This window comes from Crinia signifera, chromosome 9, assembly GCF_055691185.1.
Source record: "Crinia signifera chromosome 9, ASM5569118v1, whole genome shotgun sequence".
In the NCBI taxonomy this organism is placed as follows: Eukaryota; Metazoa; Chordata; class Amphibia; order Anura; family Myobatrachidae; genus Crinia; species Crinia signifera.
This window is the reverse complement of record NC_139225.1, coordinates 165,143,509-165,210,795: the sequence shown is the minus strand read 5'-3', so window position 1 is coordinate 165,210,795 and position 67,287 is coordinate 165,143,509. Positions and strand designations below refer to the sequence as shown.

The following is a 67,287-nucleotide window of genomic DNA, read 5'->3' as shown; positions in this document are numbered from 1 at the left end:
CACAGGAAACAATTAGCAGCACAATTCTCAGTACACAATTATAATCATTGCCCTATATTTATATGGCGCCATAATCCGCAGCGCCCAGTTACAGAGTTCAATATTTTGCTATGGGGCCCAGAAGGTGCTAGATACTCCTCTGATCTGATAGGAAATCTGATAGGAAATCACAACTACACGGGGGTCAGGAACCTCCAGAGAGGAACTCCTGCCAATCAAACCATTTCTTAAGCAATGAGGAATGGGATGGGGAATACTGGCAAAATATGGTTTCTATAGTAAAATTATAGGTAATCTTGGCTTTAATAAGGTCCACACGGGGAGGCATAGGTTGTTTCCAAAACTGTGCAATGGAGGTTTTAGTGGCGATAAAAAAGTAAAGTGACATTGCTGTGACGCTTCCTCCCACTGTGGACACCATTTCACGTTCTCTACATCTGGACACTATTCCATGGCGGACACCGTGCTCTATAACCCCTGGTAATTACCATCTACACCAGTGAGGATCATTATTGGGCACGGAAGCCACTTCTGATTTAAATTAGCTGGAACTTTTATTTGGGCGCATCGCTTCAGACACCCCTCCGGTGATTGAGACAACCAACATCTATTCTCACACCTTCAATTAGAGGACTGAAATACATCGAGCGAGTCACTTCTCCTCCAGTGGCAATCCACACAGCCGCATACATCGTGAGGACTCTCCAGCTTCATTCATTCTACAAAGGATCCAAAATCTTCTGTTGGTAACGTGCACTTACCTGTCCCTCCAAAAAAGTGATCACAAATTACATCCAGACGTGTCCATTGAGGCGGGGTTGTATTTATTTTATTAATTCCAATTTACTTTTATTCCCCACCTATCTATTTTACTATTATATATAATTTTTTTTTTACCTTTACATTTCATGTAATATTGTACCTTGTATGTATTTTTAACAGTAAAATTTGTTACATTGCTATAAACCATTGAGTTACATTCATTGATACAAGCGCTGCTTGACCCACATTGCTGAGTAACCCTATCCCAATATCGTTAATAAAAATGTTAAACAGAATGGGCCCCAAAACCGAATCCTGGGGCACTCCACTTAGTACCGGTATCATATCTGATATGGCACCATTCACAACCACTCTTTGTTCTCTATTACATAGCCAATTCCCTACCCATCTGCAGATATTTTCACCCAATCCTAGGTTCTCCATTTTATTAATCAATCTCTTGTGTGGGACAGTATCAAATGCTTTAGCGAAATCTAGGAAAATCACATCTACAGCATTTCCATCATCGAGGATTTTGCTAACCTCTTCATAGAACCCTAGTAGATTAGTTTGGCATGAACGATTTTTCACGAACCCATGTTGGTTAGTACTGAGTAGACGGTGATGATCTAAATATTCCTGGATACCATCCCTTAAAAATCCTTCAAATAGTTTACCCACAATTGATGTTAAACTAACGGGTCTGTAATTAGCAGGATCTTCCTTTTTTCCTTTTTTGAATATTGGCACTACCTCTGCTATTCTCCAATCTTTTGGTACTATACCTGACGATAGTGACTTGCTAAAGATATATTGTAGGGGGGTAGCTAGTTCATCCCTTAATTCCATTAATACCCTCGGATGAATCCCATCTGGCCCTGGTGACTTATTTGTTTTGAGTTTGCTTAGCCTCAGTATTATTTCCTTCGGCGTGAAATCCACAATGAGATCTGGCTTATTTGTCCTGTTTGTGGTAAATGTTCGTTCCACAGTCTGCTCTCCCTTAGTAAATACTGATGAGAAGAACTCATTTAACAGTTTTGCTTTTCCCTTGTCCTCAGTAACACTTTTTCCACTAGTATCAGTTAGTGGGCCTATGTTTTCCTTAATTAAACGTTTACTATTTATGTATTTAAAAAACTTCTTTGGGTTGGTTTTGCTTTCAGTGGCTATGCACTCTTCATATAATATTTTAGCTGCTTTGATTAACCCTTTACAAGTTTTGTTTGATTCTTTGTATTTTGCGAACGCCTCCTCATTCAAGTTATTTTTATAGAATTTAAAGGCTCTGGTTTTATTGTTGATAGCTGACCTTACTTTTTTGTCCAACCATGGTGGCTTTTTTTTTTATTGAATTTACCTTTATTTACTTTAGGAATGTATTCAATAGTTAGTGAATCAAGCACCTTTTTTAGAGTATCCCACATTTCTTCTGCATTTTTTCCCTCCATAACCGTTTCCCACACAATTCCTGTTAGGGCTTCCCTGAATAATTCAAAGTTCGCTTTTCTGAAGTTTAGTATTTTTGCAGATCCTTTTTGATGTAATTTACTGAAGTTGATTTCCAGTGAAACCATATTGTGATCACTGTTCCCTAATTGTTCAATTACTTTTGTGTACACACGGTACAATCCAGCATATAGTCAAAATCGCATGCAGATCTCACAGGTTTTTTACCTTGCGATCCCGATGCGCGCTCCCGTGGCAGCACAAATCGAAACCCAGATAGACAGGGCAGCAAAGACTATATAGTGCAGATTGTATGAATTGTATGTAAAAAGTACATAGATAGCAAAGATTGTACAGCACTCGAATCTTAGACAGAACGAGGGCTGCATAGGCTCGAGTGAATTTAAGAGCCTGTGAATTTGATGGTTGTCAATAAAGCTATTGAAGACAGTGAAAGTGCCCAGGGGAAATCTCAGGTTGAGTGGCAGTTAGATCTGCCAATCAGGTAGCACAGGGGCGTTAACTTAGAGAGGGGTATATTAGGTGATGCTGGTAGGAAGTACTTCCTCTTTGAGTCTGGATTCCCACCCTCCCTATCCCTTCCCATCTGTGCTACCTGGCCTCCGGGTCTTCACCAAATTGGCTAATATAGCTTTAATTATAAATCGTTGTGAAGGCGCTCTCGACCAGCAGTCAGGTGGGGTGTCAGGTGGTCTCTGTGCAGTATTGCCCCCCTTTGCCAGGATGGCGGGTGAGTCCCAACTCAGGCGATGGAAAGTTGGACACTTCAAGGAAGGTCCGCGTCAGGCCGTAGAAGGGGTGATATGTCCGTCACAGCACGGGCTGTACCCCACAAAAAGGGGTGTTGTCAGATTGGGGCACTTCAGTCGCTACCATGAGCAACACCCGAGATGACTGGTGCTGGTCTCAAGTGCTTTCTTTGCCATACCTTAGACAAATAGGGGTCATACCATTACAATAAATATTCATGACCTGTTTAAACTTACGCAGTGGTTGTCTGTGTTGTTATTTATAGAGTAAGGTGTTGGTGTGAGTTATTTCTAGGCATAAGAGTTAAGTAAAGGTATAGGCCAAGCAGCATAATTCATTAGGCGCCTTATGTCGAATAGCAAGGGAATCTCACCGTGTGTACACAGCATAAGTCTTCTGTCAGGCAAACCTGGTTGCTTTATATTCTGCAGCACTACTTGCATTCCCAATGTTCTTTACTGGATTTATATTACTCACCTTACTGCTCGGATTCACACCTGCCGACTTTTGAAAACTTCTCTCCGGGAGAAGCCCAGAGAGGAGTGAAAGGGGGGCTGGACGAGGCTTAGTTTTGGGGGCGTGACAAAGCTGATGTCACTAATCCCCGCCTCCACGACCGTCAGCCGCATTAATTTGTGGGTCCGTGGATGGGGAGGGACTAAAAGGATGCAAAATGACGAGATTTGCCCCACTCCCTCCCCGAGGACCCGCGAAATTCAGAAATTTATACCGCGGGGAAGGGGGGAGCAGGGGCTGTGGCTACAATGCAGGAGACTTGCCCACCTTCCCAGGGGGCCGGGAAGGGAACCCGATTTCTGGGACCCTCCCGTCCATTCCGGGAGGGTAGGCAAGTATGCTCGGACTCTCAGCTCCACGCTGATTATTCCCATTGCTCCTACTATATTCATTTCATTGTTGCCATATTGCCTGTCTGCACCTTCAATAATAAATACCAGCGCACATGCGCAGAAACGTCCTCTCGCCTCCACGACTAATCCTTCCTTCCACCACTGACCCACAAGCACCAACACCGGGAGCATCACTAAACCCAGACCTGACCGGGCCCCTAGAATTCCTTCCTCATACTGCATCTGTTCCCTGCTCGTAGTGTGGGGATGACGCCTGCGTCCTGCGCCCGAGGATATCATTCATTCAACGCAGGAATCTCTCCCTGCGAATTGTATCCGACTCATTTCCTGCGTGAAATAACATTTCAGCAATTAAACCGCTGACCCGGAACTTCCATCTATTTATTATCTCTCACATTCACGGGATCAATCGGTTTGTCTTGTTCTATTACTGGATAGGTTAAAACAATCAATCACCAACAACTACAATATATATATATATAGGGGGTTATTCTGGTTGATTAGCTCGGATGCAAATTTGCACCCTTGCGAGACAACCAGAACTCGTCCTGCAAATGTTGGTCCGCCGCCCCCCCCCCCCCCCCTCGCAGCGTGTGTTCGCACGTAGGGCCTGCGAGTGGACGTGTAACATAAACATCCATTCGCAGCCTATGGGTAAACAACCACATCACCCGATGGTCGCCGACCACTGAGTGATGTGGAACGTGCGCGCAGATCTGCGTGCACCCTCGGGACAAAGTGGGCGGGCAGCTGATATCCGGTGATGTTTGCTGCCAGCCCCTGGCACCGACGTCACGGCCAGATTACAATGGGTATGCCCAGCCTTTACATGCCAACACCGTCTGCAACCTTTGCTGTAGGCACCCGACGATTCGCTGTGGCCACACGCACCCGGCGTATGCACATCGGTCCATGTGTGAACAAACGCTGGCTGTGAACTGACCAAAATAAGTTCCATACAGAGAGAGAGGGAGAGAGACAGAGAGAGACAGAGAGGGAGACCGAGAGAGAGAGGGAGAGGGAGACAGAGAGAGAGAGGGAGACATAGAGAGAGGGAGAGAGAGAGAGGGAGAGAGCAAAAGGGAGAGAGGGACGGAGAGAGAGGGACGGAGAGAGAGAGGGAGACAGAGAGAGGGAGAGACAGAGAGAGGGAGAGACAGAGAGAGAGAGAGAGAGGGAGGGAGAGAGAGGGAGAGACAGAGAGAGGGAGAGAGACGGAAAGAGAGAGGGAGACAGAGGGAGAGAGAGAGACAGAGAGAGAGGAAGAGAGAGGGAGGGAGAGAGAGGGACGGAGAGAGAGAGGGAGAGACAGAGAGTGGGAGAGAGACGGAAAGAGAGAGGGAGAGAGAGAGACAGAGGGAGAGAGAGAGACAGAAAGAGAGAGACAGAGAGAGAGACAGAGAGAGAGAGAAAGCAAGAGACAGAGAGGGAGAGAGGGACGGAGAGAGAGGGACGGAGAGAGAGAGAGGGAGACAGAGAGAGGGAGAGACAGAGAGAGGGAGAGAGACGGAAAGAGAGAGGGAGAGAGAGAGACAGAGGGAGAGAGAGAGACAGAGAGAGAGAGAGACAGAGAGAGAGAAAGAGAGAGGGAGAGAGAGGGAGAGAGAGACAGAGAGAGAGACAGAGAGGGAGAGAGAGAGGGAGAGAGAGAGAGCGGGAGAGAGGGAGAGAGAGAGAGAGACAGAGAGAGGGAGAGACAGAGAGAGGGAGAGAGACGGAAAGAGAGAGGGAGAGAGAGAGACAGAGAGAGAGGGAGGGAGAGACAGAAAGAGAGAGACAGAGAGAGAGACAGAGAGAGGGAGAGAGAGAGAGAGAGACACAGAGAGAGAGAGACAGAGAGGGAGAGAGGGACGGAGAGAGAGGAACGGAGAGAGAGAGAGGGAGACAGAGAGAGGGAGAGACAGAGAGAGGGAGAGAGACGGAAAGAGAGAGGGAGACAGAGACAGAGAGAGAGACAGAGAGAGAGAGAGAGAGACAGAGAGAGAGAGGGAGAGAGAGACAGAGAGAGAGACAGAGAGAGGGAGAGAGAGAGGGAGAGAGAGAGCGGGAGAGAGGGAGAGAGAGAGACAGAGGGAGAGAGAGACAGAGAGAGGGAGATAGAGAGGGAGACAGAGAGAGAGAGAGTAACAAGAAAAAGGTTCAACATGCAAAACAGTCACGTTATATCATTCAAGAATTAAAGCAGTAAATAATCTATGACCTCATTAAAGAGAGAACAAATACACCATAAATGACATCACAGCAATAACAATATGAACGAGTGGAACATTTAAAGAGAATGATTTTACGTCACTAAGACACTTACTGCACATGTGACACTGTACCAGAAAATGTCCACCAGGGGGCGCTATGTCCCTCAAAACCCACTTCTTCCGACTAGCCTATACCTCCTCCTCCTAACCTCTTTTGCTCCTCCTATCCTGCCTACCCTACCCCTCCATCCGTTCCCATCCGTTCCTACTTATCCTATTGTTTTTCGTTCGTCCACCCACCTCCTTTTAGTCTGTTAACTCTTATGAGTGGGGCCCTCCTGCCTCACGTACTCACCCTACCTCTTTACCTCACCTGTGCTCCTGTCCTGTTCTTCCCTTCCTCTACTTCATCTTCAGTCTCCTCGACAATTTCCACACCTACCTCAGAACTGATGCTGATTTTAGTTCTACCAGCTATACCCCTATTTATGCTGTATTTTATCACCACACCCTGTACGTTACCTTGTAATTTGTTTTTTTTGTTTGCTTTGTACGGCGCTGCGGACTACTACTATGTACACTGAACTGCAGTCCCTGGTGTATGTAAAAAGTTACTGAACTTGAAGAAAGGTCCCTCGACGAAAGATCCTCACAAGAAAGATTAGGCCCTAGCTTAGTGTGCACACTACTTTATGTAGGCTAGAAAGATTAATTGTTAACAATCCTCACTCTGGAGGGACAGGCAAGCTCCCTATCCTGGGGTAACTTCCTGTGTGTAACTGCAAAACAGTCTGTAAGGGTAGCCTCAATCTCACAATGGCCTTAACAGGTGTCCGGTCTGAGCAATGGGGTACTGGTTGTCTTTGGGCACTGGTCGTACCTTGCAGGCAATGCTTATGGGGCCCGCAGTGTTGCAGGACGGTAAGTGGACTACACAATGTCTCTGTAGCTGGGGTGACTTGGGGGAGTCTGAGCTGGGGCAGTGAGGGTACAGGCTGAGTGGGGGTATGGAGCACCCTTGTACCCGAGACTCTGCTGCTGTTGCCGGCTCCCTGGCGTCATGGCTGGCACTCTGCAGGGCCTCCCTCTTGCCTTCTCCATGTGGCCGTCCGCTCCTCCGCTCTTCTGGGCAGTCTCTCCTCTGTGCGCCGCTGTCAATCACTCAGCTGGACCTTCTCCTCAGCACCGTTCTCCTGCTGCTTTGCAGCACTGCTGCCCACTGTGTCTCTCTCTCTCCTGGCCGGTGTGCGGGCTGTCATTCACCACCGTAGCTCTCTGCTGCTGCGCCCGCCATCACTGTGCGCCTGTCAATCACCGCCGCCTGGATCCATGCGCGCTCAGCGGCTCCTTCACTCTTGCTGGGTGCCGGGCTGGTCCCGCTGCCATCGCCAGCTCTCCTCTCTTACTGCCGCACACAAGCTGCTGTTCTCCGGGCTCCCAGGCTGCTCACTCCTTACTCTCTGGGCTTCTCTCTACACATGTGGCACACCATGCTGCTCTTCGCTCCTCTCTTTACGCTGCTGGCCCTCAGGTCACGTGAAGGTGAGCTGGGGCTCTCGCTGTTAAACCCTTCTGCCCCAGTCAATAAGATAAAGGGTCTGTTTAAACAGTGCGGGGTGATTTAAAGGGGAACACCATTGAAGTGGGGTGCCACATATAGCAGATGCTCAATTACTTTGGTGATATCACTTAGGTGCATGAAAGGGAGAGGTAACACTGCGAAAGAGAAAACACTGTTTCACCAGTACACTAAAATGACACCAGTAACCAGATATAAACACCACTAGGTGAATCATCACGCCCTACGGGCGCTCTTCACACCGGTGTAAGGGGCTGCACCCCTTAATTTGTGAATGTTTGTATTGTGATACATATGGTTAGAATTGTATGAAAGATGGCCTGTATTGCAACTTGAGTTATAGGTGAAATGTGTTAAATAGAGAGCATATGATGTGGAAGGGGGTGTGTATTGTTTTGTTTAATTAAAAAGCGGTTACAGAGTAAGATGTACATTGATAGTGTGGAGGGTACAGTGACATTTGTGGGTGTGGGGGGGCAATAGTATAGTAGGGTGTTTTGGAGTCAGCGGCTCCCCACTGGCAGAGGTCACGACACAGGAAAACAGGAAGCTGGGTAGTTATAGGGGTGTGTGGGCATACGGGGGGACTAAAGAGGAGGGTGGGGACACTGTGCAGCTTCTGCCAGTGTGGCAGTACAGGAGTACAGGACGGTGGCCCTGAGTCAGTGTCTCTTCCTACTGGGTGGGAGTTAGGGTGCATGAGAGCAGGAGGCTGGGCTATGAGACGTGATAGGGGTATGTGGGCAACACAGCGTCAGTGACTCCCCAGTGGTGAAAGTTACGGTTCAGGAGAGCAGGAAGCTGGGTAGTGATAGGGGTGTGTGGGCTTACGGGGGACTAAAGAGGAGGGTAGGGGACACTGTGCAGCTTCTGCCAGTGGGTGAGGGTCCAGCATACCAGCTTAGGTTTACAGGACGGTGCCCCTGAGTCAGTGTCTCCTCAACTGGGTGGAAGTTAGGGTGCATGAGAGCAGAAGGCTGGGTGGTAAAGCATGATAGGGGAATGTGGGCAACACAGGGTGAGCGGGTCCCCACTGGCGGAAGTTACGGGGCAGGAGAACAGGAGGCAGGGCAGTGATAGAGGTGTGTGGGCATGCAGTAGCCCACGCAGGGGGGGTTTCTGAGTACCCAGAAACCCCCCCAGGAGTCACCTGTGTCCATCTCCGTGCTTTGCTCCGCTCCTCTGGAAACCCCCTTCTGAAAATCCTGCGTTTGCCCCTGGCATGAGGAGTAGTAAAGGTTTTTAGCTGTTGCAGAGTAGGGATAAGCATTGGTGCAGATGCCATAGATGGTTGGCATTGATGGCGATTTTGCACCCTGCCATCGATAGTAGTATCATATTACTTGGATAACCATCGATTGTTGTAGCTATCGATGGTCATCCATTATATCTGACTGAATAGGCCGTGGGTCAATCAGAACTCAGTGGCGGGACTTCCGGGTGTGGGGGGGTGGAGCTATACTCCGTGAATCGTGGGAGGGGATCGCAGGGGGTGCTGCGAATCGCGCTGGGGGGGGGGGGTTGTGTATCCCGCTGGGCGGGAACGTTATATACACAGGGGATAAGTGACAGATGATGTGAATGTATATTTGTTTATTGCTCATTTTAACTGCTGTTCATATAATAACTTACTTTTAAGTTTTATTTGATTCTTGTTACTTTGAAGGTTGCGTACATGTCTGTATTAGATGCCACGCCCATTTTATGAGGACATGCCCACTTTTCTGGGAGCTCATGAGAGTGGGTGGGGGCAATCTCCACGAATCAATGATGCCTGAGGTGAGGTGGAAACCCTAGCTACAGCCAAGGCCTTGGGCTGGGAGTGGGGTTTGGCTCTCAGAAGCCTGCCAGTACCCCGCGGATCTCTGCCCTTATAATGAAAGTCGCACGGACACATTTGAAATAGCCGCAATTTTGCCAACTCACAGATAATTAATTTGAGTTTGTTATCGATATTTAAATCACACCCTATTTAATCCCCCCCAAACTGTATTCTGAAACCCTAGGAAATATTACATCATGTAGGTCTTATTATCTCCCAGCAGAATCATCATCATCATTTACTGTTCTGCGCAGATCAATAAAAATCAGCTTATTCCTTTTAATTATGTTTTGCATTAACTTTCTTATTGCCCAATATAATGCTCTACAGCATTTACACTGATCCGTCGTGTGCAAAAATGTGATTAAACGTTTCCATTAGCTATCGGAACGCTGCTACAGTAAGTGTTACGTATATCTCCAGGATATTATCACAGCTGCTATTGGACAGATCATCTCTGGTCAGGATAAGGACACATATATGTATGTATGACTAGCTGAGGTGCGTGGTATTGCTCAGGTTCAGAACACGCTCCCCGGGTCAAAGGTCGGCCCAGCACACACCAGCAGGACATTGGACAGAGGTCCTGGCCACTCCAATAGGCATCCCAGACCATTTACCATCCCTCTCTGAAGTTCTCATCCAAATCCCTCCAGCAGAAGGCCCTGATCATGCTTCTCATGCCCATGGTGTGCCCAGCTCTTTGTGGTTGGCTCCTGGATCTGACCACATGTTTTTATACTTAAACCCCATGTCCTCTACCCCCTCTGTTATATAACTTTGCCGTATCTTGCTTCCCTGACCCAATGTGTGTATTGGCTGGACCCCTTTTTGCACCCTGGGACCACCACAGAGTCGGGATTGGGGGTCTTAGTGTGTCTGTGAAACTAATCTGGTCCCAATCAAGCCATTTCTCATTGGTTTTATCCAAATTGGTCCAACAGTGTCTGAATGCATAACCGACAAACCAACAAATAACAGACAACAAATCTGTAAGATCATGGCTCTGGGGACCCTGCTCCTCCCACTATATAACCCTCAGTCTGTGGCCTCCTGCTGCCCCCATTCCCCTCCTCACATCATGTCACTGCCCCTGTCACATGCAGCCCTGTCCTCACTGACACATCACTCATCTCCTGATATACTCTGTGCTGCTGGGGACCCTGCTCCTCCCACTATATAACTCTCAGTCTGTGGCCTCCTGCTGCCCCCATTCCCCTCCTCACATCATGTCACTGCCCCTGTCACATGCAGCCCTGTCCTCACTGACACATCACTCATCTCCTGATATACTCTGTGCTGCTGGGGACCCTGCTCCTCCCACTATATAACTATCAGTCTGTGGCTTCCTGCTGCCTCCATTCCTCTCCTCACATCATGTCACTGCCCCTGTCACATGCAGCCCTGTCCTCACTGACACATCACTCATCTCCTGATATACTCTGTGCTGCTGGGGACCCTGCTCCTCCCACTATATAACCCTCAGTCTGTGGCCTCCTGCTGCCCCCATTCCCCTCCTCACATCATGTCACTGCCCCTGTCACATGCAGCCCTGTCCTCACTGACACACCGCTCATCTCCTGATATACTCTGTGCTGCTGGGGGACCCTGCTCCTCCCACTATATAACTCTCAGTCTGTGGCTTCCTGCTGCCCCCATTCCCCTCCTCACATCATGTCACTGCCCCTGTCACATGCAGCCCTGTCCTCTCTGACACACCGCTCATCTCCTGATATACTCTGTGCTGCTGGGGACCCTGCTCCTCCCACTATATAACTCTCAGTCTGTGGCTTCCTGCTGCCTCCATTCCCCTCCTCACATCATGTCACTGCCCCTGTCACATGCAGCCCTGTCCTCACTGACACATCACTCATCTCCTGATACACTCTGTGCTGCTGGGGACCCTACTCCTCCCACTATATAACACTCAGTCTGTGGCCTCCTGCTGCCTCCATTCCCCTCCTCACATCATGTCACTGCCCCAGTCACATGCAGCCCTGTACTCACTGACACATCCCTCATCTCCTGATATACTCTGTGCTGCTGGGGACCCTGCTCCTCCCATTATATATCTCTCAGTCTGTGGCTTCCTGCTGCCCCCATTCCCCTCCTCACATGTCACTGTCCCTGTCACATGCAGCCCTGTCCTCACTGACACATCACTCATCTCCTGATATACTCTGTGCTGCAGGGGACCCTGCTCCTCCCACTATATAACTCTCAGTCTGTGGCCTCCTGCTGCCTCCATTCCCCTCCTCACATCATGTCACTGCTCCTGTCACATGCAGCCCTGTCCTTGCTGACACATCACTTATCTCCTGATATACTCTGTGCTGCTGGGGACCCTGCTCCTCCCACTATATAACTCTCAGTCTGTGGCTTCCTGCTGCCCCCATTCCCCTCCTCACATCATGTCACTGCTCCTGTCACATGCAGCCCTGTCCTCACTGACACATCACTCATCTCCTGATATACTCTGTGCTGCTGGGGACCCTGCTCCTCCCACTATATAACTCTCAGTCTGTGGCTTCCTGCTGCCCCCATTCCCCTCCTCACATCACGTCACTGCTCCTGTCACATGCAGCCCTGTCCTCACTGACCCACAACTCATCTCCTGATATACTATATGCTGCTGGGGACCCTGCTCCTCCCACTATATAACTCTCAGTCTGTGGCTTCCTGCTGCCTCCATTCCCCTCCTCACATCATGTCACTGCCCCTGTCACATGCAGCCCTGTCCTCACTGACACATCACTCATCTCCTGATATACTCTGTGCTGCTGGGGACCCTGCTCCTCCCACTATATAACTCTCAGTCTGTGGCTTCATGCTGCCTCCATTCCCCTCCTCACATCATGTCAATGCCCTTGTCACATGCAGCCCTGTCCTCACTGACACATCACTCTTCTCCTGATATACTCTGTGCTGCTGGGGACCCGGCTCCTCCCACTATATAACTATCAGTCTGTAGCTTCCTGCTGCCTCCAATCCCCTCCTCACATCATGTCACTGCCCCTGTCACATGCAGCCCTGTCCTCACTGACCCATAACTCATCTCCTGATATACTCTGTGCTGCTGTTGACCCTGTGCCTCCCACTATATAAGTCTCAGCCTGTGTCAGCACTTTTCAATTCTGTGTCAATTATCTGTTTTACTTTCACTTGTCACCTCCCTCCTCCTTTTTAAAGCCCAGCATCTCCTACCTGCCCCTTTCTACTTTTGCCATCTGTTCCTGCTAGCACACAGCCCTTTGTTACATTTCAAGACGCTGACACAACCGGGACTCGAATCCACCACCTGTGACACTGCAGCCAAACTCTCTATCCTCACTACATACAGTAGATCTGCTCAGTTGCATTTTTTTATGATTGTTTAATAACGTAGCTTCAGTTTGAAATCTCTAAGTTCTTATGCAGGATCAAACAGCTCAATGAGTAGGGTGTTGTCACTGGAATGCATTAAATCATAGGTTTGAACCCTGGGCACAGTAGTATATTTAAATGTGTTATTTAATAATAGGTATTTCGGAAGGGTGCAGGCTGCTCAGCTCTCAGAGTCCCTGAATCCATCAGACTTCTTTTTCCTTATGGCGAATCAAAACGCTCTGTATGTTATTGGGTTAATGTGTGTTGTATGTACTGAGGTTGTAGAAAGTGGAGCCTGTGGGGTCTGAGGTAGGATGGTCAATCCTGGCTTCGGGATCCAGGGATTTGGCTCCAAAATTGCAGAGATTTCAATCTCCAATCCTGGGTTTTCCATGCACAGTCTAATGCTGGACATGCGTCTCCTCCCGTACCCAGATGTGCGGCTCTGCGCAGTGTGACTTGGTCAGAGGTCAAGAGGCGCAGCCCGCACAGCCACTGAGCCACGGAGCTCCTGGCTGTACCGCTGGCTCACCTGTTTTTTTCTTTTTTTAAATTGGGGAAGACAGTTGCCCCTATTGTGACCTGTGGACACTACTATGACATCTACCCCTACTGTGACCTGTAATGCTACTGTGACATCTACCCTTACTGTGACCTGTAGACGCTACTGTGACATCTACCCCTACTGTGAGCTGTAATGCTACTGTGACATCTATCCTTACTGTGACCTGTAATGCTAATGTGACATCTATACCTACTGTGACCTGTAATGCTACTGTGACATCTACCCCTATTGTGACCTGTATATTCTACTGTGACTTCTACCCCTACTGTGACCTGTAGATGCTACTATGACATCTACCCCTACTGTGACCTGTAATGCTACGGTGACATCTACCCTTACTGTGACCTGTAATGCTACTGTGACATCTACCCCTACTGTGACCTGTAATGCTTTTGTGACATCTATCCTTACTGTGACCTGTAATGCTACTGTGACATCTATCCCTACTGTGATCTGTAATGCTACTGTGACATTTACCCCTACTGTGACCTGTATATGCTACTGTGACCTCTACCCCTACTGTGACCTGTAGACGCTACTATGACATCTACCCCTACTGTGACCTGTAATGCTACGGTGACATCTACCCTTACTGTGACCTGTAATGCTACTGTGACATCTACCCCTACTGTGACCTGTAATGCTACTGTGACATCTACCCCTACTGTGACCTGTATATGCTACTGTGACCTCTACCCCTACTGTGACCTGTAGACGCTACTATGACATCTACCCTTACTGTGACATGTAATGCTACTTTGACATCTACCCCTACTGTGACCTGTATATGCTACTGTGACCTCTACCCCTACTGTGACCTGTAGACGCTACTATGACATCTACCCTTACTGTGACCTGTAATGCTACTGTAACATCTACCCCTACTGTGACCTGTAATGCTACTGTGACATCTACCACTACTGTAACATGTATATGCTACTGTGACATCTACCCCTACTGTGACATGTATATGCTGCTGTGACATTTACCCTTACTGTGACATGTATATGCTGTGACATCTACCCCTACTGTGACCTGTAATGCTACTGTGACATCTACCCCTACTGTAACATGTATATGCTACTGTAAAATCTACCCCTACTGTGACATGTATATGCTGCTGTGACATCTACCCTTACTGTGACCTGTATATGCTACTGTGACCTCTACCTCTGCTGTGACTTGTATATGCTACTGTGACATCTACCCCTACTGTGACCTCTATCCCTGCTGTGACCTGTAATGCTACTGTGACATGTATATTCTACTGACCTGTACATGCTACTGTGACCTGTACATGTTACTGTGAGCTGTATACGCTACTGTGACATCTACTTCTACTTTAACCTGTTTATGCTACTGTGACATCTACCCCTACTGTGCATTGTGTACGCTACTATGACATGTGCCACTACTGTGACCTCTACCCCTACTGTGACCTGTAATGCTACTGTGACATCTATCCTTACTGTGACCTGTAATGCTACTGTGACATCTATACCTACTGTGACCTGTAACGCTATTGTGACATCTACCCCTACTGTGACCTGTATATGCTACTAGGACATCTGTGACCTGTATATGCTACTGTGACCTCTACCCCTACTGTGACCTGTATATGCTACTGTGATATCTACCCCTACTGTGACATGTATATGCTACTGTGACCTCTACCCTTACTGTGACCTGTATATGCTACTGTGACCTCTACTTCTGCTGTGACTTGTATATGCTACCGTGAAATCTAACTCTGCTGTGACCTGTACATGCTACTGTGACCTGTACACGTTACTGTGACCTGTATATGTTACTGTGACATCTACTCCTACTGTAACTTGTATATGCTATTGTGACATCTACCCTTACTTTGACCTGTATATGCTACTGTAACCTCTACCCGCTACTGTGACCTCTACCCACTATTGTGACCTGTATACATTATATTGACATGCTACTGTGACATCTAGCCCTACTGTGACCTGTATATGCTACTGTGACATATACCCCTACTGTGACCTGTATATTCTACTGTGACATGTATATTCTACTGTGACCTGTACATGCTACTGTGATCTTTATATGCTACTGTGACATCTACTCCTTCTGTAACCTGTATATGCTACTGTGACATATCCCCATACTGTGACCTGTATATGCTATTGTGGCATCTACCCCTACTGTGACCTGTATATGCTACTGTGACATCTATCCTTACTGTGACCTGTAATGCTACTGTGACATCTATACCTACTGTGACCTGTAACGCTACTGTGACATCTAGCTCTACTGTGACCTGTATATGCTACTGTGACATCTGTGACCTGTATATGCTACTGTGACCTCTACCCCTACTGTGACCTGTATATGCTACTGTGATATCTACCCCTACTGTGACATGTATATGCTACTGTGACCTCTACCCTTACTGTGACCTGTATATGCTACTGTGACCTCTACTTCTGCTGTGACTTGTATATGCTACCGTGAAATCTAACTCTGCTGTGACCTGTACATACTACTGTGACCTGTACACGTTACTGTGACCTGTATATGTTACTGTGACTTCTACTCCTACTGTAACCTGTATATGCTACTGTGACATCTACCCTTACTGTGACCTGTATATGCTACTGTAACCTCTACCCGCTACTGTGACCTCTACCCACTACTGTGACTTGTATACGTTACTTTGACATGCTCCTGTGACATCTAGCCCTACTGTGACCTGTATATGCTACTGTGACATATACCCCTACTGTGACCTGTATATTCTACTGTGACATGTATAATCTACTGTGACCTGTACATGCTACTGTGATCTTTATATGCTACTGTGACATATACCCCTACTGTGACCTGTATATTCTACTGTGACCTGTACATGCTACTGTGATCTTTATATGCTACTGTGACATATACCCCTACTGTGACCTGTATATTCTACTGTGACATGTATATTCTACTGTGACCTGTACATGCTACTGTGATCTTTATATGCTACTGTGACATCTACTCCTTCTGTAACCTGTATATGCTACTGTGACATATCCCCATACTGTGACCTGTATACGCTATTGTGACATCTACCCCTACTGTGACCTGTATATGCTACTGTGACCTCTACCCACTACTGTGACCTGTATATGCTACTTTGACATGTATATGCTACTGTGACATCTAGCCTTACTGTGACCTGTATATGCTACTGTGACATATACCACTACTGTGACCTGTATATTCTACTGTGACATGTATATTCTACTGTGACCTGTACATGCTACTGTGATCTTTATATGCTACTGTGACATATACCCCTACTGTGACCTGTATATTCTACTGTGACATGTATATTCTACTGTGACCTGTACATGCTACTGTGATCTTTATATGCTACTGTGACATCTACTCCTTCTGTAACCTGTATATGCTACTGGGACATATCCCCATACTGTGACCTGTATACGCTATTGTGACATCTACCCCTACTGTGACCTGTATATGCTACTGTGACATGTATATGCTACTGTGACATCTAGCCCTACTGTGACCTGTATATGCTACTGTGACATATACCCCTACTGTGACATGTATATTCTACTGTGACCTGTACATGCTACTGTGATCTTTATATGCTACTGTGACATCTACTCCTTCTGTAACCTGTATATGCTACTGTGACATCTCCCCATACTGTGACCTGTATACGCTATGGTGACATCTACCCCTACTGTCACCTGTATACGCTACTGTGACATCTACCCCTACTGTAACCTGTATATGCTACTGTGACATGTTTATGCTACTGTGACATCTACCCCTACTGTGACCTGTATATGCTACTGTGACATCTACCCCTACTGTGACCTGTATATTCAACTGTGACATCTACCCCTACTGTGACCTGTATTCTACGGTGACCTGTATATACGCTACTATGATATCTACCCCTACTGTGACCTGTATACGCTACTGTGAAATCTACCCCTACTCTACTGTAACATGTATATGCTACTGACATTCTGTAACAGATTTTAATGATTAATGGTGCTAATCATGTGAACATCTGGGACAATATTACTATTATAAAGTATGGCTATGATGTCTGTTTCATTGGTGCATTTGGCTCAGTTTAAACAGTTTGGTTTGTGATTTGTTTCTTGAAGTTTGTTTTGTGGACATTAGATGGCGCCACAACAGCACATTTCAAAGAAGATTTCCCTTTTATTATTTTCCTCTTCCACAAGCTACCAGTAAGGCATTGTGTGACTTGTACAAGAGAATGCACTGATCTGAGCTGTATCTGGGAAGAGAGCGTCAATATTCTATTATTCAGTTGTCATTGCGACCACAGAGAATGTATTTTTGCCATTAATGAATTGGATTTATAATCAGTTTTCCTGCTGTAACTGGGATAAAAGCAGCAGTAGGTAGGATTGTAAGTGACATAGCAGAGTTTTAATATTGGTATCACCTAGAGGTTTTAGGTTTCCCCAACATGGGTGCAACTGGTATCAGAAAGCACCTAATAATATCTGGGTGTACGCCTATTCATGGCCCCATATTTATCACTGCTTCATAGATGTTCAGTGGCAACATCTAGGAGATCTATCTGTATTGTCATCTGGGTGCATGCAACAGTGAGTACACAATGGCAGATAAGAACGATACGTAGGTCTGATCTGCCGGCTCGGAGGAATTGTATATTTATATGATTAAATAGGGCTGGAACTGTTTGCACATAAACAAAAATCATTTGTGCACTTTGTTGATATCTAACATTAGGTTTTATCTATTCTTCCTGACATTTGGGGACCTGCACCCTTTGACACACTGAGTCAGATTGTGACCGCGCAGCTCTGCGACAAGATGGTTGCAGAGGACGACTGAATCCTGTAACAAGTCCAGAATATAAATCTCAGCAATATCCTGAGGCTTAAGCAGTTTGTCCCGATGCTGTATTATTTTTTTATAACATTAAGACCAGAGCTTCCAGCGGCACGCCACAGAGCCGCAGGAAAGAGCGCACAATGCAGAACAGATTTGCTCTGGGCAGGGGATAAATTACCAGCACCGATGTTCCTGGGACATGAGGAGACTGGACTGGTGCACGTTGTACTTGCTGCAGCTGCAGGACTCAGTCATCGGTGCTTGCTGCATCTTATATGTGTGATATGTGCTAGATCACAACTGACACACGTTACATTATTCAGTGGGTTTTATGTTTTCAATCATTTTCCAGCTTTTCTTCCCCAATAACTAGAAACATTTCACAATGATTTGTAGCAAGGTTCCAAAACTGCGGCACTGAGAAGGGGGCTATGCCGACACCCTGTCACCTAAACTGTCCAGATTTATGGCGAGCTCTGACTTTATATTGTTACCAAACCATGCGATAGAATGCAACATTTAAGCCATAAAGATACAAATTTGGTGTATTGTGAGTATTATGTAGTATCCCATATATTATAAGGCTAACACTGCTCCTTACCTCTGTGTGTGTGGGGGATTCAATGGTTCTGCATGTGGACAGCCATTAGATGGCGCCAGTCGTAGAAATTCAAGTGTTGCTCTGTTTGGGCGCATGCAGTTGCAGGCGCTGATATTACTGTTATATTGTAATGTCATTTTGATGGACTGGTAACTAGTATATAATATCATTATATAATTCTATATATACTGTAATATCATTCCAATATTATTCAGTTCAGCCATTCTGGGATTGTACATATGTAGGTAAAATGTGGATTAAGACAAATAACTGTAAACATGATGTGCTCTCTCACGCTTGACAACATGTGAAAATACATCTTTCTCTCTATATACTGTATGTATGTGTGTGTGTGTGTGAGTTCCACTGCACAAAAGTGGAAGCAAGGAAGAGATAAGCAACTATCGACCAGTGAGCCTTACATCAGTAGTAGGGAAATTGATGGAAATGTGACTATGCGTACAAATATTTAAATAACATGTGCAGCTAAACATACAATTTAATTTAAATGTTTGTACGCACAGTCCATTTTGTCCACAAGTCCCTGAAGACGGGGGTACATTCCCCGAAATGCCGTTGGGCGCAATAATGGATTTTTTATTCACTATACAGTCTGTGGAGCGCCGCTGTTCATCTGCTTGTTTACATCGACCCGCAGCGGTCATCAGAGGGCACCCCCAGCAAGATTACCCCGGATCAAAGGAGTGCCGGGCTTATATATATATATATATATATCCAATAAAGGACCTTTTATTTAAGTCTGTGTGAGTGCCGCTTTCATTGGAAAACTATATATATATATATATATATATATATATATATAAGACCAAAAAGACACACTCTCCAGACTGTTTGATGCAAAATAAAAAGCTGTGTATTTGTATTCACATAAACATCAAATGTAAAAAGAAGGGTACTCAACGTTAGCGTTTCAGTCCATAAAGGACCTTCCTCAGGAGTTAGACAACAAGGGCATCCATTTGGGGTGAAGCACAGCGTGGACCACACAGCAGGTTCCTACAGCAAGGAGCCACTGTTGGTCATGTGATATGGTTGGTCATTTCTTGCAAGGAAAGTTCTGGACGTCACCCCAGCGGTTGAATATTTTTTGTATGGAGTGCGATCTTATTGCATATATATATATATATATATAAATATATATATATATATGATAGTGTCTATATTCTGTTCTTCATTTCAGACCATACAACAATGCCTGTGAAATGGCTGAGCCAATCATATCTGCATCGTACACCGCGCTGACAAGCTGTGGACCAGGAAAACATCGCTCGGTCCTTTTCATCTGGATCTGGATTTTCCATTCATTTTGAGCCATTTCTACATTTATTCCCTTTCTTGCCAGCAATAGTAACATGGAGCCTTGCTGACATCTGCGCCGATGACGGCGAATGGGTTCATTGGGATTAAATAAGTGGAGTATTTTTTTTTTACAAAAGTATTTGAAAAATGTGAGAATCTCCTAACTCCGGAGTTGTTGGAAATTGGATCATTATGTTCAGTGATGTGAACCTCGGGCATTGTGCTAATCAGCCCGCCAGCAAATGACGCTTTGTATCAGACGTGTACATGGCAGACGTGAAGTGTTACATTCCGCTGTTTGTTGGTGAGATTTGGATTCCTTTCTGTTGTTGATGAAGTACATCTGTGATAAGGGGAAGTGGACTAACCCTTCATGTCTGTTGGGTCCTAGAGTCCTACAGTATCTGCAAGCTCAGGTAAGACTCTGGGGTGGGACGTGACATCACTAGACCCCGACCGGAAGCTGCTGTTCTGCATGTCAGGGGGCCAGTGCGCACACTCAGAAGACCGCTGGCCATGATACATCTATTACACCCTATACAGACATAGGACACTACACCCCAACATGTCCTGACCGCTGGCCATAATACATCTATTACACCCTATACAGACATAGGACACTACACCCCAACATGTCCTGACCGCCGGCCATAATACATCTATTACACCCTATACAGACATAGGACACTACACCCCAACATGTCCTGACCACTGGCCATAATACATCTATTACACACTATACAGACATAGGACACTACACCCCAACATGTCCTGACCACTGGCCATAATACATCTATTACACCCTATACAGACATAGGACACTACACCCCGACATGTCCTGACCGCTGGCCATAATACATCTATTACACCCTATACAGACATAGGACACTACACCCCAACATGTCCTGACCGCTGGCCATAATACATCTATTACACCCTATACAGACATAGGACACTACATCCCCAACATGTCCTGACCGCTGGCCATAATACATCTATTACACCGTATACAGACATAGGACACTACACCCCAACATGTCCTGACCACTGACCCTAATACATCTATTACACCCTACAGTATACAGACATAGGACACTACACCCCAACATGTCCTGACCGCCGGCCATAATACAACTATTACACCCTATACAGACACAGGACACTACACCCCCAACATGTCCTGACCGCCGGCCATAATACATCTATTACACCCTATACAGACATAGGACACTACACCCCCAACATGTCCTGACCGCCGGCCATAATACATCTATTACATCCTATACAGACATTGGACACTACACCCCCAACATGTCCTGACCACTGGCCATATTACATCTATTACACCCTATACAGACATAGGACACTACACCCCAACATGTCCTGACCCCTGGCCATAATACATCTATTACACCCTATACATACATAGGACACTACACCCCTACATGTCCTGACCGCCGACCATAATACATCTATTACACCCTATACAGACATAGGACACTGCACCCACAACATGTCCTGACCACTGGCCATAATACATCTATTACACCCTATACAGACATAGGACGCTACACCCCAACATGTCCTGACCACTGGCCATAATACATCTATTACACCCTATACAGACATAGGACACTACACCCCAACATGTCCTGACCGCCGGCCATAATACATCTATTACACCCTATACAGACATAGGACACTACACCCCCAACATTACCTGACCCCCGGCCATTATACATCTATTACACCCTATACAGACATAGGACACTACACCCCAACATGTCCCGACCACTGACCATAATACATCTATTACACCCTATACAGACATAGGACACTACACCCCAACATGTCCTGACCGCTGACCATAATACATCTATTACACCCTATACAGACATAGGACACTACACCCCAACATGTCCTGACCGCTGGCCATAATACATCTATTACACCCTATACAGACATAGGACACTACACCCCAACATGTCCTGACCGCCGGCCATAATACATCTATTACACCCTATACAGACATAGGACACTACACCCCCAACATGTCCTGACCGCCGGCCATAATACATCTATTACATCCTATACAGACATTGGACACTACACCCCCAACATGTCCTGACCACTGGCCATATTACATCTATTACACCCTATACAGACATAGGACACTACACCCCAACATGTCCTGACCCCTGGCCATAATACATCTATTACACCCTATACATACATAGGACACTACACCCCTACATGTCCTGACCGCCGACCATAATACATCTATTACACCCTATACAGACATAGGACACTGCACCCACAACATGTCCTGACCACTGGCCATAATACATCTATTACACCCTATACAGACATAGGACGCTACACCCCAACATGTCCTGACCACTGGCCATAATACATCTATTACACCCTATACAGACATAGGACACTACACCCCAACATGTCCTGACCGCCGGCCATAATACATCTATTACACCCTATACAGACATAGGACACTACACCCCCAACATTACCTGACCCCCGGCCATTATACATCTATTACACCCTATACAGACATAGGACACTACACCCCAACATGTCCCGACCACTGACCATAATACATCTATTACACCCTATACAGACATAGGACACTACACCCCAACATGTCCTGACCGCTGACCATAATACATCTATTACACCCTATACAGACATAGGACACTACACCCCAACATGTCCTGACCGCTGGCCATAATACATCTATTACACCCTATACAGACATAGGACACTACACCCCAACATGTCCTGACCGCCGGCCATAATACATCTATTACACCCTATACAGACATAGGACACTACACCCCAACATGTCCTGACCACTGACCCTAATACATCTATTACACCCTATACACACATAGGACACTACACCCCCAACATGTCCTGACCACTGGCCATAATACATCTATTACACTCTATACAGACATAGGACACTACACCCCAACATGTCCTGACCGCTGGCCATAATACATCTATTACACCCTATACAGACATAGGACACTACACCCCCAACATGTCCTGATCGCCGGCCATAATACATCTATTACACCGTATACAGACATAGGACACTACACCCCCAACATGTCCTGACCGCTGGCCATAATACATCTATTACACCCTATACAGACATAGGACACTACACCCCAACATGTCCTGACCACTGGCCGTAATACATCTATTACACCCTATACAGACATAGGACACTATACCCCCAACATGTCCTGACCACTGGCCATAATACATCTATTACACCCTATACAGACATAGGACACTAGACCCCCAACATGTCCTGACCGCTGGCCATAATACATCTATTACACCCTATACAGACATAGGACACTACACCCCAACATGAGCTGACCGCCGGCTATAATACATCTATTATACCCTATACAGACATAGGACACTACACCCCAACATGTCCTGGCCGCTGGCCATAATACATCTATTACACCCTATACAGACATAGGACACTACACCCCAACATGTCCTGACCGCCGGCCATAATACATCTATTACACCCTATACAGACATAGGACACTACACCCCAACATGTCCTGACCACTGGCCATAATACATCTATTACACCCTATACAGACATAGGACACTAGACCCCCAACATGCCCTGACCGCTGGCCATAATACATCTATTACACCCTATACAGACATAGGACACTACACCCCAACATGAGCTGACCGCCGGCTATAATACATCTATTATACCCTATACAGACATAGGACACTACACCCCAACATGTCCTGACCGCTGGCCATAATACATCTATTACACCCTATACAGACATAGGACACTACACCCCAACACGTCCTGACCGCCGGCTATAGTACATCTATTACACCCTATACAGACATAGGACACTACACCCCAACATGACCTGACCACTGGCCATAATACATCTATTACACCCTATACAGACATAGGACACTACACCCCAACATGTCCTGACCGCTGGCTATAATACATCTATTACACCCTATACAGACATAGGACGCTACACCCCAACATGTCCTGACCGCCGGCCATAATACATCTATTACACCCTATACAGACATAGGACGCTACACCCCTAACATGTCCTGACCGCCGGCCATAATACATCTATTACACCCTATACAGACATAGGACACTAGACCCCAACATGTCCTGACCACTGGCCATAATATATCTATTACACCCTATACAGATATAGGACACTACACCCCAACATGTCCTGACCACTGGCCATAATACATCTATTACACCCTATACAGACATAGGACACTACACCCCAACATGTCCTGACCACCGGCCATAATACATCTATCACACCCTATACAGACATAGGACACTACACCCCAACATGTCCTGACCACTGGCCATAATACATCTATTACACCCTATACAGACATAGGACACTACACCCCAACATGACCTGACCGCTGTCCATAATACATCTATTACACCCTATACAGACATAGGACACTACACCCCCAACATGTCCTGACCACTGACCATAATACATCTATTACACCCCATACAGACATAGGACACTACACCCCCAACATGTCCTGACCACTGGCCATAATACATCTATTACACCCTATACATAGGACACTACACACCAACATGTCCTGACCGCCGACCATAATACATCTATTACACCACATACAGACATAGGACACAACACCCCCAACATGTCCTGACCGCCGGCCATAATACATCTATTACACCCTATACAGACATAGGACACTACACCCCAACATGTCCTGACCGCTGGCCATAATACATCTATTACACTGTATACAGACATAGGACACTACACCCCAACATGTCCTGACCGCTGGCCATAATACATCTATTACACCCTATACAGACATAGGACACTACACCCCAACATGTCCTGACCGCTGGCCATAATACATCTATCACACCCTATACAGACATAGGACACTACACCCCAACATGTCCTGACCGCCGGCCATAATACATCTATTACACCCTATACAGACAGAGGACACTACACCCCAACATGTCCTGACCGCTGGCCATAATACATCTATTACACCCTATACAGACATAGGACACTAAACCCCAACATGTCCTGACCGCCGGCCATAATACATCTATTACACCCTATGCAGACATAGGACACTACACCCCAACATGTCCTGACCGCTGGCCATAATACATCTATTACACCCTGTACAGACATAGGACGCTACACCCCCAACATGTCCTGACCACCGGCCATAATACATCTATTACACCCTATATAGATATAGGACACTACACCCCCTACATGTCCTGACCGCTTACCATAATACATCTATTACACCCTGTACAGACATAGGACGCTACACCCCCAACATGTCCTGACCACCGGCCATAATACATCTATTACACCCTATATAGATATAGGACACTACACCCCCTACATGTCCTGACCGCTTACCATAATACATCTATTACATCCTATACAGACATAGGACACTACACCCCCAACATGTCCTGACCGCTGGCCATAATACATCTATTACACCCTATACAGACATAGGACACTACACCCCAACATGTCCTGACCGCCGGCCATAATACATCTATTACACCCTATACAGACATAGGACACTACACCCCAACATGTCCTGATCACCGGCCATATTACATCTATTACACCCTATACAGACATAGGACACTACACCCCAACATGTCCTGACCGCGGGCCATAATACATCTATTACACCCTATACAGACATAGGACACTACACTCCAACATGTCCTGACCGCTGGCCATAATACATCTATTACACCCTATACAGACATAGGACACTACACCCCAACATGTCCTGACCGTCGGCCATAATACATCTATTACACCCTATGCAGACATAGGACACTACACCCCAACATGTCCTGACCGCTGGCCATAATACATCTATTACACCATATACAGACATAGGACACTACACCCCAACATGTCCTGACCACTGGCCATAATACATCTATTACACTCTATATAGATATAGGACACTACACCCCCAACATGTCCTGACCACCGGCCATAATACATCTATTACACCCTATATAGATATAGGACACTACACCCCCTACATGTCCTGACCGCTGCCGATAATACATCTATTACACCCTATACAGATATAGGACACTACACCCCAACATGTCCTGACCGCTGGCCATAATACATCTATTACACCCTATACAGACATAGGACACTACACCCCAACATGTCCTGACCGCTGGCCATAATACATCTATTACACCTTATACAGACATAGGACGCTACACCCCAACATGTCCTGACCGACAGCCATACTATATCTATTACACCCTATACAGACATAGGACACTACACCCCAACATGTCCTGACCGCTGGCCATAATACATCTATTACACCCTATACAGACATAGGACACTACACCCCAACATGTCCTGACCACCGGCCATAATACATCTATTACACCCTATACAGACATAGGACACTACACCCCAACATGAGCTGACCGCCGGCTATAATACATCTATTACACCCTATATAGATATAGGACACTACACCCCCTACATGTCCTGACCGCTGGCCATAATACATATATTACACACTATACAGACATAGGACACTACACCCCAACATGTCCTGACCGCTGGCCATAATACATCTATTACACCCTATACAGACATAGGACACTACACCCTAACATGTCCTGACCGCCGACCATAATACATCTATTACACCACATACAGACATAGGACACAACACCCCCAACATGTCCTGACCGCCGGCCATAATACATCTATTACACCCTATACAGACATAGGACACTACACCCCAACATGTCCTGACCGCCGGCCATAATACATCTATTACACCCTATACAGACATAGGACACTACACCCCAACATGTCCTGACCACTGGCCATAATACATCTATTACACCCTATACAGACATAGGACACTACACCCCAACATGTCCTGACCGCCGGCCATAATACATCTATTACACCCTATGCAGACATAGGACACTACACCCCAACATGTCCTGACCGCCGGCCATAATACATCTATTACACCCTATACAGACATAGGACACTACACCCCAACATGACCTGACCGCTGGCCATAATACATCTATTACACCCTATACAGACATAGGACACTACACCCCAACATGTCCTGACCACCGGCCATAATATATCTATTACACCCTATACAGACATAGGACACTACACCCCAACATGTCCTGACCACCGGCCATAATATATCTATTACACCCTATACAGACATAGGACACTACACCCCAACATGTCCTGACCGCTGGCCATAATACATCTATTACACCCTGTACAGACATAGGACACTACACCCCAACATGTCCTGACCGCTGGCCATAATACATCTATTACACCCTATACAGACATAGGACACTACACCCCAACATGTCCTGACCGCTGGCCATAATACATCTATTACACCCTATACAGACATAGGACACTACACCCCAACATGTCCTGACCGCCGACCATAGAAACATAGAAACATAGAATTTGACGGCAGATAAGAACCATTTGGCCCATCTAGTCTGCCCCTTTTTTACCCTTCAGGTAAACTCAACCCTTTTTAATCCTTATTTCTTTGTAAGGATATTCATATGCCTATCCCAAGCATGTTTAAATTGTTCTACTGTCTTAGCCTCTACCACCTCTGATGGGAGGCTATTCCACTTATCCACTACCCTTTCTGTGAAGTAATTCTTTCTAACATTTCCCCTGAACCTACCTCCCTCCAGTTTCAGTGCATGTCCCCGTGTTTTATTACTTGTTTTCCTTTGAAGAAAATTTCCCACCTGTACTATGTTAAAACCCTTGATATATTTGAAGATTTCTATCATGTCCCCCCTTTCCCTTCTCTGCTCCAAACTATACATGTTAAGATCTTTTAGTCTATCCAGGTAAGTTTTGTGATGTAGGCCATGAACCATTTTAGTTGCCCTTCTTTGTACACTCTCCAATGTATTTATATCCTTCTGAAGATATGGCCTCCAGAACTGGACACAGTATTCCAGATGAGGTCGTACCAATGACCTATAAAGTGGCATTATTACGTCTTTTTTTCTGCTACTGATTCCTCTCCCTATGCAACCAAGCATCTGACTAGCCTTCCTCATTGCTTTGTTACATTGCCTCCCTGCCTTTAAGTCACTTGAAATAGTGACTCCTAGATCTCTTTCCTCCTCAGTAGTTTCCATTATAGTACCCTTGATACTATATTGAGCCTTTGGGTTTTTGAGTCCCAAGTGCATAATTTTGCATTTTTTAGCATTAAACTGTAGTTGCCATTCTCTTGACCAATTCTCAAGTTTACTTAGATCATCAGTCATTTGATTTACCCCTCCTGGTGTGTCTACTCTGTTGCATATCTTTGTATCATCTGCAAAAAGGCATACTTTCCCTTCAATACCATTTGCAATGTCACTGACAAAGATATTAAAGAGCACTGGTCCAAGTACAGATCCCTGGGGTACTCCACTGGTAACATGTCCCTCCATAGAATGCACTCCATTTACGACAACTGTCTGTTTCCTATCCTGCAACCAGGTTCTTATCCATTTAATTGTTTTATAATCCAATCCCACACTTTCAAGTTTATTTAGCAGCCTGCGATGTGGGACAGTGTCAAATGCCTTACTAAAGTCTAGATATGCCACATCTACAGCCCCCCCTTCATCTAGTATTTTGGTCACGGAGTCAAAAAAGTCAATGAGACTTGTTTGGCATGATCTCCCTGCAGTAAAACCATGCTGTTTTGGATCCTGTAAGTTGTTTAATTTAAGATATTCCACTATTCTTTCTTTTAATAGTGTTTCCATTATTTTCCCTACTACTGATGTAAGGCTCACTGGTCTGTAGTTACTTGCTTCTTCTTTGCTTCCGCTTTTGTGCAGTGGAACTACATTTGCTTTTCTCCAGTCCTCTGGAACTGCACCTGTATCTAGTGACTGGTTGAATAAATCTGTTAATGGCGCTACCAACACATCTTTTAGTTCTTTTAGTATCCTTGGATGCACTCCGTCTGGCCCCATTGATTTATCCACTTTCAGTCTTGAAAGTTCTGTTAGGACTTTCTCCCTAGTAAATGTACCTCCATCTACCTTGTTTTTATAAATGTCCTTGCAACTTAACTGTGGTCCCTTCCCTTCTCCTTCTATAGTGAATACAGAGCAAAAGTAATTATTTAGCTGATCTGCAATTGCCTTGTCTCCCTCCACCAAATTCTCAGTATCTGTCCGCAGTCTTATTATTCCTCCATTTGATTTTCTCCTTTCATTTATATACTTAAAAAAAGTTTTGTTTCCTTTATCTACCGACTGAGCCATTTTCTCCTCAGCTTGTGCCTTGCCACGCCTGATCACTTTCTTAGCCTCTTTGCGTCTGGCAAGATACACTTCTTTGTCATTATTATTTTGAGTCTGCTTGTATGTCCTAAAGGCCATCTTTTTTGCTTTTACACTAGTTGATACCTCTTTTGTAAACCACACTGGCTTCCTTTTCCTGGTATTTTTCTTAACCCTTTTGATACAAAGGTCCGTTGCCTTTAGTATTGCACTTTTTAATTTTCTCCACCTCTCCTGCACTCCTTTCAAGTTCGTCCAATCCGCTAATGAGTCGCTTAAACATCTCCCCATTTTTGCAAAGTCAGCCTTCCTAAAATCCAACACCTTAGTTTTTGTGTGACTGGAGTTGGACCCTGACTTGATACTAAACCATACTGCTTGATGATCACTGGATCCCAGGTTCTCACCCACATATATGTCTGATATCCTGTCACCATTTGTGAGTATTAAATCTAATATTGAGTCTTTGCGAGTAGGCTCCCTCACCAATTGCTTGAGAGAGGCTCCCTGTAGGGAATTTAGAAATTTGCCACTTGTAGATGATCTTGCAAAAGACTCCTCCCAATTCACATCAGGTAGATTAAAGTCTCCCATGATTATGACTTCTCCCTTTAAAGCCATTTTAGTGACATCAAGCAATAGGCTCCTGTCCAAATCCTGCCCCTGGCCTGGTGGCCTATAGATGACCCCAGTACGAATAATGTCCTTCTCCCCCATTTCTATGGTCACCCAAAGGGCCTCAGTTTTTTCTTCAATATTTTGTATTAAAGTAGCATTTATGTTTTTCTTTACATACATTGCTACCCCTCCTCCGATTCTTCCCATTCTGTCCTTCCTAAATAAATTGTATCCTGGTATAGCTACGTCCCAGCCATGGTTCTCATTCCACCATGTCTCTGTGATAGCCACAATGTCTAGGTCATCCCTTGTCATTATTGCTATTAGATCAGGAATTTTGTCTCCTAGGCTTCTAGCATTTGCACACATAGTTTTAAACATTTTGCCTGTGCATCTGTTATTCCTAGCCATGTTCATACAGTACAAAATCGAAATCTAAAGTTGAAATTACCTGTTTGATGATGTTGTTCAATGTCTGTTTTTATTTTTTTACTGTTCAGAAAAGCTGCAGGTCACTAATTCTAAGAATATAGTGAGTCTGTTCAGGTCAGGCTACACCTGAACACTAATGGCCAAAGGAGATAATTTGCACTGTGTTTGAGTAGACATCAGGCAGAATGCAACACTAAACTATGCTTCACTGAACAACTTCACCAAACAAGTAATAACAATTACAAACAATTCATTAAATCAGAACTTTTCAAATCATACAAGAGTTTGCATAACACAGAAATAAAGAGAGCATATTGGAGATGAATTACATACTCTTGAGGTATCAATAATACATCTATTACACCCTATACAGACATAGGACACTACACCCCAACATGTCCTGACCACTGACCATAATACATCTATTACACCCTATACAGACATAGGACACTACACCCCAACATGTCCTGATCGCTGGCCATAATACAGCTATTACACCCTACACAGACATAGGACACTACACCCCAACATGTCCTGACCGCCGACCATAATACATCTATTACACCCTATACAGACATAGGACACTACACCCCCAACATGTCCTGACCGCCGACCATAATACATCTATTACACCCTATACAGACATAGGACACTACACCCCAACATGTCCTGATCGCCGACCATAATACATCTATTACACCCTATACAGACATAGGACACTACACCCCAACATGTCCTGATCGCTGGCCATAATACATCTATTACACCCTATACAGACATAGGACACTACACCCCAACATGACCTGACCGCTGGCCATAATACATCTATTACACCCTATACAGACATAGGACACTACACCCCAACATGTCCTGACCGCTGGCCATAATACATCTATTACACCCTATACAGACATAGGACACTACACCCCAACATGTCCTGACCGCTGGCCATAATACATCTATTACACCCTATACAGACATAGGACACTACACCCCAACATGTCCTGACCGCCGGCCATAATACATCTATTACACCCTATACAGACATAGGACACTACACCCCAACATGTCCTGACCGCTGGCCATAATACATCTATTACACCCTATACAGACATAGGACACTACACCCCAACATGTCCTGACCGCTGGCCATAATACATCTATTACACCCTATACAGACATAGGACACTACACCCCAACATGTCCTGACCGCTGACCATAATACATCTATTACACCCTATACAGACATAGGACACTACACCCCCAACATGTCCTGACCGCCGGCCATAATACATCTATTACACCCTATACAGACATAGGACACTACACCCTCAACATGTCCTGACCGCTGGCCATAATACATCTATTACACCCTATACAGACATAGGACACTACACCCCAACATGACCTGACGGCTGGCCATAATACATCTATTACACCCTATACAGACATAGGACACTAGACCCCAACATGACCTGATCACTAGCCATAATACATCTATTACACCCTATACAGACATAGGACACTAACCCCAACATGTCCTGACCACTGGCCATAATACATCTATTACACCCTATACAGACATAGGACACTACACCCTAACATGTCCTGACCGCCGACCATAATACATCTATTACACCACATACAGACATAGGACACAACACCCCCAACATGTCCTGACCGCTGGCCATAATACATCTATTACACCCTATACAGACATAGGACACTACACCCCAACATGTCCTGACCACTGGCCATAATACATCTATTACACCCTATACAGACATAGGACACTACACCCTAACATGTCCTGACCGCCGACCATAATACATCTATTACACCACATACAGACATAGGACACTACACCCCAACATGTCCTGACCGCTGGCCATAATACATCTATTACACCCTATATAGATATAGGACACTACACCCCCTACATGTCCTGACCGCTTACCATAATACATCTATTACACCCTATACAGACATAGGACACTACACCCCAACATGTCCTGACCGCTGGCCATAATACATTTATTACACCCTATACAGACATAGGACACTACACCCCCAACATGTCCTGACCGCTGGCCATAATACATTTATTACACCCTATACAGACATAGGACACTACACCCCAACAAGTCCTGACCGCTGGCCATAATACATCTATTACACCCTATACAGACATAGGACACTACACCCCAACATGTCCTGACCGCCGGCCATAATACATCTATTACACCCTATACAGACATAGGACACTACACCCCAACATGTCCTGACCGCTGGCCATAATACATCTATTACACCCTATACAGACATAGGACACTACACCCCAACATGTCCTGACCACTGGCCATAATACATCTATTACATCCTATACAGACATAGGACACTACACCCCAACATGTCCTGACCGCTGGCCATAATACATCTATTACACCCTATACAAACAGAGGACACTACACCCCCAACATGTCCTGACCGCTGGCCATAATACATCTATTACACCCTATACAGACATAGGACACTACACCCCAACATGACCTGACCGCTGGCCATAATACATCTATCACACCCTATACAGACATAGGACACTACACCCCAACATGTCCTGACCACTGACCATAATACATCTATTACACCCTATACAGACATAGGACACTACGCCCCAACATGTCCTGACCGCCGGCCATAATACATCTATTACACCCTATACAGACATAGGACACTACACCCCAACATGTCCTGACCGCCGGCCATAATACATCTATTACACCCTATACAGACATAGTACACCACATCCCAACATGTCCTGACCGCTGGCCATAATACATCTATTACACCCTATACAGACATAGGACACTACACCCCAACATGACCTGACCGCCGGCTATAATACATCTATTACACCCTATACAGACATAGGACACTACACCCAGACATGAGCTGACCGCCGGCCATAATACATCTATTACACCCTATACAGACATAGGACACTACACCCCAACATGTCCTGACCGCCGGCCATAATACATCTATTACACCCTATACAGACATAGGACACCACATCCCAACATGTCCTGACCGCCGGCCATAATACATCTATTACACCCTATACAGACATAGGACACTACACCCCAACATGTCCTGACCGCTGGCCATAATACATCTATTACACCGTATACAGACATAGGACACTACACCCCAACATGTCCTGACCGCCGGCCATAATACATTTATTACACCCTGTACAGACATAGGACACTACACCCCCAACATATCCTGACCGCTGGCCATAATACAGCTATTACACCCTATACAGACATAGGACACTACACCCCCAACATGTCCTGACCGCTGGCCATAATACATCTATTACACCCTATACAGACATAGGACACTACATCCCCAACATGTCCTGACCGCTGGCCATAATACATCTATTACACCGTATACAGACATAGGACACTACACCCCAACATGTCCTGACCGCTGGCGATAATACATCTATTACACCCTATACAGACATAGGACACTACACCCCAACATGACCTGACCGCCGGCCATAATACATCTATTACACCCTATACAGACATAGGACACCACATCCCAACATGTCCTGACCGCTGGCCATAATACATCTATTACACCCTATACAGACATAGGACACTACACCCCAACATGACCTGACCGCCGGCCATAATACATCTATTACACCCTATACAGACATAGGACACTACACCCCAACATGACCTGACCGCCGGCTATAATACATCTATTACACCCTATACAGACATAGGACACTACACCCCCAACATGTCCTGACCACTGACCATAATACATCTATTACACCCTATACAGACATAGGACACTACACCCCCAACATGTCCTGACCGCCGGCCATAATACATCTATTACACCCTATACAGACATAGGACACTACACCCCAACATGTCCTGACCGCTGGCCATAATACATCTATTACACCCTATACAGACATAGGACACTACACCCCAACATGTCCTGACCACTGGCCGTAATACATCTATTACACCCTATACAGACATAGGACACTATACCCCCAACATGTCCTGACCACTGGCCATAATACATCTATTACACCCTATACAGACATAGGACACTAGACCCCCAACATGTCCTGACCGCTGGCCATAATACATCTATTACACCCTATACAGACATAGGACACTAGACCCCCAACATGTCCTGACCGCCGGCTATAATACATCTATTACACCCTATACAGACAAAGAACACTACAAACCCAACATGTCCTGACCGCTGACCATAATACATCTATTACACCCTATACAGACATAGGACACTACACCCCAACATGTCCTGACCACCGGCCATAATACAGCTATTACACCTATACAGACATAGGACACTATACCTCCAACATGTCCTGACCGCTGGCCATAATACATCTATTACACCCTATACAGACATAGGACACTACACCCCAACATGTCCTGACCGCTGGCCATAATACATCTATTACACCCTATACAGACATAGGACACTACACCCCAACATGTCCTGACCGCTGCCCATAATACATCTATTACACCATATACAGACATAGGACACTGCACCCCAACATGTCCTGACCGCCGGCCATAATACATCTATTACACCCTATACAGACATAGGACACTACACCCCAACATGTCCTGAACATTGGCCATAATACATCTATTACAATCTATACAGACATAGGACACTACACCCCCAACATGTCCTGACCACTGGCCATAATACATCTATTACACCCTATACAGACATAGGACACTACACCCCCAACATGTCCTGACCGCTGGCCATAATACATCTATTACACCCTATACAGACATAGGACACTACACCCCAACATGTCCTGACCGCCGGCCATAATACATCTATTACACCCTATACAGACATAGGACACTACACCCCAACATGTCCTGACCGCCGGCCATAATACATCTATTACACCCTATACAGACACATAGGACACTACACCCCAACATGTCCTGGCCGCTGACCATAATACATCTATTACACCCTATACAGACATAGGACACTACACCCCAACATGTCCTGACCGTCGGCCATAATACATCTATTACACCCTATACAGACATAGGACACTACACCCCAACATGACCTGACCGCCGGCTATAATACATCTATTACACCCTATACAGACATAGGACACTACACCCCAACATGACCTGACCGCCGGCCATAATACATCTATTACACCCTATACAGACATAGGACACTACACCCCAACATGTCCTGACCGCCGGCCATAATACATCTATTACACCCTATACAGACATAGGACACTACACCCCAACATGACCTGACCGCCGGCTCTAATACATCTATTACACCCTATACAGACATAGGACACTACACCCCAACATGACCTGACCGCCGGCCATAATACATCTATTACACCCTATACAGACATAGGACACTACACCCCAACATGTCCTGACCGCCGGCCATAATACATCTATTACACCCTATACAGACATAGGACACTACACCCCAACATGACCTGACCGCCGGCTATAATACATCTATTACACCCTATACAGACATAGGACACTACACCCCAACATGTCCTGACCGCCGGCCATAATACATCTATTACACCCTATACAGACATAGGACACTACACCACAACATGTCCTGACCGCTGGCCATTATACATCTATTACACCCTATACAGACATAGGACACTACACCCCCAACATGTCCTGACCACTGGCCATAATACATCTATTACACCCTATACAGACGTAGGACACTACACCCCAACATGACCTGACCGCCGGCCATAATACATCTATTACACCCTATACAGACATAGGACGCTACACCCCAACATGTCCTGACCGCTGACCATAATACATCTATTACACCCTATACAGACATAGGACACCACATCCCAACATGTCCTGACCGCTGCCCATAATACATCTATTACACCCTATACAGACATAGGGCACTACACCCCAACATGTCCTGACCGCCGGCCATAATACATCTATTACACCCTATACAGACATAGGACACTACACCCAACATGTCCTGACCATAATACATCTATTACACCCTATACAGACATAGGACACTACACCCCGACATGTCCTGACCATAATACATCTATTACACCCTATACAGACATAGGACACTACACCCCCAACATGTCCTGACCGCCGGCCATAATACATCTATTACACCCTATACAGACATAGGACACTACACCCCAACATGTCCTGACCGCCGACCATAATACATCTATTACACCCTATACAGACATAGGACACTACACCCCAACATGTCCTGACCGGTGGCCATAATACATCTATTACACCCTATACAGACATAGGACACTACACCCCAACATGTCCTGACCGCTGGCCATAATACATCTATTACACCTATACAGACATAGGACACTACAACCCAACTTGTCCTGACCGCCGGCTATAATACATCTATTACACCCTATACAGACATAGGACATTACACCCCCAACATGTCCTGACCGCTGGCCATAATACATCTATTACACCCTATACAGACATAGGACACTACACCCCAACATGTCCTGACCGCTGGCCATAATACATCTATTACACCCCATACAGACATAGGACACTACACCCCAACATGTCCTGACCGCTGGCCATAATACATCTATTATACCCTATACAGACATAGGACACTAAACCCCAACATGTCCTGACCGCTGGCCATAATACATCTATTACACCCTATACAGACATAGGACACTACACCCCAACATGTCCTGACCGCCGGCCATAATACATCTATTACACCCTATACAGACATAGGACACTACACCCCAACATGTCCTGACCGCCGACCATAATACATCTATTACACCCTATACAGACATAGGACACTACACCCCAACATATCCTGACCGCTGGTCATAATACATCTATTACACCCTATACAGACATAGGACACTACACCCCAACATGTCCTGACCGCTGACCATAATACATCTATTACACCCTATACAGACATAGGACACTACACCCCCAACATGTCCTGACCGCTGGCCATATTACATCTATTACACCCTATACAGACATAGGACACTACACCCCAACATGTCCTGATCGCCGGCCATATTACATCTATTACACCCTATACAGACATAGGACACTACAACCCAACATGTCCTGACCGCCGGCCATAATACATCTATTACACCCTATACAGACATAGGACACTACACCCCAACATGTCCTGATCACCGGCCATATTACATCTATTACACCCTATACAGACATAGGACACTACACCCCAACATGTCCTGACCACTGACCATAATACATCTATTACACCCTATACAGACATAGGACACTACATCCCAACATGTCCTGACCGCTGCCCATAATACATCTATTACACCCTATACAGACATAGGACACTACAACCCAACATGTCCTGACCGCCGGCTATAATACATCTATTACACCCTATACAGACATAGGACACTACACCCCCAACATGTCCTGACCGCTGGCCATAATACATCTATTACACCCTATACAGACACAGGACACTACACCCCAACATGTCCTGACTGCTGACCATAATACATCTATTACACCCTATACAGACATAGGACACTACACCCCAACATGTCCTGACCGCTGGCCATACTACATCTATTACACCCTATACAGACATAGGACACTACACCCCCAACATGTCCTGACCGCCGGCCATAATACATCTATTACACCCTATACAGACATAGGACACTACACCCCAACATGTCCTGACCACCGGCCATAATACATATATTACACCCTATACAGATATAGGACACTACACCCCAACATGTCCTGACCACTGGCCATAATACATCTATTACACCCTATACAGACATAGGACACTACACCCCCAACATGTCCTGACCGCCGACCATAATACATCTATTACACCCTATACAGACATAGGACACTACACCCCAACATGTCCTGACCACTGGCCATAATACATATATTACACCCTATACAGATATAGGACACTACACCCCAACATGTCCTGACCACTGGCCATAATACATCTATTACACCCTATACAGACATAGGACACTACACCCCCAACATGTCCTGACCGCCGACCATAATACATCTATTACACCCTATACAGACATAGGACACTACACCCCAACATGTCCTGACCGCTGGCCATAATACATCTATTACACCCTATACAGACATAGGACACTACACCCCAACATGTCCTGACCGCTGGCCATAATACATCTATTACACTGTATACAGACATAGGACACTACACCCCAACATGTCCTGACCACTGGCCATAATACATCTATTACACCCTATACAGACATAGGACACTACACCCCAACATGTCCTGACCGCCGACCATAATACATCTATTACACCCTATACAGACATAGGACACTACACCCCAACATGTCCTGACCGCCGACCATAATACATCTATTACACCCTATACAGACATAGGACACTACACCCCAACATGTCCTGACCACTGTACATAAAACATCTATTACACCCTATACAGACATAGGACACTACACCCCAACATGTCCTGACCACTGGCCATAATACATCTATTACACCCTATACAGACATAGGACACTACACCCCCAACATGTCCTGACCACTGGCCATAATACATCTATTACACCCTATACAGATATAGGACACTTCACCCCAACATGTCCTGACCACTGTACATAAAACATCTATTACACCCTATACAGACATAGGACACTACACCCCCAACATGTCCTGACCACTGGCCATAATACATCTATTACACCCTATACAGACATAGGACACTACACCCCAACATGTCCTGACCACTGGCCATAATACATCTATTACACCCTATACAGACATAGGACACTACACCCCAACATGTCCTGACCGCTGGCCATAATACATCTATTACACCCTATACAGACATAGGACACTACACCCCCAACATGTCCTGACCACTGGCCATAATACATCTATTACACCCTATACAGACATAGGACACTACACCCCAACATGTCCTGACCACTGGCCATAATACATCTATTACACCCTATACAGACATAGGACACTACACCCCAACATGTCCTGACCGCTGGCCATAATACATCTATTACACCCTATACAGACATAGGACACTACACCCCAACATGTCCTGACCGCTGGCCATAATACATCTATTACACCATATACAGACATAGGACACTACACCCCCAACATGTCCTGACCGCCGGCCATAATACATCTATTACACCCTATACAGACATAGGACATTACACCCCAACATGTCCTGACCGCTGGCCATAATACATCTATTACACCCTATACAGATATAGGACACTACACCCCAACATGTCCTGACCGCCGACCATAATACATCTATTACACCCTATACAGACATAGGACACTACACCCCAACATGTCCTGACCGCTGGCCATAATACATCTATTACACCCTATACAGACATAGGACACTACACCCCAACATGTCCTGACCACTGACCATAATACATCTGTTACACCCTATACAGACATAGTACACTACACCCCAACACGTCCTGACCGCTGTACATAATACATCTATTACACCCTATACAGACATAGGACACTACACCCCCAACATGTCCTGACCACTGTACATAATACATCTATTACACCATATACAGACATAGGACACTACACCCCAACATGTCCTGACCACTGGCCATAATACATCTATTACACCCTATACAGATATAGGACACTACACCCCAACATGTCCTGACCACTGGCCATAATATATCTATTACACCCTATACAGACATAGGACACTACACCCCCAACATGTCCTGACCACCGGCCATAATACAGCTATTACACCCTATACAGACATAGGACACTATACCCCCAACATGTCCTGACCGCTGACCATAATACATCTATTACACCCTATACAGACATAGGACACTACAACCCAACATGTCCTGACCGCTGACCATAATACATCTATTACACCCTATACAGACATAGGACACTACACCCCAACATGTCCTGACCGCTGGCCATAATACATCTATTACACCCTATACAGACACAGGACACTACACCCCAACATGTCCTGACCACTGGCCATAATACATCTATTACACCCTATACAGACATAGGACACTACACCCCAACATGTCCTGACCGCTGGCCATAATACATCTATTACACCCTATACAGACATAGGACACTACACCCCAACATGTCCTGACCACTGGCCATAATATATCTATTACACCCTTTATTGAATAAGGATATAACAGGTGGGGTTATCCTTTATGCAGGGTCGGTGCAAGCCCCCCACCCGCCCCAGGCAAAACCCCCCGCGCCGCCTGCCGGGGGGAGGGTGCGGACGATAGGGGGTGGGGGTTCAGTTATAGCCCTAATTTTACATTTTATAAGCATAACCCCCCCCCCCCCAAAAGAAAAAAAAAACCTTAAAGAACCTTCTAGCACACTATTCCAACGGTTTCGGCCAATGGGGGCTGATTCACCTTCTGGGTTGTTGTACAGTTTCTAATCTTCCACTGTGAATTTGCTCAGACATCACTTATTGGTGACAAGGCGAGGAATGGCGGCTGCGATCACGTCCATGTGAGCCGAAGTTTTACGAGGATATTACTCACAGCACAAGCACTCCAAACACAATCCACCAGGGGCCCAATTAATGGATCGTTACGCTCCTTTGTTTAATACACCAGCCCCTACAGGTCTTCCACAGCGTTATTTATTTTCTGCAGTTTTACTGTCTTCCCCGACCGGAGACCCCGGGGGCACCAGCAACCCTCTCCGAAAAAAAATAAAAAAAATGAAAGCGATAAAAATAAGAATGGATGGGACAATAAAACGGGCGCCGACAGGGACGACACACGGTGGAGGAAGCCTAGAGAGAGGGGCGAGTTCCTGAGTCACACAGATAACTATTCACTGCCACAGCTGAAACAATAACTTTAGAAATCTCTACGTTATTTTTAGGGATGTAGTCACAGCATCCGGCTGCCACACATATGGTGTAACAGATCAGCGTGGCAGAGTATGTACTGTGGCTGCTGCACTTGTGGTGTAATGGATCAGTGTGGCAGAGTCTGTCCTGTGGATAACGCTCGTGTGATGTCTTTACTGGGGCTGCCGCGCATGTGGTGTAACGGATCAACGTGGCAGAGTCTGTACTGTGGCTGCCGTGCATGTGGTATAATGGATCAGTGTGGCAGAGTCTGTCCTGTGGATAACGCTCGTGTGATGTCTTTACTGGGGCTGCCGCGCATGTGGTGTAACGGATCAACGTGGCAGAGTCTGTACTGTGGCTGCCGCACATGTGGTACAATGGATCAGCATAGCAGAGTCTGTACTGTGGATGCCGCACATTTGGTGTTAACGGATCAGCGTGGCAATCTGTACTGTGGATGCTGCTCATGTGGTGTTTGTACTGAGGCTGCCGCGCATATGGTATAATGCAGGGGTCTTCAACCTTTCCGACAGTGTGGGCCACATTAAAAAATTCAACGAAGCCCGAGGGCCACTAATCTCTACTGTGGTATTTAGCACAGCCTTTCATAGATAGACATCACAGCCCCGGCATACATAGTTGGCACAGCTGCCCATACACATAAACCTTGCCCCCAATATATAATCAGCAGCAGGGCTATTTCTAGACAATTAGGGTCCCAGTGCAAAAAGAAAAAAAATGCAGCTCCCCCAAAAGGGGTGTGGCCTAATTCGAAGGGGCGTGGTCTAATTATAAGCGTGTGAACTAGCAGGAAAACCATTACCTGACATTTCACTTTTGCAACCTGCATGACCAGATATTGGTTACCGCAGGAATGGTTGTTGTCCTTTCACGATTAAGTTGGCTGAAGGTCGCACAGTGACATATAAACATGAAGGCCCACACAGTGACCTAGTACTCCTCACAAATCAAGCCCAAGCAATGACAGGCTACTTAAATCAATATACACTGTTTATCTGTAATGCCCATTACGCATTGTGCCACACACCGTAATGCCCATTACACATTATGCCACACACCATGATGCCCATTGCACTATAATGCCCCCAATACTCCTGCTTATACATATGATGCCCGCAGCAGTGCCTCTCATAAAATGCCACCAGTAGTGTCCCTTATAAAATGCCACCAGTAGTGTCCCTCATAAAATGCCACCAGTAGTGTCCCTTATAAAATGCCACCAGTAGTGTCCCTCATAAAATGCCACCAGTAGTGTCCCTCATAAAATGCCACCAGTAGTGTCCCTCATAAAATGCCACCAGTAGTGTCCCTGGTCAGAAAGGGGTAGTTCTAGATAGCCAGCACAGCCCCCATAAAGCACAGCACTTCATAGATAGACAGCACAGCTCCCTCCCCCCCAAACATAGGCATCTCCGCACAGCCCCCCCATTGATAATCAGCACAGCACTGCCAGCCCCCCTCCCCCATAGTCAGCACTGCACAGCCAGATGCTCCCATCCCCCAATATTCAGCACAACATTGCAGCCAGCTTACCCCCCCCCGAAAGTCAGCACAGCATTGCAGCCAGCTCACCCCCCCCCCCCCCCCCAGTCAGCACCACATTGCAGCCATCTCACCCCCCCAGTCATCACCGCATTGCAGGCAGGCAGCTCACCTCCCCCCTCCCCTTAAGAAACCTGCCTTAATCTCCGTATTTCCCTTTCAGAGGGCTGCTCCTGCTGGCGGCGGCGGCTGTCTTCAATGAGAAGGAGGCAGGCAGGGACGGGTGCGCAGCATCAGAGGTCTGGAGCTGGTTGTCACGCGGCGGCTGTCTTCTCTGAAAGGGCGCGGGCGGGACGTGTGCGCAGCTTCAGGAAATCCACAATGTGCATGTCCCGTCCACCCCAGCCACTGCACGTCCTCCTCGCTCATCCCATGTAAAGGGATGAGCGTGGAAGGTTTTGGCTTTTTTAAACGGCACTTACAGGGTTGTTGTTTTTTTTAAACGGCATTTACAGGCGGGCCGGTCAAAACAACTCAGCGGGCCACGGGTTGAAGACCCCTGGTATAATGGATCATCATGACAGAGTCTGTACTGTGGCAGCGGCTCATGTGGTGTACCGGTTCAAGGTGGCAAAGTCTGTACTGTGGCTGCTGCCCTCCACGTAATGGATCAACGTGGCAGAGTCTGTACTGTGGATGCAGAATATGGTTTAACAGATCAGCGTGGCAGATTCTGTACTGGGGCTGCCTTACATGTGGTGTAATGGATCAGGGTGGCGGAGACTATGCTGTGACTGGAGCACACATGATGTAATAGATCCACGTGGCAGAGCCTGTACTGTGGCTGGAGCAGACGGGCTGTAACAGATCAGCGTGGCAGAGTCTGTGCTGTGGATGTAGTATGTGGTATAATCGATCAGGGTGGCGGAGACTATACTGTGGCTGCTGCACATGTGATGTAATGGATCAGCGTGGCAGAGTCTGTACTGTGGATGCAGCACGTGGCGTAATAGATGAGCGTGGCAGAGTCTGTGCTGTGGATGTAGTATGTGGTATAATCGATCAGGGTGGCGGAGACTATACTGTGGCTGCTGCACATGTGATGTAATGGATCAGCATGGCAGAGTCTGTATTGTGGCTGCTGCACATGTGATGTAATGGATCAGCGTGGCAGAGTCTGTACCGTGGATGCAGCACGTGGCGTAATAGATGAGCCCATTTATCATTTAATATTTGCAGGGAAATAGCTGTAAATATTATGTGTCCCCTGAATGTATCAGGAGGGACCGCAGCAGAAATCTTCGACCCCTCCTGCCCCACAGGCAGCCGCAGCCTAGAAATGTTCTATGAGTCCCTGGGCTACTGCCATTCTGAGATGGCCTATGGGCTACATACCGTGCTGCCGCCAGGGTCATGGGGTCGGCGGGGGGTCAGAGATAACCACACATGCACAGACCACCTGGCTGAGTGCATAGCAGCAGGAGGTGCGGCTGCGGGCAGTGGCCCCTGAACACTGCAGTTATCGCACACTGGTACCAGGTGGTTTATGTACTAATCCAATGTTTATGGGTCCGCAGTTGCTTGGAATGGATTTTACACCCCCCCCCCCCTCCCATTGCAATTTGTGACTCATGGTCTTCAGAGGCAGCGCTCGGATTGTACAGACCCCTCCACCATGTGCAGCCGCTTCCCTGCCATTCCATACACACCGGAATCAGGCCCCTAGTCCGGGGGAGGGGCAGCGCCCTGTGACCCTAGGTTCCTCTCCAGCGTCCTGCTGCCATTCCATCTACAGACAGGCGCTCAGCGTCTGCCATAACTTACAGAGCGCTCAGCTGGGTCTATACGTTGTGTGATGGCAGCTGCCTATATGAGATGCCACCAGAGTATAACATGTCAGTGCCCATTCCTGCCCAGTGCAGCTCCGCCTGTGACGCTGGCTCTATGTTCATGACCTCACCCGCCGGCCTGTCTCACCCCTACGCTCCTGATACTCTACTGTGTGTCCCAGCCTCTGCTACTAATCCCAGGGGATACGGGCTCTAGGTGGACACTATGGGGAGTGTGCGGCCCATGCCCCTCCATCACACCTGGGCCGGGGTTATAAGTACCACACCCCCCCCCCCTTTCCACTGGCTGTGAGCAGAGAGCACACACGGCCTTGCAGTGGTACCCAATGGGATTGCGTGTGTGTGTGTGTGTGTGTGGGGGGGGGTGTTTCCATTAGACTCCACTCTCCGCGCTGCCAGTGCCAGACCCTCACTAGCGAGCGAGGAATGCTTCCGTGTGCACACGCCTCGCAGCTACATACAGTACATGCCCGGAATATCCCCGCACATACCCACGTCACGTGCTGCAGTCTTAGCGGCTGGTGAAGCCCTTTGTGAAGGTCGTTCTCCAAGCAAAATGCAATTTGGAACAAAGAGGACTTTTAAAATGTCGGAATAATCGATGTCATCATAAAATATCAACACGTTGAACAATTATACATTTATTTATTTATTAACAGTTTCTTATATAGTGCACACATATTCCGCAGCGCTGTACAGAGAACCTTTACATCAGTCCCTGCCCCAGTGGAGCTTACAATCTATATTCCCTACCACATGTACATGCACACACAGACATTCTAGGGTTAATTTGTTGGGAGCCAATTAACCTACCAGTATATTTTTAGATTGTGGGAGGAAACCGGAGTACCCGGAGGAAACCCACGCAAGTACGGGGAGAATATACAAACTCCACACAGTTAGAACCATGGTGGGAATCGAACCCCTCCCACACCTAACTCTCTGCACATGTTACATCTGCCCCCTGCAGTGCAGCATGGTGTTACCCAGGTGCTCAGTTACTGGCTGCTTCTGCATGTAGCCCACACCTAACTCTCTGCACATGTTACATCTGCCCCCTGCAGTGCAGCATGGTGTTACCCAGGTACTCAGTTACTGGCTGCTTCTGCATGTAGCCCACACATGCTGGACGGCTTTATCCTCACACTGTAATGTAGCCCTGAGCTAGGACACGCCCCTCCCACACCTAACTCTCTGCACATGTTACATCTGCCCCCTGCAGTGCAGCATGGTGTTACCCAGCTCGTCGCTGATACAGCTCTGATCAGAGGAATATTCTGTGGGATCCGGATGAAGTCTACGGTGTCTGGGGCGACAGCCAATAGCTTGACACAAAAAGGTTGCACTAGGTTGGCATTGACAACAAAAACATCTAAAATGATGTCGCCATTCCATCAATGTCGACCGTGTCTGTCAACCTTTTGTTGTTGCCGTAGATGCTGTCTATCCTCTGAGTCACTGTGGATCTGTCTTCCCTATAATCTTCCCACGCACCATAATATTGTGTGTATGTTCCCGGCATTCCTGGGATAAGCCACCACAACTGCTCAGTGGGATAAGGTCTCCAGCTTATAATAGCTCTCACCACTCCTCTGCGAAACCCACACCAGTCATTACAGCCCAAAATAGCAGCCGCCTCTCCACAGCCCTCGCCCTGTCCCCCTGGGCACTGCGTCTCCCCTGCCAGTAGCAGTCTGTCACTATGAGAGTCGGGGTGGCTGCACTGGCCGCTGGCCTCATCGGAGGAATTGGGGTCCTCTTATTCCTCGTAGCATTCGGCACGGACTACTGGCTACTGGCAACGGAGAACTGCGGGGCCATTGGTGGACTCTCTCCCCCTCCTGAGGTAATGCGGTGACACAGAGCCGACATACTGCCATAGGGAATGCAGAGTAGTTCTGGGGTGACGACGTGTCGGTTTGGAGGATTCAGGGACCTTTATACTCAAGTTTGGACCAAATTTCTGCAAATGGGTAAAGAAGACGAGAATCAATGGGGGAAGTCACTAAGATGTGTATTATATTTCATATGGGATGTTGCTATGGGCAACCAATCAGAATGTACTTCTTATTTATTTATTACCTTCTAGAACAGTCCTCAACTCCGGTCCTCAGGGACCCCACACAGTGCACGGGCTCCAGGTCTCCACGCAGACTCAAAGGTGAAATAATTAGCTCCACCTGTGATCTTTTAAAATGTGTCAGTGAATGAGTAATGGGTACACCTGTGCACCTGCCGGGTGACCTGTAAAATGTGCACTGTTGGGGGTCCTTGAGGACCGGGGTTGAAAACTACTGTTCTAGAAGATAATGGGGGGAATTTACTATGCATAATACGGTAGGAATTGGCGTATTTGGGCACGTGTTCGTATTTATGTAATTTACTGATGTGTAATAACATTAGAATTTTGTATTTTACGTCTGTAACAACCTGTCGAATTCGTATTTTTTAAAAGATCTGAATTAATGCGCCACCTCGCCTTGAATTTTACATGACTCCAATGTCATTTTGAAATTTACTATCAAGTCATATTTCAAAATACAGTACTAACCTATACAGTACTAACATATACAGTACTAACATATACAGTACTAACATACTGTATACAGTACTATCATACTGTATACAGTACTAACATATACAGTACTAACATATACAGTACTACAAACTGTATACAGTACTAACCTATACAGTACTAACCTATACAGTACTAACATATACAGTACTAACATACTGTATACAGTACTAACCTATACAGTACTAACCTATACAGTACTAACATATACAGTACTAACATATACAGTACTAACATACTGTATACAGTACTATCATACTGTATACAGTACTAACATATACAGCACTAACATATACAGTACTACAAACTGTATACAGTACTAACATATACAGTACTAACCTATACAGTACTAACCTATACAGTACTAACATACTGTATACAGTACTAACCTATACAGTACTAACCTATACAGTACTAACATATACAGTACTAACATACTGTATACAGTACTAACATATACAGTACTAACATACACAGTACTAACATACTGTATACAGTACTAACATATACAGTTCTAACCTATACAGTACTAACATACTGTATACAATACTAACATATACAGTACTAACATATACAGTACTAACCTATACAGTACTAACCTATACAGTACTAACATATGCAGTACTAACATACACAGTACTAACATACTGTATACAGTACTAACATATACAGTTCTAACCTATACAGTACTAACATACTGTATACAATACTAACATATACAGTACTAACCTATACAGTACTAACCTATACAGTACTAACCTATACAGTACTAACATATACTGGGCATATTCTAGTACAAGTTGTAATAAAATACTCCAAAAAATACAACTCCACACGACATCGAAAAGTACGTTACCTTATTATTATTATTATTATGCTCCGGAATGCGAATGTGTACAAAATACGACTGAGACATTAGACGTATTCTTAGTAAATTTTGCCAGATCTCTTTCTCTCTGTCTCTCTCTCTCTTGATCAAACATTGGAGAGAGATAAAGCACCAACCAACCAGCTCCTAACTGCCATATTTCAAAAACATCCTAAAAAATTGCAGTGAGGGACTGACTGGCTGGTAGAAGGGGGTCTATGTACTAAGTTTTGGAGAGCGATAAAGTGTACAGAAACAAGGTACCAGTCAAGAAGCATAATGTTACATGGAAAATGGCAGTTAGGAGCTGTTAGAAGTTACAGCAACAGATCGGCTTCTAGCTCATTTCCTAGGCTGTGACAGTTGGACGACAGAAGCTGATTGGCTGTTTTAGGCGACGTCTCCGTTTCCTCATTGATAAAGTGAGATTGTTGTCTATTGGATGCAGAGTAAACAACATGGCGGCTTGTACTCAGCAGGTGTAAGCGGGGGGGGGGGGGGTCATAAGAGGAGCAGAGAATCATTGGGGTGGTGGTACAATCGCGGTGTTAGCAGATGTTGTTTCACCTGTGGATCTTTATGTACAATGGGCGTAATTCGGGTGTAGTTTTGTGAATAATCCCGTGGACACATGCGCAGTGCGATCGCGGCAAATGCTGATAACACATTGGCATAGCATGCAGCTCTGAATTAGCCCATAGCCATTGTCCTGAGGAGAAGTCTCTAACTATAAACCTTTATTCTCTCACGGTAGAACGGGACAGATTCCGCGGCGGCTCCTCTGTATTTCCACCACGAGGGATTTTTCTGGAGGTGCTGGTTCAATGGGGAAGAATTCCAGGAGACCATCTGGAACTTCTGGTTCAGTAAGTAGTGTGGGAAATGTGCACAGAGGGTCCAGGCCTCACACACGGCTATTTACCTAATGATTATACACTTGTACACGGACTGCATTATGAGGGGGTCCCTAACCCCTATAGCTGGTTCTCTCCCTATTCCCAGCCACTAGAACTTCACCAGTTATTCTGACACTACAATAAATTGGGGCAGTCGTGTGACCCAACATTTGTGCAGGCCACACCCCATTCTCCCCGTGTCTCCATCAAGTAAAATAGCCTGATAAGTTCCCTCATTTACCCTGCTCATTTCTGGTCATAGGTGTGCACAGCCCATTTTATTAGGGGGTGCACCATTGGAGGGGCATGTCTATCCACGCCTACTGGGTGTATCTATCATGCTCATTACACAATATGCCACACACCATAATGCCCATTACATATTATACCACACTCCATAATGCCCATTACACATTATGCTACACTCCGTAATGCCTATAACATATTATGCCACATAAGTGCCACTTACCTACATGCTCAATGTCAGGGGTTACATGCTTCTTGTCAGGGGTTTCATTCTCATTGCCCAGGGGGAAGTTACATGCTCATTGCTAGGGTGAGTTACATGCTCGTTGCAATAAAGCTTTATGATGCTGTATAACAATGTATGCTGCTTTATAACACTGCATCATGTGGTGTGACATTGTGTGATGCTGTATATGACAACTTTATACTGGTTATGGAGAGAGATGGTTACTGGGGAGAGCTAGTTACCGCTGGGGGATGGTAGCTGGTGGCTAGTTGTTGATGGTTACTGGGGAGGAGAGCTGGTTATTGGGCAGAGCTGGTTGCTGGAAGGTGGACTGGTTACTGGGAAGAGCTTGTTACTGGAGGGGGAGCTGGTTACTGGGGGGGGATGGTTACTGGGGGGGGGGGGCTGATTATTGGAGGGTGGTTTCTGAAGGAGGGAGCTGGTTATTGGGGGGAGCTAGTTACTGGAGGGGAGGGGGGAGCTGGTTACTGGGGGGGGGGGGCTGGTTGCTGGGGGGATGAAGCTGGTTATTGGGGGGGGGGGGAGCTGGTTATTGGGGGGAGCTAGTTACTGGAGGGGAGGGGGGAGCTGGTTTCTGGAGTGGGGAGCTGGTTACTGGGGGGGGGGAGTGCTGGTTACTGGAGGGGAGCAGGGTGCTGGTTACTGGGGGGGGTGGCTGGTTACTGGGGGGATGAAGCTGGTTATTGGGGGGGGGGGAGCTGGTTACTGGGGAAAGTTGGTTACTGGAGGGGAGGGGGGGTCTAATTATTGAGGGGGAGCTGGTTTCTGGAGGGGGGAGCTGGTTATTGGGGGAATTTGGTTATTGGAGGGGGTTAATTATTGGGGGGAGCTGTTTACTGGAGGGGGGAGCTGTTTACTGGGGGGGCTGGTTTCTGGGGGGAGGGAGCTGGTTATTGGGGGAGCTGGTTACTGGGGGGGGGGCTGGTTACTGTAGGGGAGGGGGGAGAGCTGGTTACTGGAGGGGGATGATTATTGGGGGGAGCTGGTTATTGGGGGAGCTGGTTACTGGGGGGGAGCTGGTTATTGGGGGAGCTGGTTACTGGGGGGGGGGTGCTGGTTACTGGAGGAGGGGGATGATTATTGGGGGGAGCTGGTTACTGGAGGGGAGGGGGGGCTGGTTACTGGAGGAGGGGGAGCTGTTTTTTTTTTTTTGGGGGGGGGGGGGGGGAGCTGGTTACTGCACCATTGAATCTCTGCCTCCAGCACTCAGCTAATACCCTGCTGTATGTAATCTTCCTTCCCAGCCAGCCAGGCGCACCCCAAACACTGCATCCAGGGGTATCTGTTCCCCATGCCGATCACCACATGGCCGGTTCCCCATCCGTCTTATGACCCAACAGCAGGTAGGTGATATGTGTCATGCGTGTGCTATCTCTGGGTGGGTTAGGAAATATAGAGCACATACATGTAGCACTGGGGGTCACATACATGTAGTAATGAGGGTCACCCATGTGTGGCCCGGTCCCCTGCCTTACTGCCAAATGACCAGACACATGCATGTGGGTCTACAGTGTACAAACGTGTTCGTTGGCTCACAGACTCACACAGTACACGCTATGTCAACCGGCGCACTACTACGATAACCATAATGGGGGTGTGAGGAGGCCACGGTCTCTGTCAGACTTCAGCGTTGATCACCAATAGAAGCAGGAGGCGTCAACTTATATAAGGTGCCTCCTAGTGCATCGCACCATCGTATGAAATATCCTTCGCTGCTGCGCCTGTCACAAAGGGTTGTGGTAATTTAGTCTTCGCTAGCCGTACACATCTGGTCGCACATCAAGCACATGACTCCGCAAGGCGGGATTTCACTATAGCGGGGTGCGTCACGCTGCTATTTCGGTCAGCAGCGATCAGATCTGAATTGAGCCCTTAGTACATAGACCCCAATTCAATGCTGAACCCTGGAGAACTCTGTCCCGGTAGCGAGAGAGCGCCGGTCGTTGGCACAGAACATGTTAGCGCTGGATTTATGGAAGGTTCCAACTTCTCAGGGAACCCCTAACCGCAGGGACATGGGGGGGCTTCTCTTTAATGCGTTACTGGCAGAGATTGCGCCCCGCTGATGCCACAGTGTAATCCTTCATCGGCCTAGATATCATCTGCTTTATATTTCACCTTGACCCGATACTTAGTATTCTGTCCCTCTGCTCTCATGTTAGAGAATCCCCCCCCCCCCCGCCCGTCTCCTCTGCCATCTGCTCCCCGCTGACCCCTATTAGCCGTGTTACCGACACCGTCTGACCCCTACAATTACTTATTGTGAATAACTAGATGTGCTGAGCCCATTCATTTCCTAATGAGCCTATTACATGTATTATTCCGCAGGACCTGCAGCTAATTATTCCGCTGTTTTGTAACGCGATAGGGGCAAAGAAAAATGTCCATAAACATTCTGATCATGTGTAAGCATATATTATATCGCATTTATCACCGCACCGACGCTAATGCAGGCCAGGTACAGCTGCTCCGACCGGAACCAAGCGATCCCGGGATCAGTGTAACCAGGGATCCTGTGACCCATTATCAGACAGGAAGCAAACGGAAGCGATTGTTGTTGTGTTATGGTTTTATCATATACAAACAATAAACAACAACAATTATAACTACAAATATTATTATTATTATTTTTATGCGACACCCAAAATGCTCAGAACCAGAATATCCTGCCTCCCTACATTGCAGGTCCCAGGATTTATCTGCAATACACTAAGCTGTCTCCTGACAACCGACTCTGTAATGCAAGTTGTCAGCTCCACCCCCCCAGTTTTTCAGATTTGACCTCCCAGCGAATAGTCTCCTGGAACAGCCAATCACAGCAGTGATGTCAGCATTAGGCTCCTGTATTGGCGTTATTACAGTCATTTCCCAGGATGACCTCCCATCCCCACAGCAATAGCGCTGCTTTATTTGAGTTTCCCACATATGATGGACTTCATTGTAGTCCACAAGCAGCAATGCGAATGTCGCAGCCGCACCACTGCCTGATTTCCATGGGAACGCCCAGCGTTTCCATGGGAACGCCCATGAAACACTGGCCATTCCCATGGTTCAGTCCCATCACCGCCGCCCCACGCCAGCACTGGTGGGCGCGAACGGGCAAGCAAACTGGCAGTTCGCCATGCCCGTTCGCACCGAGCGTATGCACATGAGCAGAAATGCGCAGTAGTAAACCAGAATAAGGACCAATGTATCGCCACAATAGACTGTAACAATATTGCAGCACTGACCCGACAGACAGCAAATGATGTTATTTGTGCAATCACCGCATTATGTGTAGTTACAGTTTCTTATTTAGCGCAGCAAGTTCCGCTGCACTTTACAATTGGAAACTGTAATAAAACTGGGTAACAACCGACACAGAGGTAGGAGGGCCCTGCTCGCAAGCTCACAATCTATTATATTAGACACATGCTTATTCATTAGCTGGGACTCGCTTCTTACCTGTGTTCTCTAAGGGGCTGATGTGGGTACATAGGGCCTAATTCATGTCTGTACGCAATGGGCGATGCTCACACAACAGGGCGATTAGTGTGCTGCAATCGTAAAGTAATCTGCGTGCGCCGAGCTGCTCCTGCAAGCCATTGGCTATTAGCATATATGTGCAAACACACGGCACCTGCGTCGCTACTGCTGCGTCCAATCGTAAACCAACCGTCAGACCCGATGTTTCTCATGTTTGCTATAGGCTTTGAATGTCTACGCAATTGCGAATGAGCTTGCGATGCTCCGGACAGCGTCTGTTTTTATTGCTGGGCGCTAGTTGCACTTAATCACATTATCAGCTCTGTAATTTGGAGAATAGTAATTAGAACCCAAGCAAGGGCGTAACTACCATAGGTGCAAGGGGTGCAGCCGCTATGGGGCCCGCAGCTGAAGGGGGCCCATATTTACTGTCTAAGTAATATGTTTTACATACATTTATCACCATCAGTTGCTAAATAGGGGGCCCTTACAAACTTTTGCTATGGGGCCTACGAATATCTAGTTACGGCACTGCACCCAAGCATGAATTAGGCCCAGAGTACCCGGTACCGGTGCAGCTCTGTGTAACGGAATATTCTGCAGCAGAACAGGCCGGAACGAGGCTCTGAGCGCTCAGTGTATGGGGCACGGGCAGGGGCTGGGCACTAACCAGGGCATTCCAGCCGTTAAACAACACAATGATATTTGTTTTCATTGCCAGTGTACAGAGGCTTCTGGACGGCGTTCATCATCCTCGCTGTGGCTGCCAGTCTGGTGGGGGGGCTCCTGTTGGTGTGCGCTGTCCCCTTCGCGGCCGCCCAGCTCTATAAAGTAGGCGGCGGATTCCTCATCACTGCTGGTAAGATGCCAAGTCCGGTAATTAGATATACACTGATGCCGTGATGCCAAATCCTGTGTCTGAAGGGAAAGATCACTGCAAGAGCAAAGCTGATTTATGGTGCCCACTTCCCGGTATCTGCCGCCTTATTTACGTGTGTGTGTGTGTGTGTGTGTGTGGGGGGGGGGGGGGGGGGGCTCTGCTATTTATTTTCCTGGATTTCTTTCTCCTATTGCTCTTATAAAAGGGACGTTGACATTTTTCTCTCCAATCATATGGTGGTATAATTATCGCATCTGTGTGTGCACTTTCCAGCATTAACCCTTCGCATTGTATAAGGCAAAGCGATAATGCGGGAGACTCCCATTTCAGTGTGTGACCTCCTGCTGCCCTGCATTGTAAATCATACCACCCAGGAGTCTTCATTACAGCTCAGCTCAGCCTGCGGGAGTGTCTGGCACCTGAAAGTATTGCCACCGGAAGATGACCATTATTGGCCCACATGTGAAATAGAATTCCCAGCTTAGTAAATCTCCCCCGACATGCTCTGTTGGAGAACCGCTCCCCAGCAATGCGGCTTGGCAGTGGAAAGGGTGGTGCTATTCTGTACCTGCCGGGCAGGTAGTTGCCGTAGAGCGCAGATGTGACCCAGCCTATCGCCACCTGTGTGACATCCAATTCCAGATTCAATTAAATATATGAAATAAACTTTTTTAAAGTAAAAAATGGAGGTAACAATAATAATAAAATAATAATAATAATAAAATAAGCAGAAAAAAACATAATTTAAATAATAAAGCTCATTACCCTGTGGGCACCACAATTAAGGCCAGCATAAGATGGCGTCAGCTATTGGGGGACAGTTGTCCTGATAAATAGGCATCCGCATGTATCACAGAATGCCCCCGGTCTCCAGCAATACCCCTACATGGGGGCGTCATGTACTGTAGAGGGGCAAAAGCCATAAACACTGCAAAAGAATCGTTTTGTAACGTTGTTTTTGTGTGTGTGTGTGTGTGTGTGTGTGCGTGTGTGGGGGGGGGATAAATGCCGCTATGCACTCACACCACATCCACACAGGTGTCCTTATCCGTACAGCGAGGAACCTTTCCCTGGTATTGGAGCAGTGTCCTAGTGAATTAATGGCCCATTAATGCAGGAGGCTTTTATGTTATTTGGCAGCTTGCGCTGGACGGCGGCCAGAGGAGATCACTTTGCTCATTTTCCGCTCAGCAGACAATGTGCTGTTTACAATAGTGGGGACATACAGGACGGGCGGCAGAGGACTCGTTCCAAGCTGCAAGTAGCATCATTTATACGTGGTGTAAGCCGGGTATGAGAAGCTGAGAGTGCTCAGAATGTAATATATCGCTATGGTCCAGACCTTCTACATACACGGAATAGGGTTTCCAGGTGAGTGGTCCCTTATGGCCTGGACCCGTGTCATTATATAACCAGCCAGAGATACATGATGATGTGATATTACAGCCCCACACAGCCGCACACAGCCGCACACATCCCCACACAGCCCCACACAGCCGCACACAGCCCCACACAGCCCCACACAGCCCCACACAGCCGCACACAGCCGCACACAGCCCCACACAGCCGCACACAGCCGCACACAGCCGCACACAGCCCCACACAGCCCCACACAGCCGCACACAGCCCCACACAGCCCCACACAGCCGCACACAGCCGCACACAGCCGCACACAGCCTCACACAGCCGCACACAGCCCCACACAGCCGTACACAGCCGTACACAGCCCCACACAGCCGCACACAGCCCCACACAGCCCCACACAGCCGCACACATCCGCACACAGCCGCACACAGCCCCACACAGCCGCACACAGCCCCACACAGCCGCACACAGCCCCACACAGCCGCACACAGCGGCACACATCCCCACACAGCCGCACACAGCCACACACAGCCCCACACAGCCGTACACAGCCCCACACAGCCGTACACAGCCGCACACAGCCCCACACAGCCGTACACAGCCCCACACAGCCGCACACAGCCCCACACAGCCCCACACAGCCGCACACAGCCCCACACAGCCGCACACAGCCCCACACAGCCCCACACAGCCGCACACAGCCCCACACAGCCGCACACAGCCGCACACAGCCCCACACAGCCGCACACAGCCGCACACAGCCCCACACAGCCGCACACAGCCCCACACAGCCGCACACAGCCTCACACAGCCGCACACAGCTGCTCCTCCTCCCAACTGCCGACTGCACTATTCCATATGGGCACCAGATCCCACCGTTCCTCTCGTACTCCTGTATGCTGGAGGTGGTCCCGATTGGAGCGCAGCTGATGTTGCAGTTGGGCTTAGAAGTTGTAAAACAGTTATCTTACTAACTAGGTGATTCATCGCGCCCTACGGGCGCTCTTCACACCGTCGTAAGGGGCTGCGCCCCCTTAATTTGTGAACATTTGTATATGAGAAATATGGTTAGAATTGTATAAAAGATGCCCTGTATTGCAACTTGGGTGTCCGCGAATTGCGGGAGGGGGGGTCGCGGGGGGTGCCGCGAATTGCGGGAGGGGGGGTTGCAGGGGGTGGGGGAGTGATTTCTGCGAATCGCAGGAGGGGAGGGGTTGCAGAGAATCGCGGGAGGGGGGGGTGGCGGGGGGGTGGGTTGCCGCAAATCGCGGGAGGGGGGGTTGCGGCGAATTGTGGGAGGGGGGGTCGCGGGGGGTGTGCCGCGAATCGCGGGAGGGGGGGTCACGGGGTGGGGTGCCGAGAATCGCGGGGGGGGGGTCGCTGGGGTGTGTGTGTGTGCCGTGAATCGCGGGAGTGGGGGTTGCGGGGGGGGTGGGGGTGTGACGCGAATCGCCACAAGAAAAAATCAACACAGAAAGGTCAACACATGTGAATGTTGACATAAGTGTGGCACTTCATTGGTGTCCCTGTCGACACATGACAATGAATATGAAAACATTCAAAAAAAATGAAAAATAAATCTTCAAAAACTCATGTCAACCTTTTTCATTGTCGACCATAGCCATGTCAGTGTTTTGCATGTGCCATTTAATCCTGGGGCTGCTGCGAATCGCGTGCGGGGGGGGGGGGGTCGCGGGGGTGTTTTTGCCGCGAATCGCGGGAGGGGGGGCAAGTCTGCCACGAATCGCGGGAGGGGGGGTCGCGGGGGTGTTTTTGCCATGAATCGCGGGAGGGGAGGGGTCTGCCGCGAATCGTGGGAGTGGGGGTCGCGGGGGGCGCTCACCTGGTGGCTGTGGAGTAGCAGTGCTGGGCAACATGGGGAGGCAGAGAGTGTCTGGCACTGTCTGTGGGCTCACTGGGCTGGTTCTCTGTCATGTGAGTCAGTCATGTGAGTCAGAGGCTCCACCCAGCGTTATACACACACTCACACACTTTGAGTGACAGATGTAGCCAAATATATAACAGATTAGCTGCATCTGAGTCACACACTGCGGTGGCGCCGTGGCTGCGTCTTGCATCTGTGACGTTATGTAAATGCCGCTACAAGCCCCTCCCTGGGGTACAACCGCGTGTCCAAATGAGGACTGAGTCACCCACTGTCAGTGTCCATTAATGTTGAAATACAAATTGGTAATGCTAACATCGGTCACACCATCGAAGCTTGCAGCAGCCCCATTGTTGCATGCCCCCAAGCTAGAGTATCTAGTGACCACCCAGGAACACCCCTTACAATCGCTGCTTTGCACCATGGTACCGTGTCTACCAACATTATATATGTCCCAACAAGGATTCCTCCAAGCGGTGTCCCTCAATGGCTCCAAAAAGGGTCAGCGGCCTTTTCAAAAGGGGGTGTGAGTGATGCGATCACAAGCCGCAGTGCCCATTTCCATGCCCATGCCCCCAGTCAATCTTGTGTGAATCCATCTCTAAGCCTATAAGTATGTCTTATTATGTATTAGATTATGTTATTTCATTGTGAACACTGTACTCAAAAATGCCTTTGTGGCCCCCACAGGTTGAGTTTTACATTTCACCCTATACACTGAACCAAGGGGTCACTGCTGGCAAGTGCACTACGTAAAGCAGTAAAAATGTATGATGACCATATATTGGTGGGTGTGGTATAGGGTTCCGACAGTCAGGATCCCGACATTCACACCACGTTGCGGCACGGTGGCTCGCTACGTTCGCCACCTATTCTATTCTCCCTCGTGGGGGTCGTGGACCCCCACGAGGGAGAATAGCTGGTGGCCATTGGGCCCCTGTGTGTCGGGGTTTTGACTGTCGGGATCCCGAAGTTGGGTAAATGACTGTCGGGACCCCATTCAGCACCCATATTGTTGACCTAGATATTGTCTGTCATCCATCGGATACCTCCCCACATGATTAATCCTTGGGTAACAGGCTGTATCCCAGATATCAGTAACAGTGGTAAGTCACCGTTGTATATTATACTGTATAATAAGTTACATTTATGGTGGTGGGTGAAGGCCTCGGGGTCAGGATTGTGCCCTCCGCCTCCAATGTGAATGACTGGACTAGAAGCCTACCATGATGGCTGGGCCTCCTCCATCGAATCTTTCATTTGGGATTTGTGCATGTGCAAAAATATTCTGGGGGAACCATCAAATCGCCATCAAATGTTTACCATGGTGGCAAACATCGGAATGCCACTATCAAATTGTAAAAGTACTACCATCAAAACAAAATAATTGATTATTAAGAAAAATTCCAGTGCGATTTCCATCCCTACTGCGGGCCCCAATCAGTGACAGAACTTCCCTTCTCATTTCAGGGGTACTGCTCGCCCTCCTCATCGGCCTCTTTGCCCTCTGGAAGGAGTTTGCCGCTGACCTGGAGAAGTATATCTTGTTAGAGAGAAGCCAGAAGTGTTTCCCGGACACCCACGTGCACGTATATTACGGATGGTCGTTCCTGTTTGCGTCGGCTGGGGCGCCCCTGGTGCTTCTCTCCGGCCTCCTGTTTCTCTGTATCAGCCGGAGCATTCATGTAGAAGAGAAGTAAATAAGTCCTGGAGATCACAGATGAGAATTCCTCATTGTAGGGCACAAAGCAATTCACAGGGAATGAGAACATTTTATGTCTATATTCATAAGCAACCGACTGTGAGAAGCTGATTAAGAGTTAGACAGAGGCGACATAAACTAAGTCCTGGTAGGATAGAGCCTCGTATCAGGGTAAAATAAATAACGCAGCGCCGGCGAGAGGCCGAGGCGCAGATCCCTAATGTTTTCCATGGCGATAAGTGCTGTGTGATATATATTCCGGGTTCTGAGAATTCTGCACTTCCAATAAAATGTCACAAAACAACGCGACAGACTCTGTGTGCGCTGATGTCCCGGGTGGTCGCGTCTGGCTATGGTTCTAAGGTGTCCATACGTTAACTATCATACAATGTCACAGCAGTGGCTGAGGGTTCTGCTCTGAGGAGCTAACAATCTAGTAGGGGTGACAGACTGATGACATGAGGTGCAAGCAGTGTGAGGTGACCTGATGGAAGCGGAGCAGAAATTGTGATGGTATGAGGCCGGGGGCTGGAGGAGCAGCCTCAGGACTAGGTTATGTAGTGAAAGGGTATGGCAGGGGGTCAGAGGAGCAGCCTCAGGACTAGGTTATGTAGCGGAAGGGTATGGCAGGGGGCTGGAGGAGCATCCTCAGGACTAGGTTATGTAGCGGAAGGGTACGGCAGGGGGTCGGAGGAGCTGCCTCAGGACTAGGTTATGTAGCGGAAGGGTACGGAAGGGGGTCAGAGGAGCAGCCTCAGGACTAGGTTATGTAGCGAAAGGGTATGGCAGGGGGTCAAAGGAGCAGCCTCAGGACTAGGTTATGTAGCGGAAGGGTATGGCAGGGGGCTGGAGGAGCATCCTCAGGACTAGGTTATGTAGCGGAAGGGTACGGCAGGGGGTCAGAGGAGCAGCCTCAGGACTAGGTTATGTAGCAGAAGGGTACAGCAGGGGGTTGGAGGAGCATCCTCAGGACTAGGTTATGTAGAAGGAGGGTACGGCAGGGGGTCGGAGGAGCAGCCTCAGGACTAGGTTATGTAGTAGAAGGGTACGGCAGGGGGTCAGAGGAGCAGCCTCAGGACTAGGTTATGTAGCAGAAGGGTACGGCAGGGGGTCAGAGGAGCAGCATCAGGACTAGGTTATGTAGTGGAAGGCTACGGCAGGGGGTCAGAGGAGCAGCCTCAGGACTAGGTTATGTAGCGGAAGGGTACGGCAGGGGGTTGGAGGAGCATCCTCAGGACTAGGTTATGTAGAAGGAGGGTACGCAGGGGGTTGGAGGTGCATCTTCAGGACTAGGTTATGCAGCGGAAGGGTACGGCAGGGGGTCGGAGGAGCATCCTCAGGACTAGGTTATGTAGGAGGAGGGTACGGCGGGGGTTGGAGGTGCAGCTTCAGGACTAAGTTATGTAGTGGAAGGCTACGGCAGGGGGTCAGAGGAGCAGCCTCAGGACTAGGTTATGTGGCGGAAGGGTACAGCAGGGGGTTGGAGGTGCATCCTCAGGACTAGGTTATGTAGAAGGAGGGTACGGCAGGGGGTCGGAGGAGCAGCCTCAGGACTAGGTTATGTAGTGGAAGGGTACGGCAGGGGGTCAGAGGAGCAGCCTCAGGACTAGGTTATGTAGCAGAAGGGTACGGCAGGGGGTCAGAGGAGCAGCATCAGGACTAGGTTATGTAGTGGAAGGCTACGGTAGGGGGTCAGAGGAGCATCCTCAGGACTAGGTTATGTAGCGGAAGGGTACGGCAGGGGGTTGGAGTTGCAGCTTCAGGACTAGGTTATGCAGCGGAAGGGTACGGCAGGGGGTCGGAGGAGCAGCCTCAGGACTAGGTTATGCAGCGGAAGGGTACGGCAGGGGGTCGGAGGAGCAGCCTCAGGACAAGGTTATGCAGTGGAAGGGTACGGCAGGGAGTCAGAGGAGAATCCTCAGGACTAGGTTATGTAGCGGAAGGGTACGGCAGGGGGTCAGAGGAGCAGCCTCAGGACTAGGTTATGTAGCGGAAGGGTACTGCAGGGGGTTGGAGGAGCATCCTCAGGACTAGGTTATGTAGAAGGAGGGTACGGCAGGGGGTTGGAGGTGCATCTTCAGGACTAGGTTATGCAGCGGAAGGGTACGGCAGGGGGTCGGAGGAGCATCCTCAGGACTAGGTTATGTAGAAGGAGGGTACGGCGGGGGTTGGAGGTGCAGCCTCAGGACTAGGTTATGTAGTGGAAGGCTACGGCAGGGGGTCAGAGGAGCAGCCTCAGGACTAGGTTATGTAGCGGAAGGGTACAGCAGGGGGTTGGAGGAGCATCCTCAGGACTAGGTTATGTAGAAGGAGGGTACGGCAGGGGGTCGGAGGAGCAGCCTCAGGACTAGGTTATGTAGTGGAAGGGTACGGCAGGGGGTCAGAGGAGCAGCCTCAGGACTAGGTTATGTAGCAGAAGGGTACGGCAGGGGGTCAGAGGAGCAGCATCAGGACTAGGTTATGTAGTGGAAGGCTACGGCAGGGGGTAAGAGGAGCATCCTCAGGACTAGGTTATGTAGCGGAAGGGTACGGCAGGGGGTCGGCGGAGCAGCCTCAGGACTAGGTTATGTAGGAGAAGGGGACGGCAGGGGGTTGGAGGAGCATCCTCAGGACTAGGTTATGTAGAAGGATGGTACGGCAGGGGGTTGGAGGTGCAGCTTCAGGACAAGGTTATGCAGCGGAAGGGTACGGCAGGGGGTTGGAGGAGCAGCCTCATGACTAGGTTATGCAGCGCAAGGGTACGGCAGGGGGTCGGAGGAGCAGCCTCAGGACAAGGTTATGCAGTGGAAGGGTACGGCAGGGAGTCAGAGGAGAATCCTCAGGACTAGGTTATGTAGCGGAAGGGTACGGCAAGGGGTCGGAGGAGCAGCCTCAGGACTAGGTTATGCAGCGGAAGGGTACGGCAGGGGGTCGGAGGAGCAGCCTCAGGACTAGGTTATGTAGCGGAAGGGTACGGGAGGGGGTTGGAAGAGCAGTCTCAGGACTAGGTTATGTAGTGGAAGGGTACGGCAGGGGGTCAGAGGAGCAGCCTCAGGACTAGGTTATGTAGCAGAAGGGTACGGCAGGGGGTCAGAGGAGCAGCATCAGGACTAGGTTATGTAGTGGAAGGCTACGGCAGGGGGTCAGAGCAGCAGCCTCAGGACTAGGTTATGTAGCGGAAGGGTACAGCAGGGGGTTGGAGGAGCATCCTCAGGACTAGGTTATGTAGAAGGAGGGTACGACAGGGGGTCGGAGGAGCAGCCTCAGGACTAGGTTATGTAGTGGAAGGGTACGGCAGGGGGTCAGAGGAGCAGCCTCAGGACTAGGTTATGTAGCAGAAGGGTACGGCAGGGGGTCAGAGGAGCAGCATCAGGACTAGGTTATGTAGTGGAAGGCTACGGCAGGGGGTCAGAGGAGCAGCCTCAGGACTAGGTTATGTAGCGGAAGGGTACGGCAGGGGGTTGGAGGAGCATCCTCAGGACTAGGTTATGTAGAAGGAGGGTATGGCAGGGGGTTGGAGGTGCAGCTTCAGGACTAGGTTATGCAGAGGAAGGGTACGGCAGGGGGTCGGAGGAGCAGCCACAGGACTAGGTTATGCAGCGGAAGGGTACGGCAGGGGGTCGGAGGAGCAGCCTCAGGACAAGGTTATGCAGTGGAAGGGTACGGCAGGGAGTCAGAGGAGCATCCTCAGGACTAGGTTATGTAGCGGAAGGGTACGGCAGGGGGTCGGAGGAGCAGCCTCAGGACTAGGTTATGCAGCGGAAGGGTACGGCAGGGGGTCGGAGGAGCAGCCTCAGGACTAGGTTATGCAGCGGAAGAGTACGGCAGGGGGTCGGAGGAGCAGCCTCAGGACAAGGTTATGCAGTGGAAGGGTACGGCAGGGAGTCAGAGGAGCATCCTCAGGACTAGGTTGTGCAGTGTAAGGGTACAGCAGGGGGTCAGAGGAGCATCCTCAGGACTAGGTTATGTAGCGGAAAGGTATGGCAGGGGGTCGGAGGAGCATCCCCATGACTAGGTTATGTAGAAGGAAGGTACGGCAGGGGTTGGAGGTGCAGCCTCAGGACTAGGTTATGTAGAAGGAGGGTACGACAGGGATTCGGAGGAGCAGCCTCAGGACTAGGTTATGTAGAAGGAGGGTATGGCAGGGGGTCAGAGGAGCAGCCTCAGGACTAGTTTATGCAGCGGAAGGGTAAGGCAGGGGGTCGGAGGGTCCAGCCTCAGGACTAGGTTATGCAGCGGAAGGGTACGGCAGAGGGTCGGAGGAGCAGCCTCAGGACTAGGTTATGTAGCGGAAGGGTACGGCAGGGGGTCAGAGGAGCAGCCTCAGGACTAGGTTATGCAGTGGAAGGGTACGGCAGGGAGTCAGAGGAGCATCCTCAGGACTAGGTTGTGCAGTGTAAGGGTACAGCAGGGGGTCAGAGGAGCAGCCTCAGGACTAGGTTATGTAGTGGAAGGGTGCGGCAGGGGGTTGGAGGAGCCGCCTCAGGACTAGGTTATGTAGAGAAAGGGTACGGTAGGGGGTTGGAGGAGCATCCTCAGGACTAGGTAATGTAGAAAGAGGGTACGGCAGGGGGTTGGAGGTGCAGCCTCAGGACTAGGTTATGTAGTGGAAGGGTACGGCAGGGGGTCAGAGGAGCAGCCTCAGGACTAGGTTATGCAGTGGAAGGATACGGCAGGAGGTCAGAGGAGCAGCCTCAGGACTAGGTTATGTAGCGAAAGGGTACGGCAGGGCGTTGGAGGTGCAGCCTCAGGACTAGGTTATGTAGCGGGAGAGTATGGCAGGGGGTCAGAGGAGCAGCCTCAGGACTAGGTTATGTAGCGGAAGGGTACTGCAGGGGGTCAGAGGAGCAGCCTCAGGACTAGGTTATGTAGCGGAAGGGTACGGCAGGGGGTCAGAGGAGCAGCCTCAGGACTAGGTTATGTAGCGAAAGAGTATGGCAGGAGGTTGGAGGAGCATCCTCAGGACTAGGTTATGTAAAAGGAGGGTACGGCAGGGGGTTGGAGGTGCAGCCTCAGGACTAGGTTATGCAGCGGAAGGGTACGGCAGGGGGTCGGAGGAGCAGCCTCAGGACTAGGTTATGCAGCGGAAGGGTACGGCAGGGGGTCGGAGGAGCAGCCTCAGGAATAGGTTATGCAGCGGAGGGGTACGACAGGGGGTCTGAGGAGCAGCCTCAGGACTAGGTTATTTAGCGGAAGGGTATGGCAGGGGGTCAGAGGAGCAGCCTCAGGACTAGGTTATGTAGCGGAAGGGTATGGCAGGGGGTCAGAGGAGCAGCCTCAGGACTAGGTTATGTAGTGAAAGGGTATGGCAGGGGGTCAGAGGAGCAGCCTCAGGACTAGGTTATGTAGCGGAAGGGTATGGCAGGGGGTTGGAGGAGCATCCTCAGGACTAGGTTATGTAGCGGGAGAGTATGGCAGGGGGTCAGAGGAGCAGCCTCAGGACTAGGTTATGCAGCAGAAGGGTACGGCAGGGGGTCGGAGGAGCAGCCTCAGGACTAGGTTATGTAGCGGGAGAGTATGGCAGGGGGTCAGAGGAGCAGCCTCAGGACTAGGTTATGTAGTGGAAGGGTACGGCATGGGGTCAGAGGAGCAGCCTCAGGACTAGGTTATGTAGCGAAAGAGTACGGCAGGGGGTCAGAGGAGCAGCCTCAGGACTAGGTTATGTAGCGAAAGGGTATGGCAGGGGGTTGGAGGAGCATCCCCAGGACTAGGTTATGTAGCAGGAGGGTACGGCAGGGGTTGGAGGTGCAGCCTCAGGACTAGGTTATGTAGAAGGAGGGTACGACAGGGGGTCGGAGGTCCAGCCTCAAGACTAGGTTATGCAGTGGAAGGGTACGGCAGGAGGTCGGAGGAGCAGCCTCAGGACTAGGTTATGCAGCGGAAGGGTACGGCAGGGGGTCGGAGGAGCAGCCTCAGGACTAGGTTATGCAGTGGAAGGGTACGGCAGGGAGTCAGAGGAGCATCTTCAGGACTAGGTTATGTAGCGGAAGGGTACGGAAGGGAGTCAGAGGAGCATACTCAGGACTAGGTTATGTAGTGGAATGGTTCGACAGGGGGTCGGAGGAGCAGCCTCAGGACTAGGTTATGTAGAAGGAGGGTACGGCAGGGGGTCAGAGGAGTAGCCTCAGGACTAGGTTATGTAGAAGGAGGGTACGGCAGGGGGTTGGAGGTGCAGCCTCAGGACTAGGTTATGTAGAAGGAGGGTACGGCAGGGGGTCAGAGGAGTAGCCTCAGGACTAGGTTATGTAGAAGGAGGGTACGGCAGGGGGTCGGAGGTCCAGCCTCAAGACTAGGTTATGCAGTGGAAGGGTACGGCAGGAGGTCGGAGGAGCCGCCTCAGGACTAGGTTATGCAGCGGAAGGGTACGGCAGGGGGTCGGAGGAGCAGCCTCAGGACTAGGTTATGAGGTGGAAGGATAAGGTAGGGAGTCAGAGGAGCATCTTCAGGACTAGGTTATGTAGCGGAAGGGTACGGCAGGGAGTCAGAGAAGCATCCTCAGGACTAGGTTATGTAGCGGAAGGGTACGGCAGGGAGTCAGAGGAGCATCTTCAGGACTAGGTTGTGCAGTGTAAGGGTACAGCAGGGGGTCAGAGGAGCATCCTCAGGACTAGGTTATGTAGCGGAAGGGTACGGCAGAGGGTCTGAGGAGCAGCCTCAGGACTAGGTTATGTAGCGGAAGGGTACGGCAGGGGGTCAGATGAGCAGTCTCAGGACTAGGTTATGCAGTGGAAGGGTACGGCAGAGGGTCTGAGGAGCAGCCTCAGGACTAGGTTATGTAGCGGAAGGGTACGGCAGGGGGTCGGAGGAGCAGCCTCAGCACTAGGTTATGTAGCGGAAGGGTACGGCAGGGGGTCGGAGGAGCAGCCTCAGGACTAGGTTATGTAGCGGAAGGGTACGGCAGGGGGTCAGAGGAGCAGCCTCAGGACTAGGTTATGTAGCGAATGGTACGGCAGGGGGTTGGAGGAGCATCCTCAGGACTAGGTTATGTAGAAGAAGGGTACGGCAGGGGGTTGGTGGTGCAGCCTCAGGACTAGGTTATGCAGCAGAAGGGTACGGCAGGAGGTCGGAGGAGCAGCCTCAGGACTAGGTTATGTAGCGGAAGGGTACGGCAGGGGGTCAGAGGAGCAGCCTCAGGACTAGGTTATGTAGCGAATGGTACGGCAGGGGGTTGGAGGAGCATCCTCAGGACTAGGTTATGCAGCAGAAGGGTACGGCAGGGGGTCGGAGGAGCAGCCTCAGGACTAGGTTATGTAGCGGGAGAGTATGGCAGGGGGTCAGAGGAGCAGCCTCAGGACTAGGTTATGTAGTGGAAGGGTACGGCATGGGGTCAGAGGAGCAGCCTCAGGACTAGGTTATGTAGCGAAAGAGTACGGCAGGGGGTCAGAGGAGCAGCCTCAGGACTAGGTTATGTAGCGAAAGGGTATGGCAGGGGGTTGGAGGAGCATCCCCAGGACTAGGTTATGTAGCAGGAGGGTACGGCAGGGGTTGGAGGTGCAGCCTCAGGACTAGGTTATGTAGAAGGAGGGTACGACAGGGGGTCGGAGGTCCAGCCTCAAGACTAGGTTATGCAGTGGAAGGGTACGGCAGGAGGTCGGAGGAGCAGCCTCAGGACTAGGTTATGCAGCGGAAGGGTACGGCAGGGGGTCGGAGGAGCAGCCTCAGGACTAGGTTATGCAGTGGAAGGGTACGGCAGGGAGTCAGAGGAGCATCTTCAGGACTAGGTTATGTAGCGGAAGGGTACGGAAGGGAGTCAGAGGAGCATACTCAGGACTAGGTTATGTAGTGGAATGGTTCGACAGGGGGTCGGAGGAGCAGCCTCAGGACTAGGTTATGTAGAAGGAGGGTACGGCAGGGGGTCAGAGGAGTAGCCTCAGGACTAGGTTATGTAGAAGGAGGGTACGGCAGGGGGTTGGAGGTGCAGCCTCAGGACTAAGTTATGTAGAAGGAGGGTACGGCAGGGGGTCAGAGGAGTAGCCTCAGGACTAGGTTATGTAGAAGGAGGGTACGGCAGGGGGTCGGAGGTCCAGCCTCAAGACTAGGTTATGCAGTGGAAGGGTACGGCAGGAGGT

At 48.4% G+C, this 67,287-nt stretch overlaps 1 protein-coding gene across 2 annotated transcripts; it reads left to right on the top strand.

Moving 5' to 3' along the window:
* Positions 1-20,417: 20,417 nt before the first annotated feature.
* On the top strand, positions 20,418-59,518 carry LOC146036786 (transmembrane protein 182-like). 2 transcript variants are annotated; one of them, XM_083160670.1, is made up of 5 exons: positions 20,418-20,599; positions 49,308-49,419; positions 51,187-51,285; positions 54,129-54,266; positions 59,008-59,518. In XM_083160670.1, the coding sequence occupies exons 1-5, from the start codon at positions 20,516-20,518 to the stop codon at positions 59,235-59,237; spliced, it is 663 nt and encodes a 220-aa protein (XP_083016796.1). In that variant the 5' UTR covers positions 20,418-20,515; the 3' UTR covers positions 59,238-59,518. The 2 variants fall into 2 exon arrangements, with proteins under 2 accessions (XP_083016796.1, XP_083016797.1); XM_083160671.1 differs by lacking the exon at positions 20,418-20,599 and adding an exon at positions 46,807-46,956.
* The last annotated feature ends 7,769 nt before the right edge of the window (positions 59,519-67,287 follow it).

What these genes read in the sequence shown, in the direction of transcription:
- LOC146036786 (XM_083160671.1), top strand. Translation starts at nt 46,813, where the DNA reads ATGAGAGTCGGGGTGGCTGCACTGGCCGCTGGCCTCATCGGAGGAATT. An exon ending in GTCTTATGACCCAACAGCAG is followed by an intron (nt 51,286 to 54,128) that starts GTAGGTGATATG and finishes TTTCATTGCCAG; the next exon opens with TGTACAGAGGCTTCTGGACG. An exon ending in CGGATTCCTCATCACTGCTG is followed by an intron (nt 54,267 to 59,007) that starts GTAAGATGCCAA and finishes TTCTCATTTCAG; the next exon opens with GGGTACTGCTCGCCCTCCTC.